At 43.9% G+C, this 72,089-nt stretch overlaps 1 protein-coding gene across 6 annotated transcripts; it reads left to right on the top strand.

Moving 5' to 3' along the window:
- Nucleotides 1–36,250: 36,250 nt before the first annotated feature.
- cdon (cell adhesion associated, oncogene regulated) lies at nucleotides 36,251–69,037 on the top strand. 6 transcript variants are annotated; one of them, XM_075472918.1, is made up of 19 exons: nucleotides 36,251–36,685; nucleotides 48,565–48,703; nucleotides 50,101–50,379; nucleotides 50,879–51,025; nucleotides 51,889–52,032; nucleotides 52,116–52,406; nucleotides 52,490–52,759; nucleotides 56,020–56,294; nucleotides 56,675–56,849; nucleotides 57,935–58,051; nucleotides 58,578–58,781; nucleotides 59,136–59,317; nucleotides 61,024–61,129; nucleotides 62,760–62,882; nucleotides 63,154–63,345; nucleotides 64,769–65,067; nucleotides 65,174–65,253; nucleotides 66,088–66,329; nucleotides 68,379–69,037. In XM_075472918.1, exons 2-19 carry the CDS (start codon nucleotides 48,631–48,633, stop codon nucleotides 68,522–68,524), a joined length of 3,345 nt encoding a protein of 1,114 aa, XP_075329033.1. In that variant the 5' UTR covers nucleotides 36,251–36,685; nucleotides 48,565–48,630; the 3' UTR covers nucleotides 68,525–69,037. The 6 variants fall into 6 exon arrangements, with proteins under 6 accessions (XP_075329033.1, XP_075329034.1, XP_075329030.1 ...); XM_075472919.1 differs by having other exon boundaries at nucleotides 66,085–66,329; nucleotides 68,382–69,037; XM_075472915.1 differs by having other exon boundaries at nucleotides 66,085–66,329.
- Nucleotides 69,038–72,089: the final 3,052 nt, after the last annotated feature.

Genomic DNA, 72,089 nt, shown 5'->3' with positions numbered 1-72,089 from the left:
ATTCGGAGCAATCAGGTCTGAACGCTGTTTTTTTTTGTTTGTGATGGAAGTTTGTTTGAGTTCAAGTCCTCAGCCACCCAGCTGCACCCCTCCACCCAAAACTAAGCCAGTCAGCAACACTTTCCTCATCGTCTGCTGACATTATTATTACCATTAAACGCCCTCCCTCGTTTCCCATGAGGAGTGGATTTATTTAGTGTGTTGAAAGTAAAAACAAAATTAATGTAATATTTTCTCGAACAGCTGCTGGATAAGCCTCCACCAGACAAGTCACACCCCGAGCACACACACAGAAACACAAGCTACAACTTTTTCTTCTTCTTTCTAAGGCTTTAATTGACACTGAACATCTGGAGTAGGAAAGGATGTCGAGAGGAAGGAGAGCAATGAGGAGAACCAACAAGTCATTGTCACTTTGTTTTCAAGGAATGAAATAATCAGTCTGGTTTAGAACCTGAGTGGAGATTTTTTTTGTTTTCTCTCTCATTAATAAAAGTGTTCAGTGTTTTCAGCACAAAACCTTCCCTCGTCTGTAGAGATACAGTTTCTCAGCCAAATGCTGGAGCTCAACACGGAGGCCCAAACATTTCACTGTAACTTTGTGGAGTACTTTTCTTTTTAAAAACACTGATTTACTGTTTCCAAGTCAACTTGGTGTACTGCCATCTACTGACGCCTCATTGAATTACTTGGATTTCAAATGTATTGGGGTTGGGCACTTCCACATCTGGAAGCCACATGGCTTCTAAAGACAAATGTAGGAGGGGTGAGGGGTCATCTTGGCCCTTTAATGCAGATTAAAGAAGAAAAGTGAAGAACAACAGACACGAGCAAACCTCTGGAGTGGCTCCAGGGAGATGGAGACTCAGATCGGCATCACTCAGGTGTTCATGTGACAACGTTGAGGCCGATTGCAGCGAAAGGCTAGAAAATCAGTCATGTTACTCTGCATGTAACATGGAGCGAAATGTAAAGTTTAGAGAGGTTTGTTGCCATTATCATCTGATGATCCCACTTTAACGTACATGGCATGCTGCTTGTGTCGAGGCTTTGTTCCTTTGCTCCTCAGCATCTCGCTCTGCTCAGACATGTTTCTCTCTCCCTCCCCTAAATTCCCTTCTTTCAGGCAGAGGTCAGAGGTCAGGGACTGTGACCTACCCTGGGGGTGGGTGAAGGACTCCCCTCTCCCACACCCCTCCTTGAGAGATGGGTTATGTCTCCCTATTTCTTTATTTTGTACACACCTGAGTCCCTTGTTCTCTCTTGAATCGACTGACAGAGTGCAGAAAGAGCTGCTGTATCCGGTTTCCACCTCTATTTCGGGTTCTTTGGGCAGATCAATAAGCTGTATGGATTCATTGTGAAGGTGGGAAGCAAGGAAAATGAGTGGAAATGTCACCAAAAGTTCTCATCATGGGCTGAAATAAGACCCACACATCTCACGGAGAACCCACTGAACACATTCGAAAAAAAAATTTAATTGATTTTTAAGATTGTTTTTTTTTATATCATGACATCATGGTTTGTTGTCAAACAACTTCACTTTCTTTCCTTGGCACTGGACCTACAGCATTGTGCTTGATATGTTGCCAGGAAAACAGAGATGCAAATACATGCAACTGCAGTAGATGAGGCAAAAACTGAGTTTGTAAAATTCTCACAAGCTTTAAAGTGAATATCTGCTCTGAGCGCCTTTATTCTCCAACACAGCCTGAACCCTCTCAGACGAGCTTTCTGTCCTTTCTTTAAGGAGTCTTCAGGAATAGTTCTCCAGGCTTCTTGAAGGACATCCCAAAGCTCTTCTTTGGATGTGGGCTGCCTTTTGTTCCGTTCTCTGCCAACATGATCCCACACTGCTTCAGTAATGTTGAGCTCCGGGCTCTGGGGAGGATTCATCCCTCCATCAGACCTGCTGCCACTGATTTTCAGCCCACTTCTTGTGTCCTTTGGCACAGCTCAGCCTTTTCTCCCTGTTTCCCTTCCTTAAGAACGGCTTCCTGACAGCCACCCTTCCATGGAGCCCATTTCTGATGAGGCTTGGGCCAACAGCAGATGGATCAGCTGAAGGTCCAGATGCATCTCTCAGCTCCTGTGTCAGGTCTTTGCTGGATGTTTTCCTCTTTCTTAAGGACATCACTTTCAGATCCTGTTCATCTGCTGGAGATAGTTCTTTAGGCCTGACACTTCTTCTTCTGTCCTCCACTTGTCCAGTTTCCTCAAATGTTTTAAGGACACACTGCACACCATGCTGAGATATGCCAAGTTTTCAGCTAACAGCTCTTTGGGAATCACCTTGTTGCTGCAGAAATCCTGTTTTCTGTCTGTCAGACTGTGTTATCTTTGCTGTTTTTCATAGATTAAACCAAAGAAATGGGAACAAATGATGTGTCTCTGTGTCAGGCTGCTGGTAACAAAGCGCCTGAAGTAATTTAGAATGTTTTTTTTGTTATGTGAAGACACAGCACTGATTCATCCGTTCAGTTAGGTGTCTTTTGTGCTTGAATGATTTATAGGTTAGTTTTAAGTGGCTCAACAAACACAAAAATAAATCGCATTCCTTTGAAAATGGTCAGGTACAAGGACTGGCCTAAAAATGAGTGAAAAAGCAGCCAATGTCCCAAGAAAAACTTTAAAATATCTTCAGAAAACCTGAAGAACTATTGCTCAAGACCACTTTAAAATATTAAAAGAAAGTCTGGATACTTGGACACCAAATAAAAAGTATTTTTCTCAAATTGTGTTTTTTCTTGTGCTTCTTAAACAATCCGCCTCATCTGCACTCCTCTGACAAACCAGACAAACAAAGCTTGTGTCTCTTTGTGTTGCCTGCAGCGATCTGGATGATCCTGTGCTCGTCCAAAGGACTGAAGAGTTTCTTGTTCGTCCTTCTTTGCACCAAAATTTCAAACAGTGAATGTTATAAAACTGATTTCAAGCTTTTCAAGCTTCACTTTCCTTTTCTCAAGTTTATTTCTTCCCTTCATATGTGTAGCTGCACCAGTTCATCTCTTTTCTTTTCAAGTCACTTGTGCAAAGTCGCCGTTTTCCCTCAGTTTTCTGTTTTGCAGTTTGTGAACAGATAAAGGTACCTGAGCTAAGACTAATCCAGATATTTCAACAGAAACAGACACTACCACAACAGGCAAAAAGTCCCTGTAAACTGTTGAACTTACTACACTTGGATTTGTGGGGTTTTAGAGCGGGATATGAGCTTTTGCCCCTCAGCTGGTGGCATTCCTTTCCTCTTCAGATGCAATTATCTTTCCCTATTTGTCTGTTTTTGTTTTCCCCTGTCCTTCCCTCGTATACTCATTTCCTGTTTTGAGCCATGCCAGACTTTTAGCCCCCACTGCTTTCCCTGCCATAAGTACGAGAGCGTATCTGTTATTTACATCCCCCGGGGGATACCTGTCATTCTCATTGCTCCATTGTGATTGCCGTGGTGACACCCAAATTCCACAGAGTGCAGGTCCCGACCTCCACCCGCTCCGCCATAAAGCTGTGACCCCTCACCTCCGCACCTGGGGATGCGGGTCACAAAACTTATTGCTGTTGATTAGAGAGCAGAGGAGGAGGTGTGAAGGTAAATTAAAGTATTCCTTCAAAGAAATCAGATAAAAGAAAAAAGCTGCTTGTAGATAATATTTAACACAAGTTTGATGACTATTGAGCGTCCTGCAGGGCTTTCAGTTAGATATGTTTGATTCATGTTTCTGTGGTTGTAACTTCCAGCTCATCAGCCTGAAAATATTTGTTCACGTTTCTTTGCTGTGTCAGCTGAAAGCAACGGTTCACAGTTATAGACATGCTGCCATCGATAGAGGCAACCCGAAGAATATGACCTTGTGCAGGAGGCAGATTTACTGAGTTACAGACTGATGCTGACTCGAAACTTTCAGCATAATCACTACCTGTAAATGATCCGATCCAACTCCTTCCTGTGAACATGGCAGCAGATTCATTTTCAGCTTGTTGTTGGATTCCTGCTGCTTCTTTTATTAAAAATGATCACATGTCTGACTGTCAGTGAAGGAGGAAAGCTGACTGCACTCTGAGGCGCCGTGGAAGTGTGAGCGGAGAAGAGTTGTGTAAATTGACCCTGCAGCCCCTCAGGCTGTATTAGTCCATAATTACACGGTTTTATGTTTTTCCTCACTCATATTTAGCCATGAAATGGTTTACTTCTGGAAATATTTGAGCCCAGCTGGCGCTGCAGTGTAACTGTAGAAGATCAGTTCTGTGTGCGGCGCATGTCGACTCATGAATGAAAGATTAATGATGTAAGACCGAGTGAAAGAAATCTTTATCCTAAATTGAGGTGTTGATTTGTAAAGTATCCGAGGTTGAATAAAATCCATTCACAAATACGTTCATACTGTTTATGCTTTGACAAAATGCAATGGCAATATGTTCTCATGGCATTTCAATAAATAGCACATGGTTTCTGTGCTATTTATACACATTTGGGGTTTCTTGTGAGTGTCTTTTTGTGGTTAAAACAATGCTAAATGGTTAAGGTTAGGGTGAAAGTACAGGGCAGGGTGCCATCTCTGTCAAGTACATGGCATGCAATGTCACAAAAAACACCCCCCCAAAAAATATGTAGTAATGACAAGCAGCGTGACTTGGTGTGTCATTGAAGCTGCAGTCTGCAACTCTTTTTCAAGCATAACGCCTGGAACTGTCCGGGGATTCTGAAAGTAGTACATTAAATACCCCAATACAAAAACAAATGAGTTCTCTAGGTCCCCTATATGTCCCGCTAGGTCCCTCCAAAGCCAGCAGGTTTGTTTACAAAATTGCAGACCGGACCGGTAAAAGGTAACCAATCAGGTCACGAGCTGGGCTCTGCTGCCTGTCAATCACCGATTGTGCACGCGCGATACAAGGTAGGCTCGTCCCCACGCTTATTTATCTAGACTATTGAACTTCATTACGGACTAGTCTACTTACTGTGTCTTCCATGATCGCAAATGACAGGTGAGTTGATGAATGAGGAGTCGTGTACGCGCATCTGGCGTGCAGACGTGCACGAGTTCTCATGTGTTTTGATGGGGCGGGACAGGAAGTTGAATAACTTTTTATTTTTCGGTTAAAAAATAAGCATTTCTTGCATTTTGCGACTACGGAGGTCACCGTTTTCAACTTCAAGCGTTCTGATAGATCATGTAAACTCTTAAAATGTCAAAAATTAGGACTTTACGTATGACAACAACAAATCCTGCAGACTGCAGCTTTAACAGAGTAATTCATTAGACAGAGGCTGAGTACAAGAATTACTCTCTGTTCAAGTGGTTTGTTCCTCTTTTTCTTTTGTGTACCACTTTTCTTGTTCCCTGTCCCCGTTTCTACTTCTCCTTCACTTCTAAAAACAGAATCTGTCGGCACATGAGATGAGTTTGCAAACAGAAGCTTTGAGGATGCAATTAGTAATCCGAGTGGTACTCATCACATTCGAGAGGGCTCTGCTTGCAGGCTTGTGCTCGTGTGGAGAGCAAAAGAGCAGCACTGAAAGTCTTGGCTGTTCCTCCAAGAAGCTCAACCTGATTATATCGTGGTTGCACACGGACGACGGTGGGTACCACAGTGACTTAGACCATAGGGCCTGCACACACCCCGATGATAACGTGCACAAACTTCCCTTCACACTCCCTTCACAACGATTTATCTAACTGCCAGTAGAATGCATTCCTATATGTAGTTATTTCTAAGTACTAATAGAGTAGATTGAAGTTTAAGAACTGCTGTGTGACTGCGCTGACAAACGAGTGTGTCTGTGGACGGGATTCATAGCCAGCTGTCTGGGCCTGGAGATCTATTTTGATCTCAACTTCTGTCTTTTTAACATTTACAGAGCATGATATTGTAAAAAGATTGAGGGAGTCTGGGGAAATCTCTGTGTGTACAGGTCAAGCACAGAAGCCACATTTAAGCCTTCAGACAGTCCTGTCATGCCACCATGATCATTACAGCAACATGAGCTTGGAGAATCACTCTGAACAGTTCGCTGCTACATCCTGAAATGATGTGACTCACATGGAAGCCACTCTTCTATCTTATCATGTTCACTGTTCATGGCATGTTTGACTTCATATGTGTGACGGCACGACTGATGCAGAGGTGTGCAGTGAGTGTTGCTGCCATCACACTTTCTGGAACAGGTGTGTGGTTATTTCAGCAGGACCATGCCACACCTCACTCTGTATGACTTCCAACAACATGGCTTCTTAAATAGAAACACGTTTTCATGGCACTTGGGAACAAAAAGATTGTATCAGTTACACTTTTGAAGTACACGTAAGAAGCTAAGAGCACAGACGTAATAAAATCCAGATATTCAAAGCCAGACAAAGACATTCAGATAACACAGTTGGGGTTTCAGTCACTATTTGTAGATGCTCAGCTCGGCGCACTGTACATGCTTCAAAGATCCATTTGTTTTGCATCTTTTTGTAAGAATAAGTTAAGTATATGTATACAATACAGCCTGATTCCCAATAAAGCTGCTCTCATTCACATATTGTTGTGTTTCTTTTGTCAGGCATCTAAAAAAGCATCAGAAATGGACTGAAACTCAGCGTATCAACTCACAGTCACTTAAAGCACTTCCAGGCTGATTTAACTCCATGGTAAACATCCCTACCACCAAACAGAGGTAATGCATGTTGACAGTTCTTTTTTTTTACAAAAATGAAAGCTCACTAACAGCAGGGACGGAGAAGAAGCCACACTGAAGCTCTTATAACCATAAAGAGTAACCAAAGCGCTTCACCTTGGTATTTAAAGGTGTGTTAACCCACCCGTTGCATTTATAAACTGCACAGCCCTGAACAGGAGCGCTTCACCAGCTCTTCTCCCTCTGGAACAACTGGTCAGTCTCGGGGTTTGCATCTAATGAGGCAGACATTATTGTTGGCCAGGACACTTGTGTGTCAGTCTGACTCTTTGTGCCAAGATGCCAGTTTGAATCCTGTGCTGCTGCTTTCCGTCTGACCGCCTGTGTGGCAGCTGCACACCCGTGTGACGCCCACTTGTCCATCACTGTTTGTTTGCCTGTCTTCTGGGCTGTCTGCTGCTGGGCCAAACCACACAACCATCTGCCTTCTGCCTGGCTCTCGTCCTCTGAGACATGGATCATCAAAATGTTATTCTAGTGTAAATCGCAGCAGAACGTCTGGAACCCCAGCGCTCCAGCACACTCCTGTATTGTCTGTAAAAAAAGTGAGGAGGGAAAGTATGGAAGGAACTGTACGGTTAAAACGATGCCCTCGCTGGGATCTGAAGCAGGACGCCAGAAACACAGATGGGGCAACGCTGATGTTACATGTTTTTTACCTCCTATTGCAGATCTATGTTTATCTCTTTTCTTAATGCAAACATGTGTATGAGAACATAAACCACAAATTTGAGTTAAATTAGACCTTTTTAATCCTTAAAAGTACATAAAAGCAAAGGCCAGTTAGATTCTCTGCACTGTTCGACCCTCGTTGAAGTGTCTAATGTGAACTTTAAGGATGAGCCGATCCTTACATGCAGTACACACGGTATTCAGAATCTGTCTGTGCTCTTCCTGAGGGGGTAATTGCTGAGAGAAAACTGTCTGAGGTTTTCTAACCACTGTGTACACAAGGTTTGTGAGTCTGGCAGAGCACTTCTCTGGTGGTGTGTGACAGAATTTCAACTTGTGATTGCCAAGCAAGGCTTTTCTCGCCGTAACCAGTTGAAGGACTTCTCAGGGCTCAGGTCCCAGTAAGTTGAATTGTGAATGTCTTTTCTTGATTTCTCTGGGCATGTGGCGGTGGCGGTTCAATTCATCGGTCATCCCGATGACCAGATGAGTACTGATCCAAACGGAGGCTGATCTGAGCGACTTCTTCCCTAAGTCGAACAGAGATGGAAATCACAAAAGCTTCACAAGAAACCTTCAGTGAATTTATTTGAATTTCATTTAACTATCTGGTTCTGGTACATGAGATCTAAACACAACCATTTTCCTCAGCTCTTATTGTGTTGAGACCTTGTTTCCTTTTAATGCTTTGAGCTTAGCGGTGGGTTGGAGGAGAGCTCGAGCATGGCGTTGGATGGAGGGTTGAGAAATATTGTTTTCAATGCTGCTTTTTATTGTTTCTACTGTTGCTTTGCTTTGCTACTTAAATAAAAAATGATTGACTGATAAGAAGGAAGTTTCTATATTCAACTCCAATTCCATGGAGTTGTTGTATAAGGTGGCAGGGTTTGAGTGGGTGGTGGCCACACTTTGGCTCCGCCCCCGCCACCACTAGCCAAAATGTCTATCACAGCTGCATGCTGAAACAGCCAATCACAGCAGTGTAAGGGTCCTGTCCTCTCATCCAGCCTGACATCATTGAGAATCCATCGTACCAGCCTTCACTCTGCATTTGGAGCAAAGACACAAAGAGTCAGAGCAGTTTAAACCCTCCACTTCTGGCTTTACATTAAACACAGACAGCTCCTAAAGAGATTAGAAAACATGCCAAGACAACATCAGTTTTATTCAAACTGGAGAGTATGCTGTCATTGAAAGAAGAGGAAAGAACATCACTGAAAGCTTTTCTTGGTGGGAGAGAGTTTTCCCTCTTGACTCTTCTTCTGACTGGCACTGACACGACTTTGCAAACTTATTCCTCTGATAGTGCTTTGTTGATCTTATTGGGTTTTTCTCTGTCATTTAAAGTGATGAACAGCTGTGATGGACCAAATAGACCTAAATAAGGTTTGCAAAAGGGGAGCAGATCTTCACTGATGACATTATCTCATCACATTTCTTGTAATAGCTCCAAAAGCAGAAACTGTTTTGCTTCGCTGAAGAAGTTTGTTAGCCTCGAGCCTCTCCGTCGCCCTCCTTTCACACACCCCTCTTTTTTTTTCGTGCAGTGTCTGTGCTCTTCTCTTCTCTCTTGTCTTTGTTTGAAAACAGCTTTCAATTTCCTGGGCAGCCGCCTTCAAAGGGAGCGGGAGGGGGGCGTGAGGCTGAGTGGGATGCCAGAGGCACAGTGACAGCTGGGATGCAGGAGACTCCGACATGAGATCAGAGGCTTTGGGTTTCTGACCGCCACAGACACGCTGTCATCCTGTGAGCTGCTGCCTCTGCTGCTTCCAAACACACACACAAGGAGAAATACGCTGCTAGCTTCATGCACGAACACTCAGTTCGGCAACTACAGCACAAACTTGCAAGAACTTGCATCCTAAGTTGTGCACACACAGCTGCAGGGAGCATGAACATATGAAATAACTGTTACATACGAAAGCACCATCCAGCTGCTGCTGAGGACAACGTGTAAAAATACAGCAGGTTGCTTGAATGAAGTAGAACTGAAAGCTGACACAACTAACTCTCCCAGGAGCACCTGCCCTGACTCGACGCCCTTCATCCCGGCGCCAGGGGTCTTCTGAGGCTGCGGTGCGGCTTAAAACATCAAGCTTTTATTCCCATGTGATGATGTAAGTGTTGAGGGAAGAGTGAAATTCTTATTCAATTTACATAATGTGTTGACTTTGGAAGTGAAACCATTCTGTTGGAAGGAGTGCAGAACCTCCTCATTGGCAGTTTTCTCGCTCAACACATTTTAGTGATTAATGCACTCAAACAGACTTAAAACATCTGTCCTACTTTCTCATCTAACTGTCTCTTGCTGCTGCATGTGGCTCACTGGCTTCATATGGGTTTCAGCACGTCTGCTGCGTGGTGTCTTGTTTGGTCTTCAAAGCCGGGCCAGGTAATGGTACTTTGGCCTCCAAACTTTAAAGAGCTTTTGAAGCTTCTGGCACCACATTACAAAAGTACATCTCTACTGTTTAATCATGCGTCTCTAATGGCCCGAGGAGATCACGTTAAAGGGAAATTACGTCCTGAGAGCAGTGGGTTAAGTAATGCCAGGCTGTTTTTTTGCTGGCTGACATGTGCCCTGGCAACCCCGTCCAGCCCCTGAAGTAAAGTGACATCAGCGACCGAGCCGCTCCTGTCGGCACACGTGCAGGAAGTCGGGATTACCAGAGGATCTGTTTGGAAAGGCTCGGTGACGCTTTCCTCGTCTCACCTCAAAACCAGAGTGTTGACTGCTCTCGTATTCCCAGTGCATCTCGCACTCTCATGGAAAAATATGCACGAGTGGTGGAGGGAACCCTGTGATTGAGTCAGAAACAGAGAGCGGAGGAAAATGAGACAGTAGGGAGTTGAGCTGAGGGGGGGGGGTGGGGGGGGGGGGGGGGGGGGGGGGGTGGGCGGGGTGGGTTAGGCAGAGGGATGGAGAGGGAGAAGGAGAAAGAGAAGGGGGGAATGGTCTTTGTTAATCCCTCCACATCTGGCTCCTATTAGGATGTGGGGGCCACTAAAATAATGTTTTTCACCCTACAAGCCTTTCTGTGCTATAAATTACCCACCAGCCACTGTGCCTTACTGACTGAAACTCTTTCAGAGGGCCAGTTTTAGTTTCTCAAGCAGTCCACTCAGCTCCACCCCCTCCTCTTATCTGGCTCTTGCCTCTCTGCTTTCTTCATTTCAAAACTCCCTCTCTTAGCTTAAAATCAGCCCTTCCTTCCTGCCACTCTTCTAGTCCCCACTCTAGTGTTTAAAACTTTACTTTGCGTCTGACTATTTCTGTCCATATTGGTCTTTATAACGTAGCAGAGTTGGGCTGATCAGGACCAACAATAATGCAGCTCGGCTTCTGAAATATCTCGATAGACTTTTTTAACAAAAACAATTCCTGCATGATACTGGCACGGATTTGGCCACAGCTTTTTGCAAACAAAACCTTTAATTTTCCCCTTGTTTTCCCTGGCAGTATGGTAAACGTGTCTTTTGGCAGGTTGAAGCAGTGGATGCAGTGTTAATCTGGCAAAGGTCTAAATTCAAAAGCTTTTGTTTCATCCAAGTATTTGTAGCTGCTGAGCCAGAAAAATGATTGCTTCCTGATTCAAATGCACCTCGGTTCTTGCAGCGCAGTCTCACTAAATAATGTTGGTCCACAGCACAAAATGTGGCAGTTTTCAGCCCAATCTCACCAAAAATAATAGGCAGCTTTGTCCATTGTGTCTAAATATCATCGTGTCACAGTTCAGGGTTAAAATCATGAGGTATGTGCAGGCTGTTGATTTGTAAAAACGAGTGTCCAACATTACATTACAGTGACGGTCGTATATAAATATTAAAACATGTGACATTAACCTAAACCTAACCATGTGCTTTTGACTTGTATCCCTAATTTGCAAGTGAGAGCAAAGTGGAAAACTGACGTTTTCTAGCAAGACGTTACGTCATCATGGGTGGAAATGCATGTGGGCAGTGTACCTATACATCATCACATAAGCTGGATCTCCATACAGACGAAGGGAAGTCAGAGTGGAAAACACATTGGTGCAATTTTAGATAGTCAGCATAGATTTTACACATTCTGCTGTTAGATCAGGTTGCAGTTTCACAGTAAAGGATGAAAAATGGTAAAACGTTGGTGCATCAATACTATGTCTGCTTTTAGCATTATATTGAACTATCACACAGGCTCAAAAACTTTACATATAACTGTCACAAATGTAATATTGTTAATAAATGTAACTATTACATGTTAAAAAACTCCTATAAGCAGAGAGAAGACGTTGCACTGTGGGCTGTCACATCAGAGAAAGCAGTTGGAAAACCATTTGAGTCAATATTGAAAACTTTTCACTTTTCAGATCAGTCGCAGTTGGTTGGGGTTGGGCATGAGAAAAATTTCTCCAGGCAAAAAAAGATTGTTACCATTTCACAATTTCTGTGACACAGCTGTGACACAGCTGGGCTGGTGACTGTATACTCAATCATTCAGTGTTTCCGCCTTTGAACCAGAGTTGTCATTTAATGATTCTGCCTGTCGACTTTGCAGTCGTTAAGTAAGTTTGATAAGAGGAATAAAATTCTCTGTTTCTAACAAACTCTAGTCTAACCTGTAGATAGATATCACTGGAAATAACCCCCCCAAACATTTGTCCAACACTGGATATCCACAGTTTTCCAAACTTGACAAACTCAAACCCAAGCCCCGACTGGCAAGTTCCCTCAAGCACTTGTTGCACCTCTCATGTGTACAAAGCAGCGCAGCAAAATGAATGTCTTCCTGGAGAGATTAGATCTAAAAAGGTGTCCTGATCCTTCTTTTTCATCACTAATGCTTAATTTAGATGTTTTATCTCACAGTGTGACGAGTGAAAGAGCAAGAATGGAAGAATGTTTGTTTTTTCTGGAAGAATCTAACACAAAAACGGTGGAAACAGAAACATTGAGGCTGCTGGGTTTGCCCTGGGAAATATTTAGTCACTTAAATGGGCCAGAGGACACATTTGTTAGATCACACAAAGTAATCTGGAGATGTAACCTGTCGCTGGATTATAGTTAAAGATGATGATGTTTACATTTTCCACTGAACTCTGCGCTGTGAACTCAATGCGATCTCAACCATATGAGCAGGCAGCTGACAAATGGAAGGCACATCACATTTCCTTATACATGCTAATATGTACACATGCAAATTTAGTTAATTAGCACATGCTTTTATAAATATAAAATGACTTATAAGTGTATATTTGAATCAGTTCAAATGACAGGTAGAACAGGTACAGAGGTGCAAATCCAAATAATTTAAGTTAATTTATAAAGTACATTTAAAACAAGGAGAGTTGATCAAGGTGCTGAACAGAACATTAACTCACAATAATAAAAAGGAAATAAAATATAAAAAAATGACACAGCAAGCTGTCAAGGTCGATGGTATTTTGTTGTCTCTTTCCCGTGTTTTCCTCCCGCATCTGGTTCCAGCTTCCCGCTTCCCTGTGGGCGTGGCAGATGGTGGTGCCTTGATTGTTCATCATTCTCACTTTCGCCAGTTCGTTTGTTCCCCGAAGTGAAAAGCAGTCATCCGGAGCTACCAATTGAACCGCCAAGCCAGCGCCAGGAAGATTGCCACTTGTGCACCACCACTGCCACAGCTGCAAACATTACAAAAGAGAAGTCATTCCAAAGCTCTGTTGAACAATTTACCGGTCAGGACTCACCTTCTGGAAATAAGATCTCTTTTGGAATTCCTGACTCAATGATAACTGATATCTCCTCTCTCAGAGGCCCAAGCTGCCTTCCAGGAAGAACACCTCCCGTCCACTTCTAGTGTTTTGCCACCTGTTCCTGAATCCAAGTGTTTTAACTTGAGTTTTTAGTACATTAATCACTTTACGTCTTACTTACCTGCCTCTCTCAGCTTTTCTGGGTCCTGCCTGCAACAAATTGTAATATAAGTAGTAAAAATATCCATTAACACGACTTAAGATACATATGCAAAAGAGCAGATTTCTTTTTGCTCAAGGTGTTGAACTCTCTGCAGTCTTTATTTTAAACAGCGCTGCTACTTTAGGACAAACAGTAGATTAAATCATTCAGAAAAAGCACATTCATACACACAGTTTCAATTTATCTGTTTGACTTTAAAGTTGTTTTTTCTTTTTCTTTTTAATACATCTGCAACAACTGTACCTTTATGGGTTTGGTGGGTTGTACAGGTGCCTGTAAAGACAAACCTGCTTACACTCTCCTCCCTCAAACGCTTCCATTTTTCAAATGCACAACTCGTGCAGCGTGCAACAAGTTACAAAAGTATTGATTTGCATGACTGGCCAAAATCATACCAAAGTGCTGTTTGCAAGATCCAGAAACAACCATAAGGTGAACGACATGAGGTGTTAGTAGAGCAGGTCCTCTTGGAAGAGATGAGTCGTCAAAGTCTTAAAGGCAGAGACAAACGTTTCTGCTGTGATAGCATTTGTTAACATGTTCCATCATCGTGGAATCCCAAATAAGAAGAGTTTGGACTGAGACTACTTGGTTTGTAGGGATGCAGGACCAGACATCAGTCCATATGACAAAGTTTAGATCTAACCCCTAACTCCTAACCCTAACCGTTAGAGCTAGTTTGGTGACTGAAGCATTATTCAAGAGTGTCTGAAGGTGACTTCAATAATCTAAAGAAGAAAAAGTTTGAACCAATTCAGCAGCACAAGAGGATTATCTGGAAACCTTTAACATCTACAAATGTTATAACTTGGAAGAAAAACCAAAAAAGATTAAATGACCTTAAACTTGACTCCCTGGTTCATATTGGACCGTCTTGTATTACATGCCTCAGCCTCTCAGATAATAAGACACTCAGCCCGGTCTGATCTATCGCCAGTGAGGCTCGTCACAAACAGGGGTTAACCAGAGTTCAATGTGCAGAAGCGCATAAAATTAGTGGGTATGAAGATGGAAACATGAGGTCTAAAGGCCAGTGAGTGGGCCAGGGCAGAGCCTCGTGGAGGAAGGAGAAAGTCTGGTGCGAGGCCGGCGGGTCAGTGCCTCTTCAACAGTAAAACCAATTAGATAAATAAGAACTGACAGCACTGAGGATGAAAAGAAGAGGACTGACTTATGTGTAAATTCAAGAAGTAACACTGAACCCGACAAACTTGATTTTAAAGCCATTAACCACCTGTTTTATGGAGGCAGCAGGTTCTACAGGGAGACTGGGTGTGAAACCAGAGCCCGTCAGGCTGTGGCCCTCCTGCCGAACACTGGAGAGACGCTTTCAGAGATCAAACTGTAAAACAATTACCCTGCAAGTGATCACAACGTTTTTGTCAAGCAATAATGTTTCTGCTCCTCTTTAATTATCAGAACCATCGCCCCTCCTCTCACGTCTTCTTTTTTAAACTAACAGCAACAGAAAACCTCAGACAGTTAGAAGTCATCCTGAGAAACAGCAGAATAAAACGAGGCTGCACGGACACTTTTCAGCACATTGTAATTCTAGCTGGTCACTGCTTATCATCTCTGTGGAGTAGATGCATCACACACACTCACACACATATGCCCTCTTTTCTTTGTGTCTCCATGTTATCCCATCACATAATTACCTTCTGAACCTCAGCCAGATGTTGAGGGAGAGCCATGTCATCAGCCTGCTTAGAAGGGCCGACTGGGGGGATTGACTGTCTGGACTCTGGATCTCACAGAGACGTCTGCTTTCACAAATAACTTGTAACACTGGCCTCCAAACCAACTCATAACCCTGAAAGCTGTTTTTTTTTTTTTTATCATGCATGAGCAGCATTTCTGCGGTCTTATGATCTCACATTGGAAAACAGTTGTTGCTGTGGCTATTTACTAGCGTGATGCCTGTGTATCCTCAGGCTGTCAGAGTTTATCTCGGCTTAGGGTGAAAATGTCCAGATAAGAGATGAGTAACTATAGACGGTTTCAGATGTCAGCATGAAAATATCCCAGCTTATTCTGTAAAAGAAGAAAAGAAAAGACACAAACAACCTGTCAAGGAGCAACACAGATATATGTCAGCCATGCTGAGGATACCGGAGCCCACGTTATTTTTCTGTCATGATCCATTGGATTATTTGTATGGAGGTGGGGTGTGTGGGTGGGTATGAACAGAAAAGGCTATTCCCCCCTGCAAGGGTCTAAGATATCAAAGCCAGAGGTCTATGGGGAGGATGAAGAGGGTGGGTACAGCAGGAGGGTTTCGAGGTGGCGGGGGTTGGCTTTTGTTCCGAGCCCTCCACCAGGATCCCTTGAAAAGATCACCGAACAGGCCGATTCGTCGCGGCTCCGAGCTCTCCCCTGTGATTGGTTATGGCGGGCAAGCAGATGTTGGAGTTGCAGCAGGGGGTTCGGATGATTCCAGCTCCTCGCTCTCACACCGCGGGACGGTCACACAGCACCAGCAGCTTTCACACATAACCTGCTGAAGCTGGGGCCCACGGCCTCACAACACACACTGCTCGCTTGAGTGACTCTGAAAGACAGACACACACTTAGCCCTTCTTCTTCCTCGCATCAAAGATGCCCCGAACTATGTTTGCTTCTGAAATTTATTATAAGTGTGTACTGACCGTGTATGAATCCACTTCAAGGTGCTATTGACACACTAAACATCTTGTCATGGGGTCGTGGCTTTACACTCTCCTTGAGAACAGATTACAACTGCACATGGAGCTGCTGCCTTTGATATGAACCCAGTTTATGCTCAGATGTCAAAAACATCCAAAATATTTGAAATACATCACAATTTAACGTTATTTTCAACGTGTATGTGATCTAAAATCGGATCAACTTTACTCTTTGGACCAGACTAAATGTAACAAAGCAATTTTTAACCCTATATAATTCTCACCGTATAATGTAAATGAATAAATGTGTTTATTTTTCTATGTGAGAAATGAATGAACAGTTAAAGTTACCATGCAGTTGGACGGCTACCATTCCTACAATCTCTAACAACAACTGCTGAAACAGATAAATCAATTTATAATCTCACCTTTTTAAGATAAAAATCACAACCTGCTTATGTAACAAACTGTATTCCACTGTGTGTTCTGCGACAAAGTGCACGTAAGGACGTGGATTTACAGACTAACATTTAAAAGATTAAAGGGATAGTTCGCCTCTTTTGACATGAAGCTGTGTGACATCCCATACTAGCAACATCATTTATGAACATCTTCTTACCCCCTGCTGCGTCCTGTGAGCAGAGTTCCAGCCTCGTTTTGGTGTTGACGAAGGTAGTCCGGCTAGTTGGCTGGGGTTTAAAAAATAAAGCGTTTTGGTTCTCAAAACAATATGCGTTCAAAAGAGTAATACATTTGCATCACAAAATCGTTATCCAGGAAAAAGTCAGACCTCACAATTGCTTGGCGCTATTTTCTCTCCCTTCGTATCCCTTCATGTCAAAAGAGGCAAATTATCCCTCTAAGAGTTGTTCTCCTGCCTCGCCCAGACTTTTGATTTCAGTCGTGGTTTGCTTTTACGACCTGATTGGTTAGACGATAACATCAATGTGGTTAGGTTTAGAAACATTATGTTGACAGTTCTACAGTCTACATGACTTGTTCCTCCATCTAAAACCGGACTTTTAAAATATGTGTAAACTCGTTGGTCTGAATCAATGTATTACTCTTTTGAACGCATATTGTTTTGAGAAGCAAATCGCTTTATTTTTTAAACCCCAGCCACCTTCGTCAACACCAAAACGAGGCTGAAACTCGGCTCACAGGACGCAGCAGGGGGTAAGAAGATGTTCTTGCACGATATTGCTAATATGGGATGTCATACAGCTTCATGTCAAAAGAGGCGAACTATCCCTTTAAGAGTTGTTCACCTGCCTCGCCCAGACTTTTGATTTCAGTCGTGGTTTGCTTTTACTGCCTGATTGGTTAGGCGATAACATCAATGTGGTTAGGTTTAGAAATATGTTCTGCCAGGTGCAGCTGCAGCTCATTATCCACACTCTCCATAAATACCTGCTACTCGCCAGATCATTGTCCTACGCATACGGCCAGTCAAGCTTCTTCATAGCTTCTTTGCGACCGAGCCTTGTCAAGTTTTTTTTGTTTTTTTAATCCTGTTTTTGTAGTATCAGCAGATGTCCCAGATCCCTGTCTAGTCAGTGTCCTAAGCCACCTTGGAGAACAAGACTAAAGGTCTTTAAACACCTAATTCCTATTTTTTTGGATGTTTTTATTTCTTATCCGTCATCTTGACAAAAATTGGATGTATTCTATTAATCTATCCGTTGACTGTGCTAGGCAAATGGAGTCGTCAAGCTGTGAGAATGACTATGTGGTCATTTAATTTACTCAGGAGTAGAAAAAGAAAATTCTGGGTCTGTCTGATTTTCAAAAAGGCGTCAAGACTGAGGAGTTTCACCAGCTGATAAAAGAGCTGCAGAGTTCTCATTCACACTTAAATAATATCCTCAGACTTTCCATATGTGTTTTTAGGATGCCAGTGGTCCAGGCTGACACCCAGCTAGTAACACTGTAACCACACATTAAGAAGAATGTCACCAATTTCTGCAATCTAGCGTCTGAGGTAGATACGGTTGTGTGTATGGTGGCTCTGAATGGTCAAACATTTCTCAATAAGCATTTGACTGATGGGAAATAAACAAAAACTTCTGGGTCAGTGTGTAAATATGGCTGACGTAATGTGTAAAGGCCTGAACTCGTGGCATGGGAAAGTCAAGCAGAGACCTTCAAGCTAAACCACGCCAAACTTTGGACCTTCACCAACTGTAAATAAATCCACCTTTGGGTCTGCTTTGGGTCCTTGATCAGCTGCACTCCCACACATACAAACATGACAGTATTGTGTTTTGTGTTAGTCCGACTGAATTCACAAAAAAATCCGAGCTCACAGTGCCAGACAAACACGTCTTTATAATGCAGCTGGGCGCTGAATCAGTCCTGCATGCATAGGCTCAGCTAAACTCAAACTGGCATCGGTACTGTTGCACATGCTCTACAGTTCCTGTCCCGGGCTTTGACCCAGAAATGATAGCAGCTGCTGGTACACAAAAGAGCAACAGAGAGCGATTACAAGGGATATGGAGTATCTTTCCGTCGAAACAGTAACTTAGGAAATGTACAGAGTATTAAAGTTGTCGAATTCACTGCTCCATTTAATACCAATTTGCCGTCTGCTAAACCGTTTGTTAGTTATTTAAACAGAGGAAACCCAGTGATAACAAGGTGGAAGCAACAGAAGAAGCCAGTAACAAAAGAGAGAGTGATCACAACAGATAGCGTGCATCTAGTTTTTAAAAAAAACAAGTGAAGCATACAGCACATATCAAATGTAATGGGCTGTAAAACTATCCACTTCACTGCTCAACATGGTAATAATTTGCCACCATCTAAATTGTTTGTTGATTCTTTAAGTTCATGATCTAAAAGGTCAGCTGGAATAAGCCTGAAAGAGGGTGTAACGCCCCCTATTGTAGCGGCGATTCCCCTTCTCTGCAGAGAGGAGGACGAGAGTGCAGCCGTTGTTCAGCTGCACCGTGCATCTAAACAAACACACGTTACAAATCCTTTTTCACCTCCTCTGGGCGCCGATTTTTGAAAATGATTTTTTTTCTTCCTGTTTATGTGCCTGCTTCACATTTTACTGTGAGACTAAGTTGCAACAAAATCCAAAAAAACACTGGTTATATACAAAACATGTGGTTTTAGAGTAGAATAAGCTCTTAAAGCAAACAAACAAATAAAAATGTAATTTTTAAGGAATTACCATCAGACTTTTTCAGCTCAAGTTTTTCCCTAACAGGGCTGACTGCCAAAGATTAAAAGAAAAGGATGTCTCAAGGCTAATACTCTGACCTAACCTCTCTTTGAGTGAACTAATTAGTGTGATTAGTGAAGAGATTACTCGTCTGTGTGACATTTGAGCGATCCTGTTTCCCATCTCAGTGGCTCTTTATCCCCATCTTTAACTTCTCTGCTACAGCAGATAAGAGTACAGCACGTACATAGTGGTCTTGTGATGCAGAGTCGAAGCCACTGAAGCTTGGACAGGCAATATCTTCTGCAATTTGGGCAGGAATTGTAATTGCTCTGCTTTGCATCAACAGACTGATGCTTGCTGAAGGGTCTGGGCCCCTTATAAACTCTTTCTGGAAGAGTTAAAGAGGCAGATATGTTATCTGGAAAAATCTGCAGGCTCCTGGGTTGTAAACTGCTCCCATACTATCCCCCCTCTGCTTGGCTAAAGCCGCGGGATGAAAGCTGTTTTCAGTCCTCTATTTTTCCTTTGCCTGACATATGCTTCTTGACACACAACAACAAACACCCACAAAGACATCAGTACTGACAATCAAACTGGAATTAAGCTGTGAAGAGGGGACAAGTCTGAACAAACTTGAACAAAAATATTTGTCGAATAAATCATCTAATAAATCTCCACAAGCCACCTTTAATTTTTTCCCCTAATTTATGATAATTCAGTTCTGGCTCCGTCTCGATTCGATCTGCAGTCACAGTTTTTGCAGGTGGTCATAAATAAATGTGTGTGCCTAAATGTGCGCCTAGTTAACACACAACACAAATCAGGACATTTGGAAAGCCAACACAAGCTGTTTACAGTAAATTAACATCTCCAGAGAATTACGGGTCGGCACACATAGCTGCATTTTCTTTTGCAGAAACTAAACAGATGTAAGATGATGGCAAAGGTTTTATTGACAGTATGGCCCAGCGAGATGAAAACCTTTCAGCCCCAACCTGGAAAACTGCCACCAAAAATGAAGAGCAGCAGTTTGGCAGAAGGTTTCTCATGGCTGCAGTGGGTGTGCTCATCATATCCACATGCCCTCGGAGCTGGGCCTGAATGGTTTTGGGTTCATTTGAGATTTTTCATTTTGCTTGCTTTGTTACTGCTCTGCATGGCATCTATGCTGCTCCGCTCATTTGGATCAAAATGTCATTATGTTTTCTCCACGTTATGCTGCATGTTTTTGATTTTCCTGCTGGTCCCAATAATGCAGCCGCTGCTGAGCGACTTAAAGTGGGAGGCGCACGGGAAGGAATTTTGGATTGGTAGAAATTATAGTGAGCGCGAACATTACGGGGTCAAAGGGCAGATCTTCTCAAAAAACAGACACGAGTTGTCTTATCCGAAGGAAATCTGCCTGCTGTGGCTCTGATGTGTGTGTAGGAGTCTGCTCTCTTTGAAGCGCAGCGCTCCCGTAGGTGTAGCATGGCGTGACTCGAGCCGAACAGGGTGAGGAGACCTATGAGGGGAGATTTTCTGGTTGTGGTTATCGGTGTGCTGTGCTGTGCAGGCATCCAGGCAGCTCAGCATGTTGAAGAGATAACAACTCTTTAGGAGGCAGGGAGAGTCAGACCATCTACCTTTTAATGACATGTGACCGGGCCTCCACCCAGCTTGAGGACAATTGAAGTCTGAGCCAGTAATGCACATCTGTGCCTTATTTTATTGCTGTTCAATTTTGCAGCGGTATGCGCAGAGGGCAACAAACAAGGCACAGTTCCACCTTGTTCCCATATCCCTGACTGAAATCCCCCCCCCCCCCCCCTCGCTTCCTCTCCCCCTGTGTGCAGACCCATGTGGACACACATCAGCATGCCTTGCAGAGAATGCAAAGGTACAGATCTTAAATTGAAGTAGCATTCCAGTGAAGCCCCCACAGGGTACATGACAGGGTTTTACTTAAAAGCAAAAAGACATGCAGGGGGAGACTTCAGGTCTAAAGAGGATATTAGAAAAATACATTGGAAAAAGTCCCCTCTGGCAATTTTTTTCACTTTCAGGAGCAATTTTGTACCTTGCCTTCAGAGGGAAAAGTGTGTTCACATGAGAGGGGGCAAGAGGAAGGGAGGGATAGCATTCTTTTTTTTCTTTTTGATGTAATGAAAACCAACTGGCAGGCCGTCACTATCTATCTATCCTGGTCGGGGAGTGCATTGACATGAAGAGGAAAAACAGGCCCTCGCCTAATCCGGTCAAGCCTGCAGTTCTCTTTCTTCGTTTTCTCTCCATCTATTTCATTTTCCGCAGAGAAAACATCCCTCAAACTGAGCTATGTTTTCATAAAACAAGATGCAGCTGATGTTCTAGCTCGCTGAGGTTATACATTTCTCTGTCAACCTCCACAATATTTCACTCAAACTCCCCTCAAACATAAAGTTTGAACTCTTTCCTCTTGTATGAGTTTGAACAAAAAGGGATGCAGGTCAAATTCTAAAGCATGAAATACTTTTGAACCTGACTCGAGGTCTTGTTTATTCATGCAGACATTTAAAGGTACATTGTTGGACTCCTCGGGAACGCTGAGTGACCCTGGCTGCTCGCTGAAAGCCGTCTTTGGACTGACGCTGGATGCTGCCCTGCAGTGGGGGGCTCAGTCTGCGCGGCGATAAGGCTCTGAACAGAGCTCTTTCACACTTACGCTGTCCCCTAATCCACACTGCACCACCCAAACCACCAAGCCCAATATTAGCTTTCCTGCTGCAGGTAATGAATATGAGCATGTTTGTTTGATTGCGTGTGTTGTGTGACTGAGCTCTGGAAGTGATGCGGCCATGGACTTGTACACACCACTGCAGATTTGAAATCTGAAAAAGCTACGAACAATAATTTCACATTGTTTGGCAGTTTTACATAATAAAAGAAATAATCACACTGGAAAAAAATGCCCCTCCAAAAATAAGTAAAAAAACAACAAATACAAGACGTTTTTGCTTGAAATAAGCAAAGAATCTGCCAATGGAACTAGTGAAAATCGGCTTATCAAGATTTCTTGAAATAAAATGTGATATTAAGGACTTTTGAGTTTAAAGTGTTCTTGAAATTAGTTTAAAAACCTCTTCAAATGAAAAAAAAAGCTTGTTTCATGTGAAATATGACTCAAAACAAGATGTTTTCAAGACTTTTTCACTTAACAAGATATTCAAGATGTATTGTATTGAAACAAGTCCCTATATCTGGCTGAAATGGTACTTGTTAGGCAATTGTGTCTTATATCAAGTGATATAGAAAAATAAGAAATATATACTTGGTAAGATTTAGATTTTTTCCAGTGCATGGATAAAAAATATATTTTCGTTCACTTGTGAGGATTTCTTTGATCATTGGTTCAGCCCCTAAAAGCCCCTAATTATGTTGAATTAGATTTCATTGAGAACATTAAAGATTGTAACAAACTATCTGATGTCATCCAAGTCCTCCAAGCGCGTCGGAAAAACGAGACCTCCACTTGAGCCAATGTTTGGTTTGTCTCCCCTGAGGCAACCTGCTCTCGTCACATACTGACACTTGGTCAGTCGCTGAGTTGGCTTTGAACACCCAAGGTACTGACCTGGTTACATAACATAACAAACTTGTTGATGTGGCACAACGCTAATAAATGCAATAGGTCATATTTGTCAGACTTATAATGGCAATATACCAGAACATGCTACATGCTACAGCCCCGCAGAGCGGTTGCAGAACCATTTTCAAGCCTTTACTTGTTGGTAAGACAGCAGTATGATAATGTTTTTTATGATCGGAGCAGCCAGTGCATCACTTTCCACAGTAGAAGAATAAATGTCAGTTCAGAGCTGTAGAGCAACTCCCTGTGGGTCAGAAAGTGACGCCTGTGCGCTGAAATAAGGCGAAGCCTCTTTATCAAGCATCAGCGTGTGATGATGAACTCTGTGTTCTCAGCTAATGAAAATATAACACTTCTTATTGCAGAGAAGTTATAAAGTCATGAAAGCATACTTATAATTATCATATTAAATCTGCCAGTAAATCAAACTAAATGATGCACTTTGACACTTAAATAACTTTTTTATTTGTCAGCTTTATGGACAGAGAGACTGTTTTTGTTATGAGTAAATGTTCTCTCAGAGTTTAATGAACAAACCCTGTTGAAATGATAAACTCTGTACAAACTCCAGTGAATAGGACATGTTGTTAAATGTGATGAATAAAGCTTAAAGGAGTGAAACTGCGGTGGTGAACGCATCGAGTCAGATATTTTTCTGCAGCCAGAGGAAACACTCAGGTGCCTATTGTAGCTGTGAAACATTTATGACTGCTGCTCTGTAGTTAAATGTTTGTTAACACTCCATCTACCGTTTTTCTAATCATTAGTCATCACTAAAAGTCCAACAAGCTCCTCTCATTAACCAGCCCAGTTTGACAGGTAGAGAGAGCCTTTCATTCTCACAACATTTATTATTGCCTGCTTTAATGAGCACTTTGGACCATCACCTTCACTCCGTGATTTACAGCTTTTTTAGCGGAGATCAGAGGCCCTGGCCTGTTGTGCATCTGTGCAGCCGGCAGCCTTTCCTGGTACGCTCGGCCGGCCCGGGCGCAGTGGGGACACAGCTGGGCCCAACATGGCTGGAGGTGTGAAGTCCCCGGGCTTAATGAGCTGAACGGAGAGGCGGATTACAGGGAGGGTCAGAGGTGATGGGACTGAGGCCGCCGACACTGCTCCTAATATCCATGAGCCAGATTAAAACAGAAGAGATTAACTCCATCAATATGTAGTCCGGGCGAATTCCACAAAATTGAAACACTTTGTGAAAAGCTGACAAGTAACTTGTGCGTGTCCACCTTCAAAGTGACTAAAAGCCAGAACACTGGAAAAGACTGATGCAAAATTGTTGTTGTTGGCTGTTAATGAATTAGTTAATCTCAACATAAATACTAATATCCACCTCATTGTTTTTATAAACTGTAAATATTTTACATATGGATCATATTTTAAACATTTACGGTTAATATGCTCTGCAGACACATGATTACACTGTGCATTAACAAGTCTAACATCTCGTTATCTTCTAAATGTTTCTGCTCACAGAGAGATCGTTCAGTAACAAGCAAGCCTTTCATTAGAGCAAATATATGAGTGTAACCACAATGCAATCAGTAAGAAGAGTAAATCAAATTGAGAGCCAATTAAATGTTTAATTTTGCTTATTCATTATCATCTTGCATTAGACAAGCAAATCATCCAATTAGATCCAAATCTAAAGAGAGAAGAATAGGATCAACCGAGGATAATTTGGGTTCATTTTCTCTATTTCACCAATCAAGCTCATTTGACCTGCAAAGACTGCACGAGCATACATACAAGCATGAATTCAATGGGAAAGAATCCTAACAGGCAGTGATAAACAAGGCCCAGGCAGATTGTTTGGGAACCAATCACAGAACGGGGGGGGGGACAGCAAGACGATGACGACGTCTATGCGCGACACCGAAGCTTGTAGAGTGTTAATCCAACATGGCAGCGGACACAACGTTACTGTTCGATGCAGCCTTAGAAAGTGTTTTAAGTAGCTTAGAACGCAAGTTTACTTTTAAAAAGAGCAACGTTTGGCGTTGAAAGATTTCATTGCCAAGAAGGATGTATTTCCTCGTCGAATTTCTGTCGCTCTACACACGTCATCTGGTATAAGTGATACAATTGGCTATGAATCGCGCGCAAAGCAGCATGGGAAGATCCAGACGCCATTTGATAGACATTCGTAGCGCCCAATAAACGGCTCTAGGCATTCGTAAACCACGCCTCAAATACGAGAAAATACACACCTAGTTCCCAGACCACCATCTCATCGAGATGTGGACGCGTCAGCCAAGCTAGGTAATACCTGGCTTGTTTACGGTCAAACCCTTGGAACTTTAGGCCCAATCCCAATTTCTCCCCTTGGACCTTGGACCTTGGACCTTTGAAGGAATAAGGTGCCTTTTTTCTTTTGGGGATCAAGAAGTAGTGATCAACTTGCCATCCGATTAGCTCCAAATACTCCAGGTAAAGGGGTAGATGACCACTGCTCCTTGATCACTGAAAGAAAAGGGACACCTCGTCCCTTCAAAACAGAGGTATAGGGCTAAGTGTGAGCCCTGCGCAGTCGTGGTTGTTTCGCACTATGTCAAGAATTTTATTTAAAACATGATTTTACAATTTTATGGATAAAATTATAATAATTAGAAGCATAAAGTTGAGCATTTTATGATGTTGGAACAGAGATGATTTGGGTGCAAACATTGGTTAAACTGATTCTTTGAGAGCTCAGGGTCGTGTTAGCCGCATTTATCAACCCTGCAAGAATATCCACCCTGAGGACCAGATGAGTCATCTGTCATTATCAAACCATTTTAGAAAGGCTGGTATGATACCACACCTGTAGCAGCAGTTGGCGCTCTACTACCCCCCCACCCTGACCCCTAACTGTCCAAAACCAGAGCAGAGAATTTGAGCTGTCTAAGTGTTCCCCGTTGTGCCATCAATCCACCCAGAGAGCTGAGGTTCCACCTGTCCTGTCGCTCTTTCAGACAATTTGTCCCGGCAGCTCAGTTTCCCTTAATTTCTTACTCTCAAAATGAGACATAATGTATAACCGTGTCCTCTTGCTCAGGTCATTTGACCTATTCATAAATCTGCAGACTTTATAGTTTTACAGTTTATACGTTCTTAATATACAGTATGTGCAGTATATTGACACAACAAGATATTCAGGGCAAATATTCAGGACATAGTTCGGGTTATAAACTGTAAATGTTCATGTGGAGATGCACCAATATTGCCCTCCATCTTATTTTAAGTGTACTATTCAGCAGTGACCTGAGTCCGTCGGGACAACAAGACAAAACGAAGGAGGAAGTGCAATGAATTCGTGCTGGTTTTGGACATTAACTGTGGGAGCACACATGTTGTGAAATACATGCCTCTTTAGAGAGAGGCTTTTCTTCACATTTAACAGGGCTGTAAACTGCCTTTCAATGCCCTGATCAGGAGACCACAGGCACAGCGACACCAGCTTGATCAGTCTTAACGCACTAACTCTCACCATCTAGTGTCCGGCAACCCACTTCTGAATGAAACAAGATACAGGAAATATATACGAATTCAGCTTTGAGGTTGAGGGGACTTTTGTCCAGCAAGCTTAATATGAAACAGAGGCATTTACAGACAGCTCTATCTGGCTCCCACTGGTACTGTCTACCCAGTCGTCCCAGGGGAGCTGCGATTTATGGAGCTGAGAAGGAATAGAAGCCTGGATGGAGCAGATTGTTCACGGATCTAACTTGCCTCTCTGGCATGTGGGGGAGAAAAACAAGGAGGTGGGTAGTGCTCTATGAGATAGCATGGGTGAGTGAGAGGAGGAAAAAAAACCCAGAGATCATTATGAAGACATCAGTGTCTCCACTTCACATCTGCCCAAAGATCTCTCTGCAACTCGCCTTCTTCTAGCAAAGAGTCTCTCCTCCGAGGTTAGATATTAAAGAAATATGTGGTGTCCTCAGTTCCTCTTGTTACAGACTAGCTGGGGAGGATCCAAAACACATCCACACGGCCACATGTAAAAACAAACTGACATGTGAGAATACAAATAGACAGCAAAAATGTTCCTGTGGCTCCACAGTGATTATCTGGTGATATTGTGTGGTGATTAAGCGCCTGGCCCCTGCTGAGGGATGAGGCTCCACAGAAGAGTGATACATCTTCTGGGTCGGTGCGTTTGATCAGTGAAAACAAAAGTAATACTTCTCCCCAAGATGAAGATACCCAGAGGAGACGAGCAGAAGTAAAAAATGAAGGCAGCAGACACTCTATCACGCCCTGACATCCTCTCCTCCCCTCTGTTTTTTAAATGCCAGGCGCTTTATCTCTGCACAAATCCCTGAAAACAAACAAACACAATGGCATACCAAAATATGCCCCGGAGAACACCACTCCAGGGTTCCAGCGATGCCAAAGAGCTTTGTTCGTGGATTATTTTAGCACCTGTGGGAATGCCAATAAGTTCCAAAGGCCACAGTGAGATAAGTTTAAACATTCAAACATTTTGGGCATGCGCTCAACTCCAAGCTGACAAATGTGCTCTGCAAAATCTGCTCTGAGGAATGCACGCTGACAGCTTCATGGCCTTGTCTAAAACCGAGCCAGTGTGATGGATGGTGTCCCTTTTGACAATGCCAGCTGGTAGATGTCCATGCATTCCCATATATTGCTCCATACATATATGTATATACATATATAGATGGAGTGGATTACTTAAGATTTCTCTTCTTTGCGCCTTCCTCCCTGGCTTTGACCTCCTCCTTTGAGCAAATTTCTTACGCATTCCCAGGAGCTCCACTCCTCCACAGTATCACAGTGAAATGTTTGTTTTGGATATTACTTTTTATATGGAAAAAAATAACGACTTCTGCTCCATTGTCCATATGGCGACCCAGCCTGCCTTTCCGGAAATTTTCAGTATTTTTTAATCTGTTTTCTCTTTGTCCTGTATTAAGACACATATTAACGAAGAATGTAATGACTGTTGTTTTACGATTAAGACTTTATTGACATGTAGATACACGAAATATACAAAATTACTCCTCCGCATTTAACCCACCCAGGTTGGTACCTGTTGAACACACACACATGCACATGCACATGCACAGTGAGAGTGGGAATCAAACCGCCAACCTTGAGGTTATCGGATGACACACTCTCAACACTGAGCCACGGTCGTCCACGTTGTTTCCCTTCAAGTCACAGTAAATCTAAACAGATCTGATCATTCATTCGTAGCTTAAGATGCTGAGTAACTCTTCGTAATTTATTTCCACAAGCTGGGGCTCCATATTTATCTGTTTTTTTTTTAAATTATTTCTGAAAAGCATAGAGAAGCAGAACTCCTAAAACTTGTATAGGAGATGAGTAGGAAGGGAATGACACTGGTCAAAGAGGGGGAATTTTAGAGAAGGTCTCTCTTTTCTTAAACGGTGTTTTTTGCATTAGGAAAAGGGGCTTTAATGTAGGATTTCCTCCCCTTGTTCACTGGCAGTTATGGTCCTGGTCAAAATGTGCACTACAGACATAATGTTCTACAAGGGGCAGTGTGTCAAAGGGGACATTTACATCCATTTCTAGCACAACTAGCCCCAAATTTGGCATGTCTGTGGACTTTTCGTTGCCACAATTTAGAAAACTACAAATGTACACTGCAATATTAAATGTTTCAGTCTCCTTCCAGCTTTAAACTAAGATGTTAACAATGTCGTCTCATAATGGGTATGTGCCAAGATGCTTCAGCAGCATGAGCATGCCAGCAGGTGCACTGGTGTATTGGTGCATCTGTTAATCTCTGCTGTTTACTCTAAAGGTTTGTAAAACTACCATGTGAAAAATGGGGCAGGTGTTGGTGGTGATTTTCAACCTAAATATGATTCTCTGTGCTACTTTTACCCCCACCAACATCTGCAGTGCTGAATTTTTACTTTACTTTCTACTAAATTCATTTGTTTTTCCCTTTATCATTAGTTAAAATAAGCAGCTCAAATTCTACAAATTCAGATTTTTGTGGAAAATACATTTCCCAGATAAAAGCACAACAGTTTGCCAGCTAGTTGTCGGATACACAGATGACACGTTTGGCTGATCAGAGGCTAATGCATCATGATTGGCCAGATAGATTTATAACATGACAGTTTTGGGGGAAGGGTCAGCTTTTGCTTACCTTAGAAGAAGGCTGCTTCACGGAGCTGTGATTTTAGACCCCTCCTAAAATTCCTGAATAGGAAATCAATAAAAACCTGTTTTTTGCTTCAGTTTTTAAACATTTTATAAGCAACTTGTCTAACACATTTGACATGACATCTGAATATGCTTAACTTGGATTTTAAGGGATGTGGCTTTGTCCAAGTTTGGCATTTTGTATTTATTTCAACAGATTTCATGCAGTATTATATCTGAAATCCATCCATTTTCTACACTTGATTAAGCCGATTCAGGGTCATAGGAGGCTGGAGTCTATCCCAACTGCCATAGATTATTGTCAAAATCCAAATAATTGAAGCGTCAGCTTCAGATTTAATTGTCAGCACTACTATCTGAAACTCTTATAAAATTATTCATATAAATAGGTGCATAAATGAAGCCGTTAGCATGAACAAAGCTAAGAATATTTTTTGAATAATGATTTTTTGGGGAGTTCAAAGTAATGACATTCAGTCTGGGCTAACATTTTTCAAAATCCTTCTTCTTGTAATCTGATCCCCTTCTGGAAACTTTCATGTTTTTGGCTGGAGAAGAAAACAGGAAATATTTGCGTCTCATTTCTGGGAGCACACAGCAGCTTTGTGTCTTGTGGTCTAAGACTTTTGAGTGTTTGGTGAACTCCATCAAAAATTTTTGCAAAGATACAAAGAAAGTTTGTTTAAGTAGATAAATATGCTGGGAGTTTGTAGTTTAACCAAACAGTCCCGGTTATGTGTCAGCTTAAGTGTTGGAGTACAAAGCCGAACAACTGAAAATGTGTCATTTATTACCTGCTTATTTGTCTTGCTCTGACACACCGAGTGATCATGAGCATGCTGCGAATCCTTGTGCTGTGAGAGCACCACATGCACAGCTCTCATAACAAAACAACGAGTAAGTTGGCAGAGAAAAAACACGCTGAATGTGGAATTCAGACTGAGTTTGAGTGTGTAAAGGTTATATGACCAGACGGGGTGCGAGTGAAAGAGAGTGTGGTGACCTGTAACAGCTCCATGACTCCAGTCTGGGGCTTTAAAATCCACACGCCGGGGTCCTGGATTGAACCCGCTGCAAACCCCACTTCACTACAGACAAGGCAGCCCCAATGGGAAAGTGATTGTTTATCTAACAACTGTTATAAGGAATACCTAGTGACAGGAAGTCCTTAAAACAGCAGCAGTTACTATTTATATAGTCCCTTTTGGAAGTAAACACACTTGCTGCCCCTCCTCCTCGCAGCAGACACCCTGCCGTTGAGGAATGCATCCATTCACAAGCTGGTGGCCATCTTGGAAGCTTTGCTCTCACTTCCTGTTTCCATGGCTACACTCCAGTGCTACTGGAGATGATAAGCACTTGCGAGCTCAAGTCCTAATCCCTTTCATCTAGCTCATTTTCTACATCACTTCATGCCATTTGGAATGAGCTGGAAAAGCCAGTTAGCTGCAACAAGCATCACATTTTTACGCCAGATTCACAGACCGACGCGAGCACACACAAAAGAGAAGAAATGTGGTAACAGTCCCAAAACATCCAGTCCAATGATGAACTTATCTGACCATGACTTCCAGTGACTACATATGATTGAGGTTATGCATGAGTCTGGTGAAGCGATGCTGCAGAGGTGCTCATAAATCATAAAGTCTCCTGGAGCCTGTGAGACCACAGGAATCATGTTTTCAGCCTCTTCCTGCTCCACAAATCCCTAAATACCCACTGCCAAGTCATGAATGCTTTATCATGACGACTACATGTCAGAGGTGATTTGGATGTTGGGAATGAGAGCTGAGCAGCGTTGTAGTGGAGGGAACCACTCAGGGTAAAACGTTAAATATGCACTCATAGAAAATCATTGGGTCCCTGCAGCTGGATTTGATTGTTTTTGTTGTTGTTTCTTGACATCCAGCACGGCTTTCTAAGAAATTAATTTCAGTGGGCAGTTTGTATCGTGCCTGCAACCCATTTGTGTTGTTGGAAGAGAGGCCAGGACTCGTCACCTGGTAAGCCCAGAAAAAGGAGATTTGTAACTTAAGGCCGATGTTTGTAGAAGTCTCTTTTCAGCATCCAAACATGGAAACTAAGATTAGACATTAATTCATTAAGTCAGATCTCCTTTGGACCTTTTTCCCATTAAAAATGATGATCACACCTTTTGTGACAGCCTCATGAAACACCATGAGAATATGTCCTACATGTAGTTATTTTTACATCTACAGGACATAAATCAGTCGTCGATGTCTAAGAGACTGTGTTGGAAAAGACATCAGTTGTTTTGATCATGACTTCTCTTGAGAGAATGAACGTTAAATAGTCACTGGTACTTTTGTTCTTGTGCAAATACCTTCTTTCTTCTAATCTTTGATTAAAAAAGGGTTTTTAACTGGTTAGGCACACTTAAATCCTATCACGATGAGCTACAGACACACAAGTAAACTATGCTTTGAAAATGCCAACGTTTGAAAACCTAAATGAAAACTGTGGTTCATTCTGTACAGCAATCATCAATAGTCTTTATTATAGTCATTTGGTGGCTTTAAATGACATGGCATGAGAAGTTTAAAGGTAAAATGACACAAAAAACTGTAGAAATACCACTCAACATGAATTGGTATGTTGTTCATATGTTTCTTTAGTTTGAGCTTAAAAAACAAAATAATTTGAAGGTATAAAGAACACATTATTGAGTTCCTTTTGTGAGTCTTAAGCACCATCTACATTTATGTGAATAAGCATATTTTTCGGAGCCGTGGACAACTGAGGCAACACAGTGACAATGTGTGAACTGTAGTTTATCTCCCGTGCAGTTCTCACAGACGCACTACATCACATGGGAGAAAGATTTAAAGATGGTGAGACGATGTGCCGGGTCAGTGCAGCGTCAGGAGGGACTCTCTGGGATGTTCTACACGGTAAAGCGCTAGGAGGTGTGTGAATAAGTGAGATGTTACAGACTGATGAAATTCCCAGAGAGCCTACAACGGATAATGTGATCCCACCACAGTGATGTAGAAAACAGATGGAGAGGGGTGCCTTCAAATTTCTCCTTCACCCTTGTCTGTTACACATCCATGAGCACACACAACTGTGGCCACAAACCCAAGAAGCAACCTACACACACACACACACACACACACACACACCTGTCTATGAGATATATGGCCCTCTGAGGGGCAATTAGTTTAGCCTATCCTGTAAAATAATGTGACTTTTCTCACTCTTGTATACATTTCTTCACCTGAACACAGTGCCACTTGTCTTATGAAAACATATAAAAGTTGCAAATAAATGTCTTTATCCCAGCTACTTAGGAAAAAAAAACAATACAATGTTCCACTTCAGGTCTAAGTACCCTATAAAAATACAGCAACAAGTGCCTTTTCATTGCATTTTCCCCACTTACTAAATGTGTCTCATGTTATTCACACACATTTGGACATCAGCTGTGAGGCCCAACAACTCAGAGAAACAACTTTAGTATTTTGTCCCTGTTACCAATCAATAAAGCCTGACTGGCCCAAACGGAGTGATGGTACTGTGTTATCTGAAAGTGCCTTTTAATAGCACTGGCAGTCAAGTGTCGCTCGGGCCCCTGCTGACAGAGTCAACACAACGGAGCGCTGCTTCGCAGGTCATAAACACTCTGCTGACAGTGGTCAGAGGCTTATTATCCTCACACCAAAGGACAACAAGCTCAGTGTCCCAACTTCAAACAATCCCAGCCTGCAGACTCTCAGCACAAATCCCTTGTTAGCAGGACTCTGATTTGACCTCTATCAGGACGACATGTGAGAAAAGTCAGTATTTTAGTGTATGAAGTGTAAACTGCTCGTGTTTTGCAGCCAGCTCCTGCATACTCAACATCAAAAAGTAATCTCGGATTGGCTAAATGTGTTGTAATCTATTTGATCAGGACTGTTATGACTCAGGAAACAAGGTACACATCAGTAAAATGTAGGCCAGGGGTCACTGCTGCTTTTGTGTGCTTAATGTTTCTGCTGCTTCTGCTCTCGTGAGCGCCTATCTCAGCAGCGTGGAGCTGGCAGCTCCGCACAGATAAGTGAGCACGTACCCCAGGGGGCCAGAGACAGCCGAGCCCTCTGTGGATGAGAAGTGTCTGCGCTGTCAGCTCTGGTTCCCAGCGTGGCCTCTCGGCTTCGTTTGCCCCTCCCACCCCCACCGAGCCCCTCCGAGGCCCTTTGTGTGTGGACTGTGCTCCCTGTGGACTCGCCGCTCTCTGGCCTTTCACATGCGACTGTGTCCAATCACCCTGCGCTCCCCCTCCTCCTAACCCAGAGCCACTGTCTCCATCTCCAACCAGCTCCGGACCCTCAGGGGGGAGAAAAGTTGTTGCTGGTGAGTTGAATACCTGCCTGACAGAAAACGAATCACTTGTATTGAAGACGATGAGGGGGGAAAAAAATGAGTGGAACTCTCCAGAAGCACATACCTCAGAGAAGGGTATGAGTTGCAACAGATTATGGTAATTAATGGTTAATAGGTTATGTATTAGTGTTTTATGAAGCAGCAGTAAATCCTGATACTTCTGCATTACCAGACCTGTAGCTGCACATGTCAGAAAGTTTCCCTTTAATGTTAATGTCAAAATACTGATGTCCTGTGAGGTAAGGATTCATTTAAAAATGGGGATTCAGTATCCTTTGGAATGAATAAAGAGATGATGACTGACTCCAGTACATGAAACCGAGCTGAGGCGTTGGTCCTTCATCAGTTCCACATCCCCTCCATGTTGTTTTTCCTCTCCTGCTGGGTCAGAAATGTGCTAGTTTGCTGCTTTTGGCCCTGACCCCCTGAAGGCCTTGACTGGGTCAATGCGGCCTCAGGAGGATTGGATCGCACCTTTGGTCGCAGTCAGCTGTCAGATGTTGAGCTACACCTGCTGTCTGATGCAGGGTGGGCCCGTCCGCGCCGCCGCCGCTGGAACACGTAATTACCGCCTTAAAGATGATCATGCTGTTTACTCATGCCCATACGCACAACAGATGACTGTTTCACTCTCACAGCTCCCTCTCCCCTGCGTTTCTGAGCAAGCGTCTCTCCTCCCGATGAGGAACTTGTTGCAGCCATCCAACATTCCGACTGTATAAGCAACCTGTCTGATGCCAGAAATGAGCCATACCTATTAGCTCTTAAAACATCCCCCTCCCTCATCACTTTGATTCTATTCAAAGACTCCAGTGAGAAAAGAAGTTGGGCTGCTGTGTAAATGTAAATAAAAACTTAATTCAATGATTTGCAAATCCCTTAAACCAATATTCTGTTCACCATAAATCATAGAAACGTTATAATAACACAAATAAAGGTTGAAAGTGAGACATTTTTCTATTTCATGGAAAACATCAGCTCATCTTGAACCGGATAGCAGCAACACATCTCAAAAGGCTGGGACAGGGGAGACAAAGGGCTGGAAAAGTAAATATTAATTCAAAGAAACAGCTGGAGGAACATCTTGCAACTAATCAGCTTAATCTCCAACAGGTCATTAATCCTCTCACAGTTCCTTTATATGCTTCTACAATGTGTCTACTTGAGACTAACTGAATTCACTGGGCATAAATAAAAGAAACGGCTAAAACAACCACCAACAAACTTCCTACATCTGACCGTTCAGCCAAAGTAACCAGAGCCTCAAGGCAATAATTCCCATGAATGTTTGAAAAACACCAAACACTGAGCACTCCATTAACACTGTGACATCCCTGCAGCCAAACATGGCGATGGCAGCATCATTCTGTGGGACTGTTTCTCAGAAAGGTGAATGTGCCGGGGTGAAAAGCTTTTCCACTGTGCCCCGCGTCTCATGCTGAGGTGCAGCTTTACATTTCAACAATACATCTTGAAGAAAACAAAGGCGTGGTTTCAGAAATAAAAGGTCTGGACATGTCTGGAGAGATCTGCAAATGATTATGTAGGGACACTCCCCATCAGACCTGGTGGATTTCCAGTATCAGAATCCGTCTAAAATGAGTCTGAAGTATAACAAACTTTCTGAAAACTTTCCCTTGGCTTTCTGTCACCAGGCCTGTTGGTTTCATGGTGTGAATATTCACATGTGAAAACTTACAAGGCTTTCTTCAAAGGTTTGTTGCATCAGGACATAAAGAAAATAATATTATCCTCATCAGGTCTTGAAATGTGGTCATTTCCACCTCAGATGAACAACACACTACACTGTGCCGTTATTTATTTAACAGAAATGCAGTGTGTGAAAAAACAAGTGTATTCCATGATTCAATAACTTGTAGAAGCACTTTTAGCAGCAACAACTTGAACCAATTGTTTTTATATGATGTTATCAGTCTCTCTCATGGCTGTGGAGGACCCTTTAGAGAGAAGAGGCTTTCTCCTGCAGCCCTCCCAAAAAAGCCGTACTTGTTCAGGCTTTTTCTAATTGTGCCGTCATGAACTTTAATATTTAACATGCTAACTGAGGCCTGTGGAGTCTGAGATGTATCCCCCGGGAAGACTGACAGCTGTCCTGAATGTTTTCCCCTCTTAATAATCTTTCTCTCTGTAGAATGATGGACTCCAAATAGTTCGTAAATGGCCTTCTAACGCTTCCCAGATTGATGGGAACCAACAGTTGTTTCTCCAAGATCATTGCTGATGTCTTTCCTCCTTGGCATCGTGTTAACACACACCTGAATGCTGCAGACCAGCAAACTGACAAAACTTCTGCTTTTATAGAGCTGCTCACACTGACTGGTGATCAGTTAATAAAATGCATTTGATTAGCAGTACCTGGCTGCTACTTACCCTCTTAATTCTTATGGAACTAAAAAGAATGAAATTAGGATTTTACACTCTGCTTCTGTATTTTGGCTTCATTTTTGTTTCATAATATTGACACAGTCCAATATTTTGACTTTATACTTTAAGTACCTGGTGAGGACCAGATGTGTATTCTTTATTTTCCATCATGTGTTGGACACATTGAACTTCAGAATTGAAAGAGGGCATGTTTTCTTTTTGACATGGTTGTGTTTTGGGTGTCAGAGATGGAATTTGGGTGATATGTTGGCTTATCTGTTTGAATCATGAACAAAATCGTGTCCACTCCAACATCCTTCCATGAAACATATTTCCAACTGATTTTGACTTTAAGGATGCGTTATCTCTCATTAAAGCGCTCCGCTTTATGAGGTTTCTGTTACCCAAAGAGAAGAACGCGTTCAGGTGCGTTTTTACGTCCTGGTAACAACGTCCACACGTGCAGAGGGGAAGAAGGAAGTTACTTTCCCGTTAGATTGTAAAAGTTGTTAATACACAGTCTATACGGGTAACACCCCCTGCTCCCACCCGCCCTTCCTCCGTCCTCCAGGAGCCTTACGGAGCTGTGGGGCTGGGACATTCCTGGTTTGACGATCATCCTCGCCGCCGCCGTGATTTGCTGAGCAATTCGACACTGGCTTCAAAGATGCGTGTGTGGAAGCGGCAGTGGTAGAGACGGAGACCCAGAGCTGGGAAAGTTACAGTAACGGGTCAGACGCGCGACAGGAGAGTGTGCAGAAAGCTGGGACGTAGCGCTTTTACTCAAACAAACTTCCTCAGAGAAAACTCCACCACAGCTCGAGTGCAGACCAGGGGAAGTTGGCGCACCTTGGCCCCCGGAGCTGGCGCTGCTTTTCGTGTCTAAAAACTCTCTTAGCCTCTCCACCTCCGGCTGTTTTCATGTTCCTCCGGTCACTTTGCACTTTGAGCCCGTTTCTAATGGAGGGCCCCGTGCGGATTTGCCACCAGAATAATGCGTTTTGCTGCTAATTCACCAGACGTCTCGAAGCTTTTACGCTCCTGTAAGAGAGGTAAGCACGGAGGCAAGGGGGACGTACGGAGAGGGGAGTCCCGGGGTGGCTGGCGAGTTGGCCGGGAGGGGGATCCGGGGAGGCTTCGGTGTGCGCACCGAGCCAGCTGGGCTTGTCTGGGAATGAGAAAAGAAAGGTGAAGCTCAAAGAGCCAGAGCTCCGGGTTGATCTGTTCCTCAAACACTGCAGTGTTTGTTTAACTTTGTGCAGCGGTGGAAACCAGCAGCACGGAGTGGCACTGCGAGCCAGGCTGGTGAACGTGGGCGCCCCTGTACGGATACTATACTGCGCGCGCGCGTGTGTGAATCCATGATGCATGTGTCACACTCAGATTTGAAACAATTAGGCCACAATCTCTGCTTTCCATTTGTTTTATACGCCTCATTACAGTGACATCAGTGATTACTGAACACTTTCTAAACTAGTTTAAGACTGTTTGTCTACTTCAAATTAAACTTTGTTAAATCAGAATCCATGGATTTATGAGGGAAGTATGAGTTGGCTCTTTGAAGCACCAATTTTCTATATAATCCCACCCAAGGCTCTGAGATCAGCATTATTATTGTGCAGCTGGCTCTATGCATGCTGCCACAGCTCGGCTCTTTTATCTCTGTGATGAGCCAAACTCAAAAGACTAAATATTTGTTTGGTAAACAACTCTGGAGGGAGGCTACACTTCACTTAACATCCCAGTTAGGAACACATGGCCCGCGGGCAGCTTTTCTTCTTAGAAAGATGAAAGAACCTTTTTTTTTTTTTATGAAATGGCAGATATGGCCCTCCCTAAACACGCTGGCATCACCTTTATAAAAGCTGGAAATGATCGGGGAACTTATGAATCATTTCTTTTAAAGTTCTACGTATATTTTAGACTAGATCAACTTGAGGAGCCGACATTCAGCCACATTTACCACCCCGTAGAAACATGGTGGCTTAGACTAATATTTGACGTCTTTTTTTCCCTTCCTCCTCAGACAGAAAGCCTTTATTGTTTCTGTTAAATCCCCAGAGGGTGTCATAAATGTTGGTGAATCAATGTGAGTGTTGCTCTGAAATTTGTCAAGTGCACAAATGGCTGCACAAAGCAGGCATTAAAAAAAACCCTGCCGAAGTGAAGGTGTCATTGTTTGCTGATCGGGGAACTTTTCCATGACAGGATAAAAACAGTAGAGGCGAAGAGGAATCTCTGAGAACGCCGGAGACAAAGAAAGATGCCGAAATGTGAAAGTAACTGTGCTGACAGCTCAGGGCTGGCTGTATGGCAAAGTTTGGCACTTCAGGAGCTGAAAACTTTGTTTTCTTTCAGCCATGAGGCACTGATTTGTGTTTGAGGTTTGAATACAGTTAAAGGAAGCCTTCCTTCTGTCAGTTTGTTTAGTAAAATCTGCAGATTTAACTGTTACTTAGTCAATGATAAACCAGGATTTTCTGCTGAGCAGAAGTGATTGTAATATTGTAGCTGCTGAGACCAGTTCCAAAGTTTTTTTTTTTCTCTCTGTCATATAATTTCCTCAGTGTTCTGCTCACCCTTATCACCAGAGCTTCACAACGTCTTCTGTTACATACGGGCGACCCTCAGAAAACCCAACGCTCAGAAGTTACCCAGAGCAAAGTCTTGAGTCCCTCTCGAATGCGTGACACGCAGTCAGTGGGACACACTCGGCTGCTCTCAGATAAAACACTTTCAAGTTCAAACGGGTGCTCACGCATTGTTGCATCGGTTGGGGGACAAGAGGACACTTCCGATGGCTTTTGGATCCTTTCAGGGCCTCCCGGTATTGGGTGAGCTTTAGACGGGGACAGAGAGATTTTGCTCATTGTGTTCAGGCTCACGTTTTGACACTGAGTCTTTCGGGAATTATTATTTCTTTCTATGCACGTAAGGTGTTTATTGTTTTAAATCATCCTGTGTCCACTTCTGTCCACCAGCCCGCCTCATTTAAACATAATTATCTTGATGATTTCTGACATTTACTTTTGAACTTTCCTCTTTTGTTTTAGCCATCGATCTGGCTGCACGGCAGTGTGGTCAGGCGCTCTGCTTTTCTCTCTGTGTTTTCATAGAAAGCAGCTCTTACCCTTTTATTTAGAAAGCCTGACAGCCAAGCATGATGTTTATACATCTAAGTGGCAGATATATGCTTCTTGAAGGCAGTTCTTGTCTGCTCCACAAGATGGAAATATTTTGAAATGGATTAATGCTTCATAGAACTGACATTTACTTTTTTAGCAGACAGAAAAGACTCTTTTACAGAACAAAACAAACACAGAAATTCAAGTTTTATTACTGATAACGGCTTATTTCAAGCCTAATTCAATGACTTGTTAATTATGTAAAGTCTAGGTGACCATGTTTCCAGCACAGTGCTTCTAAGTATTGGGAATGTGACTGAATGAAACGACAGAGCCTCGGCTATTTTTTTAAAAGTGTTTTCACAGCGTGTTTTTAGGGGAAATTAATAAACCATTAGTGTCCCGGCTCTTATCAGACAGACCCGAACAAAGTACAGCCGTGCTATTAAGAGAGTTTGAATAATGTTTGAGCCATTAGGGTGTTCGTTAATGATAAACACATGTTGCTGGAGGAAAACTATGTTAAGTGGGCAATTTGAATGTAAGCATGTGTAATGATACCAGCCCCTGCGCTCATAATGGCCGTCTTGATTTTTCTGATGCAGTATTATATTCGCAGAGCCACATGCTCACCAGCAGTGACAAATGATTGTTGAATACTAACAGCTGAGGTAAGGTTTTATTCAAGGTAAAAGCAGGAATATTAGAGTTCAAATATTGTGGTTTTGGCGTGAAATCAAAGTTACTTTTTGCAGCACTCGTGATTCTTTGATGGACAAATTGTCTATAATAAAAAGTAAAACTGGCAAACAATATCTTGTTTTTTGGCCTCTAAGTTGTTTATTTTCTGCTCTGGGAGGCCGTAGTTGGTATCTTAAACTGTAATCTCACAGATTCTAAAAACTGCTGTCAGTTACAGCTCTAACTCCATCTGTTGAGGCGCTTTAGTAAAGAACATAAAGGTTTTCCTGAGGTGAGCGTGGTGGGAGAGGGTGTGTCTGAGTGGGTGACTAAAGCATATTTTGGGCACCTCCCACATTCTCCCTTTTTCTCCAGCAGTCCTCAGCTCTGACCTTCAGCTGAATGGAAATGAAGTTAAAGCCTAAATCGCAGTGAGGTTTGCTTGTTTATTGGGATTTGCACTTCGATCTCTCACATTATCACACCACAGGCAAAATAAAAAGGAATCATAAAAGATGAGAAAGATCTCTGTTTGGAGCATCGTATTAAATCATCTTTACAGTATTTAGTCTGCTGGAATTAAGCCGTTCATTTTCTAATCCAGGGCTGTTTTATTGTGACCCATCAAGAAACTATTCCCAAACTAAAACCTGGCTTGCTTCGATCCCAGGACACTCTTCATTACTCTGGGATTAAGTCATTCTGCAGCACGTTTACGATTTTCTAATACTGGCCTTTCACTCTGCGAGCTTCAGCTCCAATTTGTTAAGGATAAATGTGGACTTCGGGCCCCTTTAGATGGACAGAGGAGAGTTTTAGGCAGCATGCCAGAGAGCCCCCCGTGTTCAAGGAGCCAGGAGGTGCTGATTGACAACACCCAGCAGCCATGGGCAGAGGGTCGCTGGGAAAGATGGGCAGGTTGGTGTTCTTGGGACTGCTGGGTTTGTGAGTGCAGCTGCGGTGCCAACAAAAAAAAAAAAGGTTACTTTCCACCTTAAGTTTCTCCCTCTGTAAACTGTGAGTGTGTAAAGTGAGGCCGTGATGAAGCAGCCAGGACTGTGAAAGCAGTAGCTGAAAGTGTCGCTTGTGTTTATGTGAATATATTATTAGTAGCACTTCTTATCTGCTCCGAGTTCACACCATCATTATTTTAAGAACGCGACGCATATTTCTCACAGTGGGACCCCCTCCTAATTTCTTCCACTCCCCACCCCGCTGTGACAGATGATCCAAACAGCTTGGCGCTGACTCGCTGTGCTAAGCAAGCATGTTACCCGGCGAGGTTTCAGATAAGCCGCGTGCTTCCTCTGGTACGACTCCTCTGAAATGTCAGAGGTGAGCAGAGCGCAGCTCAGTGTATACACCGGCTTTCAACAGATGGTCGGATTGAGTTTCTAAAAATTCAGAACCTTGAAGGACTTGAAACTAGATAATGACTTTCGAGAGATTTGAGAAATGAAATGAGAAACATCGGGGCGTAATTGTTAAGACAAACAAACAGTTTTTGGAGTAGCAGAAACAGATGTTCCAGGCAGCCACTGAAACGCAGCGCAGGCTGGAGATAGGCGGGGCCACGAGGTCTGCTTCTTCTCTGAAGATGGTTTGCTTTCTGTTTAATGTAGTGGAAACACTGGCCTCAGCTAAATATATATGTCTATGTCCTCGATATGATAAGGGAATGTAAACCAATACCACACACATGGTTGCTTTGAGGAAGAACACTCTGTGGCTCCAGATAATGAAAATGCCTCGACAACAGATGTGCGACTCAGTGGGAGACAGAGTTTGAATATAGGAAAATATTCTATAGGTCAGGTCTTCTCCCAGAGCTAAAAGACTACAACAGACACTGGTCCAGACGCAGTTTTGAAGCTCACTCACAACCCCACAAACCTAAATCCATAAGATTAGGTTTTGTCCTTTATTTATAGGGCTCATTATTATCTGAGGGAGTGACTCTTGGCTCGTGCAGTCTCCCAACGTGGCATTCTGGATTATATTCAACTTCTGCATGAAAAACGTCTGTTTCTGTTGGGATTGTCAAGCGAAAGCCTGATGGGACTGATTGCTCTGCAGCCTTGTCTCACGTAGTTTTCCAAATGATTCCTCAACCCCATGGAGGAGAACCTCAGGCAGTGAACTTGTGAACCGAACCCATGCTGACAACCCTCACAGCAGAGAACATGTGAGGGGGAGATTATTATTTTTTTTTGCATCCTCAGCCTCTTCCTTTTTGCAAGATTAATTTCTTTTCCTTTTCCTGTAAGTGACCCGACTAGCTATGCCCGCTTCAGTCCGTCACCTCAGCGCGGGCCCCAGGAATCGGCCTCCCCTTCAAACTGCTTGCGACCGCAGCTTTCTATTTCAAATGTTGAACCAATAAGTCACATCTGACGTGGGTTTTCTGTGAACCAGAATGTGTGTGCTGTTTAAAAGCCAGCGCAAGGATCAGCGAGACTATATTAAGGCAAAACTAGTGGCTGGCACTCCCCTTCAGCTGACAAACAGGCTTCTTGTTTGAAGGGCTGTTTTTCTCCCAGATCAGAGTGTGAGGCAGTGTGGGTATTGCTGCTGCCACTTGCCTCTGGGCCTGCGGTTGTGGGTGCCATTTTGGGCCTTCCCTTCTCCAAGATGTGGGCCTTTAGGGAGGATTTGAACCCCTTATTTACACAAGATATTCAAAGTGAGCAGAAGAATGTAAGTCAGAGGGATAAAACCACGATGGTTCTGCTTGTTCTGAGAATGTTTTAAGATTGGAGCAGATACTCTGTGTTTCTGCCTCGTGCCAAATGAAAACATCTCCGGTTTGACTGACTTCAATCAGCAAAATAAATCGTCTTCCCTTTGTGGTGCTCTCACGCAGTAGCAAACAAACACAAACCCAGATTACTCGCTCTTCATTAGCATACGCCGTGCTTTCCTGGTTTGTATTCTGTGTTTGTGTCACGGGGTTGCGTCAGAGCGCTGTGGCATCGTTCATAAAGCCCTCTCACCTCCGCTGCGTCCTGCAACTCAAACCGTTTTGCTTCATTCGAAGAGCCAGAAGCCAGAAGCCTCCGATGACACGTGTGTTTATGTTTCATCAGTTTGTTTTGTGTTCATTCAAGTGCCGCACAACAAGAGAGGAGTGCTACAAGGAGAGACGGATAAACATTTGGACAAACCAAATAAAGCCTTTTCACACTCCGTTTGGGAATGCATATTTATCTTGAGGTCCTCAGACTTTTGAGGCAGCTAACTTGTTTGCAGAGATTTGTGGAATTGGTGAAGAAGACTGATTGTGTTTGAACCTTTTTACATGTGTTTGTTTTGGTTGTGGGGTTCAGGTTGTCACAGGCGAGGCGCTCTGTCACATAAATCCTCCCGCCGTGGATCTACAGGCGTCGCTTCATCATCCTCGCAGAGTCGCTTCATCACCCCGAAGAATGAAACCCGCGTGCGTATTTTCTTTCTCACGCCTCCGTGGCAACAAACAATAAGGCAAACACCCTGAAAGCAACACGCTGGGGTTTATTTCTGTCGGTCTTACATACTGACTTGTTAGTATCTGTTTGGACACCGTGTCATTTTGTTTCTGTTGCACATGTTTGAAACGACTTTATTAAATGTATGTTTTAGTTTGAGAGCGCTTTTGGTTGGCAGCCAGGGAGCGATCAGGAGGAGACTGAGCAGAAACTGTTGTCTGCGTCTTTGCCGCTTGTTGCCGTAGAGACGTAAGCAGTGATGGAATCCAGAAGAGCGAGGGAGGGACGAAAGACTCAGCTGAGGGGGCAGCTGGATCGGATCACTGTATGCCCACACAACAGCGTTTAAAAACACATACTGTCGTGACTCCCCCAGAGAAGATGGACGTCTTTAAGACTTCAGGCAGTCATGAACATTTCACCCTCCCCTGCATCAGATTAGCCTGTTTTCCCATCATCTCTCTAATCAAGACTGATATTGAGGAATGTGAATCTGTGGCCTCCTGCTCTGGTGCCATGGCTGCACAATCCCAGCTCTCTTCCCACTTGCCGGGATGAATCACTCTTGGCACATGTTGGAGATCAGTGTTAAAACACACCCTACAGGCAAGAAGGCCGTCTTGTGCATTCCTCCTTTCAATCAGAATTACCTTTCCGTCTGAGTTAATGTTCCCCCGTGGGCTGAAAGGCCTGTGAAATCAGCTGGAAGGGCCCAGAGAGCTCAGACAATGGGGACGGGTTGTTAGTTACATGCTCTTTGCAAAAGGTCTTGAGGTGGTCTTGTGTGGCGGTGATACCCGGGGATCTGTTTCCAGTGTCCAACGCTGCTATTGAGTTTCGTCCCTGTGGTTAATCCCACTGTTCAGGACCTTGGGAAACAACCGTACCTCCCCTGCCCTCCTGTACCTCCCCCTCATAGATTCCCAGGAAAAACAAGACATTTCAGAACAATCGCCAATTAAGATGGGTCTTACATACTGTACCATTCAGTCCCCACTCTCTTCTCCCTCTGTCTGAATCTTTCTACCCCCTCTCAGCTCTCTGTTTGTGTCCTCGGCCAACAAGCCTCAGGGTAGAATTAGCGCTGTCTCCCAGGTCCCGGCCCTGGCACTTTGGGAGGATCGGGCTTTGGTGAACGGAGGCGTTGTTGGGAGGAGGTGGGGGTGTGTGTCCTTGGTAAACAGGGCTTTGTGGGATGTGACTGTCTGATCCCTGAGGGCCTCTCCTTTCATTCCTCTGCCGGTCTGATCCCACACCACGGCAGTGCAGTCAGGACTGTGGCGTCAGCGGGCTCTGGGACCATCTTGGCCTCTTCATCACCCCGCACCTCTTGGACTGCTGACTCTGTGGACAGATGTGCAGACAGAGCAGACTGTCCCTGAAGATGAGCCTCGTTTGTCTTCCGCAGTTACACTCACTTTAAATGAATTATCGGGGAGACTTGTGTTAACTTTCTGCAGAAAAGGTTCAGACAAAGGCAGTCATTCACTGTATGGATCAACTACACCCCCTGAATGTGATTTTTCTTCGTACTTCTCATTGTAAAACAAAAAGAACCCCTCTTTCTCCTCTTAATCCCTGCAGCTCATTACAAATCGCGCTCTTTTTCTTTCCTCGCTTTAGCTCATTCCCCTTCTGTCTAAGTCTGTTCCACTTTTAATAACATCTCAGTCTTTAATCGGAAAGAGTTGGGCCGTACCAAAAGCCCAGTGTTTCCACTCATCAGTTTTCTCTGTGGCCCCGGGCTGCTTCTGTGGACTCACCCAGACCAATACAAGAAGCCCATAATGTTCCCTTAGAGTCTCTTCTATCGGGAGGCCCTTCCCAAGTTTCTGGGCTGAGCCGAGTGTTGGCAGACGTGGATGCCATTATCTCTACGCCTCTATCTTTGAGCCAAATAAGAAGGGAGGAGAAAGGAACCGGGGCTTGGCAGTGTTTCGGCTCCCAATGAATGTTTCACCTCTTTATACCCCCATCTCCCTCGGCCTTTCCCCCCATTGCCTCCCATCACTCAGTTTTGAATTATCTCCCATCTCTTTCTTGTGTGTGTGTTTCTCTTGTGTCTGTTTTTTTTTCCCCCCCGTGTGTCCGTTGTTCGCACTCTCTGTGGAGCTGAGGAATGTGTGTGCTACAGATCCTCTGTCAGTGAGATGTGGGGCGAGTGCAGACAGGTTTGGGGTATAGCATGTGAATCTGCTTCAGCGCACAGGTCAGATTAGACCATCATACCAGAAAAGACTTACACCCCACTGATCTCCTTTCCCTTGACTCTCTCCTTAAGCTGCATTCAGTTCAGGGCATTTGTTGCAGTTCACTTTCCTTGTTGACGGTAAACCTTTCATTGTATCGGTGCCACTCTGGCACAGATTGCCAGCACAGTCGGGATCAGCTTCTGTTATCAAATTTGAGAGCTGCCTCACGATGTTTGCTTTCATTCAGCTGTGCAGTCTTGTGAAGCAGAGAGGCCTCAGTCAGCAGCACCAGTTGTGACCTGTTCTTCTTCTGCCCTCCAGGCCTTTGATGCCTCGCCGCATTGCCTTTGTCCCTGTTTACCCAATATGACAGGGATATGGGCCTTCCCCACATGGGGGCAGATGGGGCTTTAAGTAGTTCCTGCCGAGAGAAGGCCAAAAAAGAAATGCAGGTGCTAATGGCCTCAGAACTCGGATCCCTTTCCCTTCCCTTAGGGCAGCCTGTCAGTGTGTTTATTTTCTCCCGTGTCATCACCAGGGATCCCTCTTGTCCTGCAGGTGGATTGATTGTTCTATTCCTGTGTTTGGGTTTTGAATTACTCCATAGATACATTGATAAAGCGGTTGTTCCTCAATGCTATTTCTCTATTATGGAGTTGTGTGCAAGAAGCATGACGGATAAAGTCGAATTGCAGAGTAACTTTTTTTTTTTTTTTTTTTTAATGCAAGCTCTCTCCAATTTATAGTTTGTCGATCCCACCTTGAGAACGGCCATGCATTTACAACTTAACTGCAAAAACAGAGTAACACATGATCAGATTTAGCATGAGGGGAAGACATTTGGAGCACTGGATTTTTTTCCTTTTAAGAAGTCCAGTCTGGGGTTTTGCGAAGGAGAGCCGAACGGAAAAGAAAAGGAGAAGGCTCCCAGGCCCATCAGAGCTCACTTGACAGGGACTTTTCCTTTGTCAGAGAGCCACTCTGGCTTTTGTCCGCTCCCGAGGAAACACGACTTGCCTTTCCACGCAGCCGGTGTTGCCAGCGTCAGGATGAGTCTCTGTGATGAAGGATACAAGATATCCTCACGGTGTCTGTCTCCACTGAGGAGGAGGAGGCTTCATGGTGGCGGATGTCACAGGAAAGCCAAACAGATAAGAAGCAGGAATGATGCCCTTGTGTTTCCTCGTTGTGCCAGATTGATGGACCAGATAGGCAGCTGTGTGTGTTTATACAAGGGCATCCAGTCGGAACTTTAGTGCCCAACTGATATGTGAGCAGGGATGACTAAACTTGTTAAAAAGATGAGAGACTAAAAGTTGGATACAGAAACACCTCCGGTTTCTCATCATACCGTGTGCCAGCGCACCTATGCTTGGTCGTGCATTGTTATAGCACTTGTTATTATTGCAATTATATATCATTATTCTGGTAGAGAGGGAACGATAGTTTCCACTGATGACATGGGGCAGTGTGCAGGGCCTGTTGCAACTTGTGGGATGGAGAAATGCCAGCCTGCGAGATGTGGGTTTGATCTGCCTGAATGAGCATGCACACATTTAAAGCTGAGCCTGGAAAGCAAGCTGTACGTACAAAATGTGATGTGCTCCTAATCCTAAAGACAAACAACAGATTGTTGCTTAGTGATCAGAATGTTCAGTCATAATCAGTGGTTGGGAAGGCATCATAAGGAGCTTTTAATGCGTCTTTTCAGCACATTTCTGCTTCTTTAGTGTGAAGGTTTGACACTATGTGTACAAGCAGTAAAAATGTGTGTGATTGGAAGAGAGAGAGCTGGGGGTGACCTCAGGGGGCTGGTCCAGGGCCACTAGACACCCGCTGGTTCATCCTCTCCCTCTGCTCCTCCCCGACCTTCGACCTTGGGGTGAGAAGGGGGCGTGAGCCAGAAGCTGGAAGAGTTTATTATTTCCTGCTTCTTGTCTCCGCCTCCTCTCAGGACGCACGATGAAGAGGGCGAGTAGCGGAGGGGGTGTATACCCCCAACACATGTGGAATGACCTCAAGAAGTTTAGAGTTTTGACATCTCAAGCACTTAGCATTATAGTTAAACTGGACTGACTAAATATATACTTACATGTTGCTTCTATAAAAGTATTAGAACTTCCTCTCTGAAATGTGGGCACAGTTTAGGGCTTAAATAAATGCTCTTAAATAAAAACACAACATAAAGAAAATAAATTCAAATTAAACTTCCTTGCAGTTTTTTAGAATGATTCCCAATTGGTTTAAAATTCAGTGAAGCAGCTTTAGTTCACGGAAAATAGCTGGGTATGTTTGCCTCTTTCAAAGGAGACTCGACGCACATTGGGGGGTAGAGAAAAAATTGTAATATCTCAGATATTCCCAGAGGTGAAAGTAGTTCCTGATGAAGAGCTCTCTTTATTTTCCTTCTGTGGATGTCCACCGCAGTTTTTTTTCAAAAGATGGCTTCAGATTTGTTTAGTGTTTGAATGGAAACTGAGCTCCTGTCGGGGCTGGAGAACAATTAATTTTCATCTTTGTGAATTTTTTCTGTTGTGCTATTAAACCTTATGGTAAATGACAGATTTCTTAAAGATTGATGCTAAACGATTAACAATGTTTATTAGCCATGCTGCAGCCATGAGAGTAGGATAATCATACTGATTTGGTTTATTGTCAAATATAAGAAACATGTTTTTAAGTTGGAGAATGAGGGTTGGAAACCTGTTCACCTTTTGTGATCCCACCCAAACATCATGTTTTTAATTTGACCCACCCTTCAGCCTCGGTTGGCCCTTCTGTTAATGTCTGCAAGCCACCGAAGCGCCAGTGTGAATATCACAGCTGGACGGCCATTGTCCCCGCAGCCTTAGGCTCCAACCCTGGTTACCAACCAGGAACCTGGGATCAAAGCTTGCCTGGATTACTCTGAGAAAAAGAAGGAGGAGGTGCTGCGTTCGGAGGGGGGTCGGGTTGAAAAGGATAGAGGAATGCTCCTAATTACGTGCCCTCCACTCCTTTTCTGTCTCTCCTTTTGGCTTTTCTCTTGTCTCCCCGTGTGTGTCTGGTCTGAACTTCAGGCTACAGTGAACCTATGAGGAGGCAACACAGTGTGACAAGAGAGCGATATTAGGAGTGAGGCGACAGTCTCTCTGCTGCTTCTCCATTAGCGGGAGATCTGAGTGGCCCAGTGGGAGAGATGGAGGCATAGAAGCTGGACATTCCAGCCTCTGCAGAGACACTGAAGTGGGTAAGGGTGGGAGGTGGAGATCAAGGAGCGTGTAAAGAGGATGTGTCGTGAAGATTTGAAGGATTGTCGTACAGGATTCATTTGTAAATTAATGGATTTTTTCCCCGCTGAGATCCACATCTAAAATCCTCCTCCAGCTTGTTTAGCTGTTCATTAGCATCTTCTCTGCTCATGCGGGTGCTGTCATGTTTCCATGCTGATCTTTGCCTTGATGAGGTTCTCCTCTTGTCTGTGTTTCAGGTTTTCTGAACAGACGAGGGCGTACACACCGTGCAGTACGGCCACTGGCAGGTGTTGAAGTGCACCATGGACAGTGGCCTCAGGGTCCTCCTGTCCACAGTACTGTGTCTCAGCCAGTCCCTGCTCATCAGCTGCTCGTGTAAGTCCTTACAGCTCAGCTCAACATGGTTTTAGGGATGCAAATTTCTTAAACCAGTAGCCGACAGCATTAACTGTAAATGACTTGAGAATGTTTTCCCGTAGTGTAACAATACATTCAATTTTCACTGCAAAACACCTCATTTAAGTTTGAAAGTACCGATAAAGTATACTCCAGGTTATTTGAATTGGATATTAAATATCCAGAAATAACTTTATTTGAAATAGCTTTAGCGATTAAATCACAAGACTCAGCAAACAACTGCAGTCCTCCATGATAAATAACCTGTTATGTTAGTTTGCTGAAATCTCTCAACACTGGAGCTGAATGTGCATATCAATGAAAATCAGATATGTTGCAAGATGGAGTGAATTGTTCTTAATGTCAAAGCTCTTACTGTAGCATTGGCTTTAGCATAATATTGTTCAGTTAAACTGCACATCCATAACTCTCCGAGCTTTTTGCTGTAGTTGTGCCTCATCAACACGCCAGACGGGTGACCGTTTTCTTACGTAAATGAGGGAAAGTTGACAGATTTAAAGAAATTTTGTTGGAAAATGAGCAAAGTTTTGGTGATCTGTTTTCAGAAAGGGAACCAAATATTTAAAACTATGTTTTCATTCGAGTAGAAAAGTGTGACAGTGATGATTAGAATTGTTGTGTTTTCAAGACCGTAAAACAACCAATTTCTGTGGCCGTTAATGTTTGAGTTTAGATATTAAGTTGGTTGCAATTAATACCACTAAATGTCTCTACATTGTAAAACTATTAGTGAGCTTATAGCAGCATGAAAGGAAAGAGAGATAAACCTTTCCTTTCATTTTAATTGACAATAGTCGTCTTGTAAAATTTCACAATGGTAAGAGTCACGGCCGTGAGTGTGATGAGTAATGCTGCTGACGGTGCAAAGATGGTCAGCATATGCAGCTCGATGCAGCATTCATGCAGTCTTTCTTCACTTTCTAGCAGCAGTACTGGCAAACTATGAGGATGATACTAAATCAGAGATCAGCTGACAATGACAGTAAGCTGTTGGTGACGACCAAAACAGGTCAGAAAAAAGGGAAATGTTCTACGTACGTTCATTATATGGGCATAAACTGTGACAGGGCTGGGTTTTTCAGCATGTTTCCAGCTAAGAAAGGAAACTATTATGATGTTGAAATACTACTAATACTTTTCTGTTTAAAAAAAAATCTAATGTTTTGGTAGGTTTATCAACACAAGGTTTGGTGCCTCCTGAAATCTGGACGATAACCACATGTTTTCACTCATAATATACTTTTTGAATTTGTTTGCCAAACACAATACAGCAAAAATCACTGAGATCCTGCGACGTTTCATTCCATATCTGAATGAGAATATGTTCTGAATTTGTTCTCTTGTTTTCTCTCCAGCTCAGTATCCCTCTTTCCGCTCTGAGCCAGCCTCCTTGGTCAAGAGTCGAGGCTCTGTGGCTCGTCTGCAATGCTTGGTGAGTCCTCCGTCGGCGACGGTGTCCTGGCGCTTCCGAGGCCTTCCGCTGGACCGGGACACGCTGCCCGGTGTGCAGCTCAGCAAGGGCTCCCTCACCATATCCACCCTGACGCCCAGCCATGCCGGCGCCTATCAGTGCGTGGCACGCTTAGACCACGGGCCGGCCATCGCCAGCCGCCTCGCTCGTGTGGTTTTAGCAGGTACGGATACGGAGAATTACCCCTCTGTGCACATTTCTGCTCACTTCAAAGAGTGTTGAAGAAAGGCAGGAAGTGGCCTTGAGAAACGGAAGGCCATTTTGCGAGTGTTGAACACTTTGAAAGAATGCCTGTCCTCGGCTGCCTGCTGCTGAGTGGTGGAGGGGGAAGGAAGCAGTAGGAGCTTTTACTCGGGCAACTTTCCAGATGCCTCTTGACCGGTATCCTTAATGAGCCTTGGGCTTTCCTGTGTGTGAGCGTGTTATGTTCCTGCTGGGATGCTGCTTGCTCTTGGGCGCTACGTTAAGAGGTTGACCCTGATCTGGAGCTGTATCAAGCATGACTAGAATCACTCTCTGCAACAATAAACAAATCCAGGGATCCAACACAAACAGCTCAGCTCAAGTAGCTTCACTGCGAGCACATTAAAGGCCTGATGTTCCACAGACAACGAGGCTAATCAAGGGAATCTTTTTTTTTTCTTCTTTCTCCATTCACGCAGAAATATCAGAATATGAAGATGGCCGACGGCGGTCGTTATCGGTGCAGGAGGGCAGCACGGTTCTTTTAGAGTGTCCCCTACCGCACAGTGTCCCTCCAGCTCGTCCGAGACTGAAAGTACGAGGGGACTGGATGGAAGTTTCAACAGGTGCGTTTGAAACAAGTGGACAAATGTGCAGTTTTTTACATTCTAATTGTACGCTACACTTCTCTCCTCTTCAAATCTGGGCTAAAAACCTACTTATTTAGAATTGCTTTTAATACCCAGTAGTATGATGACACTTTTATCTTTTTTGATTTTGTTGTATTTTATTGCTTTCACTGTTCTTTTATTGTTTTTATTAGTTTTTTTTACTTATTCTTCTTTTTATTTATTACCTGCTGTAAAGCACTTTGGTACATCATAAGGATAATATATGTGTTCAAATTGAGTTACTTTACTATCATTGTACAATAAGATTCCAACTGTATCATCTCCATCAGTATCACATAATGTGTAAATAGGCTGAAAAAGATGAAAACAGTATAAAAACAATCTCGACTTTAAAAGAGGAGATATATATATATATATATATATATATATACACATTGTACTAATAGTAATATTAGATTAGTTAGTTTATAGTGAACAGAAATCATTTCTAAGCCATGTAAAAATATTCCACTTTATGACATATTTGCACCCAGAAAAAGGCTAAACGGTGTATGTGCCTGATGGGAAACGTGTTTAAGAGGAGCAACACATCAGTCATAAAAGAGTATTTCAGTGCATACATTTGATGTTGCAGAGGAAAAATTCACTCGCTGCAGAGTGTGAGTAGCTGTTTACAAATTCAAATGTTCTGTTTTTCATGTTTACATCTCTTGTTAGTATTACTGCAACTCTGACAAAGTAAGAAAAAAAAAAAAGAAAGAAAACGGGAGATTATTCAATATTTTCCAGAAACGTACTTGTTGGGTTATTTTTTTCTCTCTGTGCTGTTCGCTGATATCGTTGCCTTCTCTTTCCAGGTAACTATTTAGTCCTTCCATCTGGAAACCTGCAGATTATCTCTGCTGCAGCCCAGCACCAGGGCATGTATAAATGTGGGGCAATCAATCCTGTTACCGGGGAAACCATCGTACAGTCTCATGGAACAAAGCTGTCAGTCAAATGTAAGTCGGGTGACTTTTCATCTAAGGTGCAGAAGTTTGGCCTCTCAGCTGGAGTTTGCTTACACGTTTCTTTACTTGTTCAGACTCGGACCCCTCCTCCTCGGTGCGGATAATTTATCCCACCGCCCCGGCGACCGTTTCCATGCAGCAGTCGCAGCCGCTGACGTTGGAGTGCGTCGTGTCTGGAGGTCTCGTATCTGCAGCCAAGTGGTTTAAGGATGGTGAGGAGGTCACACTGGGGGCTTCCCACCAACGACAGCTCAACAACTTGGTCTTTGTTAGTCTGGCGAGGAGTGATGAAGGGCGGTACGCCTGCACTGTGGACACCGAGCAGGGGACCGCGGTCAGCGCCAACTATACTCTGAACGTCCTCGGTAAGGAAAACCCGACAGAAGAGCGCCCGCGGGGCCTGCTGGCAGCCCGCTGTGAGACTAATGTTGCGCCCTCTCCTCCACAGAGCCCGTCTCCATCGTGGAGGGCCTGGACGACCAGCTCGTCTTTCCTGGCTCGTCTGCTCGTCTAAGCTGCGTTACCCGAGGAAACCCCTCCCCGAACATCACCTGGCTGTTCAATGCCAACCCTGCCGCCCCGTCGCACCGCTTGGAAATCTCTGGATCCTCGCTTGTTATTACAGCGGTGACGCCCCAGGACGAGGGAGTTTATCAGTGTGTAGTGGACAACGGGATTGGCTCAGCGCAGTCACATGGGATGCTCACAGTACACTCAGGTATGTGTTCATCAAACTCGCGCTCATGTGGAGCTTCTGATTATCTGAAAATGGGGATGAAATGCTGAAAAGCAAAGACACTTTGAAGTGAGAAAGGCCGAGACGACTTCATCTTTTATGTTTGACAAGTTCAGTTATTTTCACGTGATAAAAGAGTCATTATCAAAACATTATAAAATGTTGGAAACGGTTCAAAAAGGCAGAATCCTCAAAATAAATCCTTAAATAGAGAAAATGAAAGAAGTTTTTTTTGGTTTTGTATCACTGAAGGACTGAAGACGATACCGTAGTAACGGGGGAACATCATTGTAAACTCTGGGATGGCTGGAGGGAGCGGGGCCTGTGCTGTGCGTGCAGTATCTGCAGGGCGTCCTTGCTTTGTGAGTGTGAATGTGTGCCTTTCTCTGAGTGCTGCTATGGGAGGCTGGGCCAAGGCCGCCCTCCTCCTGAGCCTTGAACTGAGCTCGAGCGTGAGAGTGAGCTTTGTGCGCACCGTCGGGGATAAGCCCCCGGACGCTGGAATGTAAGGAGTAGTCGTGCAGGGTTATGACGAGGACCAGACCACCCAGCTGTCAACATCGTACACAACTGCCTTTTATTTATTAACACATTACAGCTCTCCTCCTCCTCCACCGGCCGGCCCCAAGACTCCCCTCCTCTCCTTTCCCTGGCTGCTCTCCGCCAAGGCCCCATTCCTCAGCTCACCCTTCTATCTGCGGCGTGATTAATGCTGATGCGTGCGGGACACAGGGAGTGCAAATCAGTCTGGACCAGGCGGGTTCACGGCTAAACATTGGCTTCCCCTCCACAAACCACAGGAGGAGGAGGTAGGATCTGTTGCTGCAGAGCACCTTTATACGCAGAGGCAGATAATCGGGACGTGCCCGGCAGAGGTAAACACTCTGTGGTCAGTTTGTGTTCAGTTCTCTTTCGGGTACCAGGCACAGGAGCTTATCCACTGCCCTTTGCATTCAGAGTAAACAGCATCAGGGATCTGTCAAGTCTGTTATTGTGATTAATCTCAAGAACTTATCTGAAATATTTTGTTTTCCGTTTGGTATCGTTGTTTCCATCACCATGACAACACCCTGCTTTTATCTGTCTGGTGAGATGTCATGCTGCGGTGGTGTGTTTCGTTGTTGATCTTCTCGTTAACACGGTTATTTTTTCCTTTGTCTAAAGACTGATCAAACAGCTGAAGTCCTAATCAGTTGATCATCAGATGAAGACTTTGCCTTGTATTCCACTTTATGCTTTTTGAACCAAACAATAAATCAGATAATTGAAACAACAAGAGACTAATCTTTAGCTGCATTCCTCTTAGCAGGAGGGAACTATTTTTCTGTTCCGGCAGTCAGTCAGGAAAATTAAAAAATACTCCCACAAGTCTTCCAATAAGCTGATCTGTCCAAACTGAGGCTCCCTGTCTCTGCTTGTAATCCTCTGTGATTTACCATCACATTTACTCCCACCTTTTTCTGGGAAGAACCTGGCAGTCCATCTCTGTCCAGGTGTAGTAGCACTTACTTGAGATGTATCGCTCCCCACCATCGGGATGCTGAGGCTGCCGTGGCCTGACCCGCCGGCTCCTGCAGGAGTGTGGCGGAGCAGCAGCCTGGCTGTGGTCGGGCTGTGAGTCAGGGCTATGGAGAGGCCAGAGTGTTGCATGGCAGAGGGAGGGTGCGGAGGACTGGATGTAGTGCTGAGGTCTGATTCTCTTCGGTATTTTAATGGTCGGTGTGTGGAATGTGTGGCAGCTGGCCTCAGTCCCAGGATCAGTTCTAGTGTTACCAGCTTCAGGACTGTTTGTTTTACAAAGTGAACCGATGCAGCGCACACCAACAACAGCCTGTCACTGGAGCCCAGACTCGGTGCAGTGTGGCAAACCTCGCTGCATTACCTCCTTATTCACTTGTTTAGGCTTTAATATTCAGTTATGATGGTGCAGCTCAAAGTCGACTGTTTGCAGCTCTGCCAAACCAGTGTCGGCTGTAATAAGTCTTCCAGCCCGCTCGGTTTGCCCAGGTGGACCTGGCTCTGGCTCTGGTAAAGATTTCATGAGGGGAAAAAAAAAAGAAAAGACAAAGTGGGATTTGATGTAGTACTGCAGAGATCATGGTTTTTCTTGTTGTTTTATGTAGATTAAAGGTCCGGTTCCAAGTGTAAAACTTTCCAGCGCTGCTTGTCCTCTGTGCAAATGTAAGGCCGCTCTGTTCGTCACTCACTGAGTCACTTTTATTACACCATGGTCCATCATTGGTGCATGTTTTTAATTAAGAAATTAAATAACCAAAATAAATGTTTTTCATATCAAGTCCACACTGTTTATCCTATGCAATGTGCATAGTATGTTAAATGGGTTCTCTTTGTTTTTCTCACCAAATAACTGAAAACCAGAAAACATTGAGGTATGAAACTCAAATACTCCAAAAGCCAGAGTATTAAACTTGGTTGTTTAAGTTAAGTTTATGTTTTACAGTTACTGATTCAGGATTCCTCTCGAGATTTAGCTGATCTGAAGTTGTCTGAAATATGTATATCCCATAATTGGCTGCAGGAATGTTGATGAAACTGGTTTGTTTCATCAACAGAGGGTCAATATGATTCAGTTAAACCCTAAGATTTAGCCAGGATTGATTGAATTTGATGTGGTGTTTCACGACAAATGTAAATTTTCTGCTGTTTTGCCATTCATACTTAAGAACCAAGCACTCAGTGGCAAAGGCAATGCTTTATTTCTCCATTTTTACTCAAAACAATTGTAATTTGAACCAAAATTGGACGAGTTCTTCTTTTTAGCATGTTTTTATGAAATTTTTTGTCTATGTATTTTTCACATGCTCTTCTGATTGTTACCATGTTTGCTTCACCCTTGCATTGTTTGAGCATACGTCATTGATTACATTGTAGAAAAAAACAGCCTTTTGTTGTGATACAAAAATGCGACAACATTAATTTTTCATCTCCGAAAGAGGTAATGTTTTCAATCAACTTTTTTTATCCAATTTTTTTCTTGGCGCCTGCTGTATAAAACATCTGAGCATCTTTAAACATGCATTTGACCTGACTAGACTATCTAGAAATCAGTCTTTGCAGGTGTTTACAATTTGACTATAATAGACCAGGTTTTGGACTTCTTCTGTAAATGCATCGTAAAAAGAAGAACCACTGTTAACTACCTCTACGAGCGGGATGACGCCGTCAGTGCTGTGATTAAACCTGATGAATGACGAAGGGTTTTTCACGTTTCTCGCTGACAGCTCCACTGCTCCGCACCACTGCCGGTGCGCAGCTGGAGGCTTCTCCATCGCTCCACCCGATACAGAGCGACGAGGGCCACGAGCGTTTCCTGACCGACGAAGAAGGCGACGGGAATAACGCCCCGGCCGGCAGGAGCAGCGAGCGCCCCGCCCCAGAGGCGCCGATCATCATCAGCCCGCCGCAGACTCACAAGCCTGACATGTACTACCTGGAGTGGAGGTCGGGGCGCGATGGAGGCAGCCCCATCAACGCCTATTTTGTCAAATATCGCAAGGTGAGGAGAAAATTCAGCCTTTTGTTTTCGTTTGAATTCTTTTGCCAGAACCAACTCGGTGAATAAAGTAAGAAAGGGCCAAGAGGTGCACCGACTGAGAGGTTGGTCATTTCCCCTTTAAAACCCTGTGTTTGCTTCAGTAATCATTTCACTCTGACTATAAAACTCCAGCAAGGCCAGTAAAGACTGCGTTGGCAGCGGGACTCCGTTTTTGTTGGGAGTTGGAAATTGTGACAGAAAATCTCACAGGCATCGTTTCTTAGCTCGGAAAAACTCAGAACTGTGCAGGATTGTTGACCAGAAGAGGATAAATTTGTGTTCTCTTTGTCAAATTTAGTCATGTATTTGTATCCGTGTGTGTGTGTGTGTGTGTGTGTCAGGTTGATGAAATGGGAACAGTGGTGGGAAGCTGGCAGACGGTCCGTGTCCCTGGCAGTGAGAAAAGCCTGCGGCTGTCAGAGCTGGAGTCCTCCAGTCTTTACGAGGTGCTGATGGTGGCTCGAAGTTCAGCAGGCGAGGGTCAACCAGCCATGCTCACGTTCCGCACCGGAAAGGGTCAGTTCCAATAACCGGTGCACAAAACAAGAAACCCCCAAACAACCCGCTTACCTTTGACTTCCTGCGTGTATCACAAGTGTTTCTCGACTTTGTCGTGGGAATCAGTGAGCACTTCAAGGCGCCGCTTTCACCGAGATGACAACAGAAAGAGGAAAATTCTCAGCTGCCTAAAACATCAACAGTGAATGTCAGCTTTTGGTGGCAGTTCCTCTGAGTTAAAGAGCGTCTGGTTGTTTTTGGACTCCACATTCAGCAGTCATTGTGAAGGAAATTGATTAGTGAGATTAACACAGGCGGCCTCGTGAGAGCAGAAAAGTATCCAAAGCACATTACATTTTACAGTCGTGGGTGTAAAGAAAACGGACTGTAGTTGTTTTCTGTGGGTTTTTCTACCCCAGAGGAGGAGGAAGAAGTATTTTTATCCAAGTTTTGTCTCAAAACAACTTTCTATGTTGTGTATCGGATGATCGTTCTTTCCAATTACAATCCTAAACCCAAATATAATGATCAGAATCAGACATCCGAAAGGATTTTGAGCAAATATTTGTGGTTTTTCTTTAGACATAAAAATAAGAACAACTGCACATGTTGAAAGAAACTAACAATAGAACTGTGGCATAAGGGCTGACAACGTGTTCTCTGGTCAGAAATATAGAAAATACTGCCAAAACCACTCGTTTGTATCCCAAGGATAGTTCTTTTACCAAAGAAAGATCCTCCAAAGTCAGACTCTTAGTGTGTGTCCACCAGAACATCACCTAAAAACAAGGTCAAACGTAGATCCATGCATGATACTGGCTTCAAACTGCTGAATTTCTATAATGTGAAGGAAGGAGCACGTGATGTTGGTGTCTGCAGCCCTGATCCAAAGAGTTGGAGCATTTTTTTGGTAGACTCAACATACCAAATAGCTGAGTTGTGGCTGCAAAAGTTGAAACCTGAAACTCGGATGAAACCAGAAGGAAATTTCACAAAACAACATTTAAAGCTGATCTGTGTGGTTGTAATGGAACTGATGGCAGCGAGGTCTGCTGGTTACTGACGTCCAATTCCCAAGCTTTCCTTTGTTTTTCCCACCTTAGAGAAGAGCGCCTCCTCCAACAAGAACCCTTCCAAGCCTCCGGTCATCTCGATGCCACCCAAAGCTCCAGAGGACCGACCCACCAACACCCACTTTGGAGTCGTCATACACGACAGAGGTACATGTCGACACAACCACCGAATCCATGCAGGAGCCTTTATTGTTGCTGCTTCAGAGGCAGTTTTGGAGATTTCTGGCATGCTGATAGTCATTGTGAGTTGATGGCACAGCTCTCTGAGCTGTCTGCTTTGTTTCTGTGAGCCTGGGAGTACAAACTCGTTGACACCCTGTAATGACTCTTTGGATGTTGCTGTGACAGAAAACTGTAAGGGCCAGATATGAGTTGGTGTGAGTCTTTGTCTGTGCTTGCATGTTTTACAAGCCAGCTTTCTATGCTGAGACTCACATTAATCTCTTCACTAACCCCCCTTTGTCTCTGTCTCTCCTGCTTTTCTCTAACTCTGAGACTAAGAGAGCCGCGGTCGTAAGTATACATCCTCCATGGCTTCAGTCTGATCTTTTCTTTTTTCTTTCCCCCTTGAACATGTTTTCGTCTTTGCAGATCAGATGGTTGACGATTTGTGTTTTTTATGCATTTAGTTGTTTAAATGTTTAAATGTATCCTTTATCTGTCGCTGTCCCAGTCCCCGAAGCTCCCGACCGCCCCACCATCTCCATGGCCACTGAGAGTTCGGCATACGTCGCCTGGATCCCGCGAGCCAATGGTGGATCTCCGATCACAGCTTTCCGAGTGGAGTACAGACGTGGCCGCAGTGCAGAGTGGCTTGTGGCGGCGGATAATATCTCACCTCTTAAGCTGTCTGTGGAAATTAGGAATCTGGAGCCTGGTGAGTTCTCACATCGTCCATAACTCGAATCCGCTGCTCATATGAGTGTCCTAATGCCAATTTTAGTTCAGATATTGAGGGAAAAAGCAGGACTGAAAACATTCCTTGATGTCAGAATTACACCAGACAAATATTTTACGGTTATTTGGTGTAAAAGTAAATGTAGTATAGTGGAGTTCTGGATGAAATAGAATGCATGGACATGTTTATTCTAAATTCCAGGTGAGAAAGCAGCAGGTATTTCTGTTCAAACTGAAACCGTTTGAACTGAATAACAGAACAGGAGTACACCACAGGACATTGTTCATCTGCTGCCCAGCACCACTGCTCTCTAACATTACTTCATTCATTCAGGGTCCAACTACAAGTTTCGAGTGGCAGCCATGAACATGTACGGCGAGAGTCCCCTCAGCATTCCCTCCAAGCCGTACCAGGTGCCGCAGGCCAGTTCTCGTATGGCCGACCGGCCGGTGGTCGGACCTCACATTTCCTCCACGGATGCCATCAGCGACACGCAGATCATGCTGCGGTGGACTGTGAGTCCTAGTTTGTTTAGCAGTTCAGTTTGTTTAGCAGTTCAGTTCTAACTGCAATCTGTCTGCTTGTGCTTTTTGGCCTTGTTGATGTGCGTAAACCCTCTGATTGTGTTCACTACTCTGTGTTTCTCTACGATACATTACGGTCATTTTGCAGACGCTTTTAACCAAAGCGACTTACAATGAGTGCGTTCCACATCGGTAGGCAAAAGAACTTCAGGTCACAAGAAATCATAAGTGCATTTCCTTCCAAAACCAAACAGCTAAGAGCAAAACTAGTGCTAGAGTAAGTGCGATAAGTTAGGTACCTAGACAGATGGGAAGACAATTTAGAAAACAAAGACAATTTAGGAAACAGATAAGTGCGTAAGGAACTAGGACGGAGCAGGTGATGTCCTAAGAGGGCGGATCAGGATAGTGTTTCCTGAAAAGGTGGGTTTTCAGCCTGCGGCCAAAGATGGGCAGCGACTCAGCTGCAACAGAGAAAAGCCGTGACCGTGTCGATCGTGCGCAGGGACCCCTGAGTGGCGGGGCAGCCAGGCGCCTGGTGGCCGCAGAGCGAAGTGGTCGGGCGGGGGTGTAGGGCTTGACCATAGCCTGGAGGTATGAAGGAGCTGCTCCTTCCACTGCCCTGTAGGCCAGCACCAGAGTCTTAAACTGGATGCGAGCAGCTACAGGGAGCCAGTGTAGAGAGCGGAGAAGGGGAGTGGTGTGGTGTGGGAGAACTTGGGGAGGTTGAACACCAGACGAGCAGCAGCTTTCTGAACCAGAAAAGGTCTGATGGCAGAAGCCGGGGCGCCAGCAAGGAGGGAGTTGCAGTAGTCCAGGCGGAAGATGACAAGAGCCTGGATGAGCACCTGTGCTGCCTTGTCGGTGAGGAAGGGGCGAATCCTCTGGATGTTGTAGAGGAGGAATCGGCAGGAACAGGTCACTGATGCAATGTTTGGTGAGAACGACAGTTGGTCGTCCAGGGTCTATACAATGAGAATGAGAGTTTAAAAGGGAAGGATGCTGCCATCATGATCTCGAACCTGAAGCAAATGTTGATGTGCTGGCCTTCCAATCAAAAAGCATTGATAAAACTGTATTCCCACTGCTCATTGTGACGTCATTAGCTAGATTCTTTCCATCTGATCACTGTGCTGGTAATCCTGAACAGAATTGCATGATTAAGTACATATTAAACCACTAAGAGACATATTTTTATCCAATCGGGTTTTGAGTTGGTGTTGGCTCCAAAAACACCACCATAAACCAAATGGTAGCTATGTTCCATTCTTATATGTAAGAAGTAAACTTGAATGTTTCTGAGGAATTTTGGGTGATGCATTATCTTTTCCATCTGGCTCACCTGTGCTCAAGCTGGAGGTCACCAGCAGCCAAGACTCAATCAGATCTTTAAATCAGCGGTTGTGCTGATTAGAGCTCTGGTTCCTCTACTTTTTGATTCTTCTGTCTTTAAAGTCTTTTCTCATCCCCACACCAGATGAATGCAGATAGTTCCCCACATTTGCTGCACTTAACCTCAGACGGTCTCATTATTTCCTAAGCTTCAGACAGACGCTGCAATCACGGCCCAGCCTGCAGTCTTGTACATCTGCTGATAACAAATCCCCCCATTAGTTTCTGGAAAAATGTTCCTCTCTTTGTAAAGTAATTGCCCAGGATTGCAGCAGTCTAACAAACATTTTTCCCTCCCCATCCAGTATAGCCCCTCGAGTAACAACAACACTCCGATCCAGGGCTTCTACATTTACTACCGGCCCACGGACAGCGACAATGACAGTGACTACAAAAGAGATGTGGTGGACGGTAAGGGAAATATGTTCTTAAGGTGTGACCGTGTTTCCACCGCAGATTGAGTTTGCAAAGTGTTTGTCGACAGCCGCATCCTGTCGTGGACGTAAGCTCATGCTGTGCAGATAAACTGGAAGCTGGGATTGTAATGGATACTCAGTCAAGAGTGGGGAGCAGTGGAGAGAGGGCATTTTTGCCCTTTGATTCATAGAGAGTGCTCTCCCTGGGCAGCAGGGTTTCTTGAAATCTGTTTTTAATAAATGGTTGCCAGCTAATGGTCCAGAGCTGTAACAGGACCCCGACCAGAGGAGAGGGGCTCGGGTTGCCGCGAGGAATGCTAACAGTTGAGCCTGGTACAGGGAGGGAAGGAGCGGCGTCCGTTCACTCAACACAACTCTTCAACATCTGAGCATTTGGCTTTCCGCAGGCACCTAACTGTCAGGGTCAAACGTGGGGTCAGGCCGGGGATCCAGCGAGCTTCAAAAATATCAATATACAAACAAATTGGAGCCACATAAAAGTGAAGGATATGAAACATTGTCTGATGACAAAACAATAATATGTAAAGCGTTACAGCTACTTGTAAAAATGACCAGAAATGGACTTCACCAATATCACTGTTTGGTATTACCCCCACTCTTACTCATCTTCAGGGAGATGGCCCTTTTGTTTTTTCCTAACCAGTCATCAGAGCCCAAAATTTCTGTCTTAATTCAACATAATTTTTTTATCGACGCAGATGTGTAGCCATGCCAACGTACCAATTTCCCCAGGAGCAGTGGAGTGGGTCACAGCATAAACAGCTGGGCATGTTCCTCCTCTTAAACATGCCATTTCCCCACCTCTGGATAAACAAGAGACATAGGATAAAAATCATTTGAGGCGTTAAACCCTTAAATACTAAATACTAATCTAAAACATTGAGTTTTCCCTCATGTTTATCAAAATTTATAAGTTACAGTTGGGACCAAAGTCTTAATATATTGTGAGGAGAACAGGAGACAAATGCAGTGATTCAGAGCAAATATCAATACAAATACAGTTTGTGCAAGTCTAACGAGCTTGAAAGTCAATATTTGTTCTGAGCAGCTTTATTCTTCAGTACAGTCTGAACCCTCTGAGAAAGGCTTTCTTGTCATCTATGATGAAGACACTTGAGGCAGTACTTAGTCCGTACTGAGACTATATATATATATATATACTCCCTGCTGTTTTTTTTCCTTTGTCTTCATTAAATCTATGATTGAGCACAAACTATTGTCACCAAAACCACTTTAAGCCCCACTTGTTGGAAATGTAGCATTTCCACGTTGGACGTTTCCACAGCATGTTGTGGTGCGACAGTGCGAGGCGGTGCAGCAGTGGTGTGTGTACGGAGCGGGACTGCTGGAGGCGAGCCAGAGCAAACGTGAAGCTGCCATATATGGAGCTCGATTAGAGTAAAGCAGCAGTCTGCGTCCTCGTGGGCCTGACAGAGAAATGCATGAGGGTGGGATGACAGAAGCAAAGAGAGAAGGGGGTGAACGAGAGAAGGAGCATGGAAGAACACAAGCTCCAGAGAAGTGTGAGACAGGAGGACAAAGCATAAATAATGGTTGTGAGTTTACACAAGTCGGCACTGACTTCCATCTCCTCTTTTTTTCAGGTGTAAAAAACTGGCACTTGATTGCACATCTGCAGCCTGAGACCTCCTATGATATCAAAATGCAGTGCTTTAATGATGGCGGGCAGAGTGAATACAGCAACGTTATGATCTGTGAGACCAGAGGTATTCAAATGCAAAACTCTATCACCATCAGACATGAGTCATGCTTCTACCAAACCTCTTTACCTGAAGTCCAGGCGTGTTTCTGCAAAGCCTGTGGCGTTAGGAATCACACAGCTTGCTGTAAATTTACACTAAATGAATTTCATGAGGCCGATTCATTTCACCTTTTATTTATATTTACGACCAAAAATCGTCTCAAACCAGTTTAAACATTAAACATTTTACAGGTTGGTACTGTGTTGTTTACCTCTGAAGCTGTTCCCTCCTGCAGCACGTCAGTCACCAGGGTCACCTAGCCAGCACCCCATCACCCCACCCGACATCAACCCCCCGGAGCCCCCCAGCCCCCCGGGAGGACTACTGTACCTGATTGTGGGCTGTGTTTTAGCGGTGATGGTGCTCATCCTGCTGGCTTTTATCGCCATGTGTTTGTGGAGGAATCGTCAGCAGAACAACATGCACAGTGAGTTTCCAGATGAGCAGAACTTTGCACTCCAGTAGCTGCTTGTCCTGTCAGATTTTACATAATGATTCTAAAAGAGATTCATTATAAAGTTGTGTGCACTCCCAAGTTGCACTGCAGTTTGCTCCAAAATGAACCACAAACACAAATGTTGCCCCATTTGTAAGGATAGTTGGCCCCAAGGTGGCTTGTGAAGCATATTCCAAGTGTTCGCTCCAAGTGCGCATGCAGATCCCACCAGACTTGCAAAAGTGTTGGCCGTTGTTTGATGAACTCTTTACTTGACCATTTGGATCTGGAAATAATTGGCATTTTATACCTTTACCACTTTGGAGAAAACCTGAAAATGAGTCACTTTCTGTTGTTCTCTTCACACCATTTGTGCTGTTTGCTAACATTAGTCTTCTTTGTGAGGCACAGCTGTTTGAAAGCAGAAGTCCTAAGCTGCCTCTGTTTGGTCTGTAAGAGCTAACAGAAGTCAAACAATGGCGACATGATAAGAACTGTTGGTGTGAATCCTATAACTTCATGTTAAACTGTAAGAGGCTCCGAGTGGGGCAACTACAGGGGATCTAGGGGGGGTTTACCCACATATAGTGCACGTCTTCTTCTGCCTTCTGTAATAATGTGTTTTTGATTGATTCAATTATTAACTGTAATAATTGTCACACCCAGGGAATGGAGTACGCAGGAGCAGGAGATGTATATCCAAAGGTTTTATTATAGGAGCAGATGTTCACAAGTCTCTCCAGAGAGAGAAACAAAACAGGCTATAGAAATATTATTTTTTTATATACATATATATATATATATATATAAATACACTTCTCCCAAAATGAGAGAAGTATATCTATGAAAATTTATCAGGGAAATCAAAATCACTCAACTATACGGAGGAACAAACAAAAATGCTATAAAAAATAAACTTACACTGTTACTTTAACAGGACTAATTTGTAAAACTTTATCAATAACAAAAAATACCAAAAGACAATACTTGAAACTTGGCTGTGGTCAGGCTTGGAAAAAGGCGAGAGTGATGCACATGAAACGGACAGATACGACACACTGGCACAAGACGGGGGGAGACGCAGACTCTTATGCACACAGGGATAATAGGGAACTGGTGGAATCATTCATACCACAATCAGACTGGAGCACGAAAGGAAGGGCAAGTGACCTGAAACGAGAGGAGAGTTGATCTTTCAAAATAAAACAGGAAATGACGAAACATGACATAAGACGAGACAAAAAACCTGCTTGACCTCACCGCGGTGTGACAATAATTCAATGTAACGATAAATCTGAAGAATGAAGCTGCAGATTCATCGCAGTTCTTCAACACCAGGGTTGAACAATAAAGTATTTATAATTTTAAGCTTTAGATAAGACTCTCAACCATTTTTCTACCCCCTGCGCTGCAGAGTATGACCCCCCCCGCTACCTGTGCCAGCCAGCAGAGATGAACGGCCATGTTCTGGAATACACCACGCTGGCGCCTGGCACCAGCCACATCAACGGAGGCATCCATGGGGGCTACGGGCACAATGGCCAGATGTTACCCCAGGGGTGCCATCACCTCCACCACAAACTCCCCAATGGCTTGCCGCTGCTCAACGGCTCTGGAGGACTATTCTCACCCGGCCACCCACATGGTCATGAAGGCACGCTGCCCCGCAGCACACATGACTGCGATCACTCACACCCTCACCACCACCTCAACGTGAGTGCCACAGCCCAGAAAGTTCTGCAAACCAGGAGAGACGGCTTCATTAACACTGTGCTGTTGGCAGGCTTTGTTTAATCTGCTGTTTGTGTTGCTTTGTCAGGGGGGAAGCATGTACACAGCTCTTCCTCAAACAGAGTCTTCGGATTGTATGAGCTGTCAGAACCTCTGCAACAACAACAGGTTAGAGAATTTATTAGTTGTTAATTGTATCCAGTTACACCCAGTAAATCGCTATGTTCCTGCAGAAAAAGCACAATGAGCTTTTAGGTGTGTGGGAACATGAAATCCCATTAAAAACCAGCCTGCTACTTTTTGAAAAAATATGTATATTTTTGGTGGAAATTGAAATAAAAAAGGATGAGTCTCATGGTTATTGCAGAGTAAAGCTGTGCTGAGAATGGTAAACATTGCTTGTATTTCATAAGATGCAGCTGACAAGAAGTGTTTGGGAGGGAGTTTGTGAGGGCCAAGCACGCACACACACACACACCTCCTGCTTGTCTTGTTTATGTACTTAAGCGTCCCCAGCATCACAGTTTACTCTTTGTGCACCCAGCCAGCGGACCTAATGAGCCCTATGTTTATTTACCTCCGGCTGCTGGAAAAAGAGGAGGTGCGGTCTCAGTCCAATCGTGCACCGATAGAGGGAAGCTTGCTGCAACGTTCGGCTTTTTGGTGACTTCGGCTTTCAGAAAAGCAAAACCACAACTTGTCACAGTTGTTTTAAAGGTTGTACGCCTGAAGCTTTAATACATGGTCCGATTGCTGAATACAGTTCTTGCAACTGTGTAAGTGTGTGTCGGTTGTTGCACCCTCCATAGTTCTGCATACTGTTAGTGGTAACATGTGGGCTTTCCTGTGTCTTGTGGGAAACGGTTATCTGCAGGAAGGAAAAATCAGCAGTACGTGGAGCACTGCTTGGAGGTGTCAGTGGGTCTGTACACATCACCAAACGGGCATCTTATTATTGAGCATCCTCCACTTTACTTTCCTTCTCACTCTGTCTCCAAGCAGGTGTTACAACAAGACCAACGGCACGTTCTCCAGTGGCACTCTGCCTCTAATGCATCGCGTGGCTCCCTGCCAGCAAGATGGGCTGGAAATGGTGCCTCTGGGCCAGGTTCCGTCACAGTGCCGCAGCTCCGACCTGGAGGCAGACGTTGGGTACGAGGCGGATGAGCACAAGGAGTCCTCACCCTCACAGCACTCATGCTGTCTAATCAGAAACAATGAAAACTCCTCAGCAGATAGCACTGGTGAGACGCATCTTCTCTCAGCAGCTGTTGAATGTCATTTCATACAACCTCTCTGGCTTTGGGTATTTCAGATAATCTCACATAATTGTAGGTATTTTTTTGTCAAAACACCTGTTTGTCGAATTATGAGGTTATAGAAGAAGATGTACAGCTTGAGGAAAACCTGAAAACTTAATCGCTGAGACCTGACAGGAATACAAATGATAATCCTTGAAAAAATTCAGTTTATTCCTGTTTTTTTTTTCCCACCAAAATGGTTCCAGGGCTGGTTTAGAGGCAAAACTGAACTTAGAACCAGTTCTTTCTGTTTTTTCTTTGCTGGGCCACAGAAAGAACCGCTGATATCGGAGGCTGTGGAGCAGGATTATGAAGACCAACCAGTCCAAATAAAATGTTGTGACCACCAGGTTTAAAATCCAGGGCCGTTGTAGCTTTTAGTCTGTTTAATTCAAGAGCGAGCGTGTTGCAGAGAAGTTCAGTGTTGCAAGAGGTTCACAAACAACAACTGTGGCCTCAAACAGCAGTAACAAATTAGATTTTGTTCGGAAAATAAGACGAACACTGTAATCTGTTTTTGTGAAGATAAACTTCCTCCCTGCACTATTGTTCCCAACAGAAATTAGGAGGTTGAAACATTAGACATTTAAAATTTGACATGGCTCTCTGGCTGGTGGAAAACCAATCCAGTTTCTTTGCTAGAGCCAACTTAGAAATGGCTTTTACACCAGCACTGGAACCCCTTTTGTCATAAAGGGGTTCCAGTGTATAATGCAATCTTAAAGAGCAGCTGATTGAAAACAGTGAGTTTAGTCTGTGCATGCTCTCATCTCCTCTGATGAGAAAGGCTGGGGAGGCAGAGCTGAAGCACAGCAGAGAGGGATGGACCTGCAGCTTGTATTTCTTTCAATTTAAAGTTGCCCAGTTCTGCTTTTAAAGTATATTTTAATAGATCTGCTTATTTGCTTTCTCACTGAGAGTTGGATCAAATTATTTGTTCCACTGTCATGCTTTGCTTTGCATTAAGACTGGCAGCTGCATTTCAGTTATTGGAACTTTTTACCAGAAACTAGGATCTTTTGGGGATTAAAGGGGGGCTAAAAGAGGTTCATGGGGAGATATTTTATCCCTGATAACAGCCATGATAAGAAAGTAGTTTCAAGGTGGGGATTGCAGCACTGACCATTTCTGATTAGCCAAATATTCCCAGCTGTTCATTCCAGCTTTTCTGTCTCAGTCATCTGAGATTTGATATCCACTCGTTAAATCTGTTTAAGTTGCACTGAAGGAATAGTTACTAAATCTGTAAACACAATATTCAAAGTCGTGTGTCGAGTGAGAACCAGAATGAATGAGAAGGAATTACTACAATTGTGAGTTTAAAGCAGTGAGTCAGAGCAATGAAATGGTGATATCTGTTTCACAGCCGATCATTTCGGAGGCACAGCCCCATAGAAATGTGTGGCATTGAGTTAAGCACTTCCTGGTTTGTCTGCTCTCTGAGCTGCCGAGTGACCAGCACTGTCGCCTGACTTTAAGCAGAGAGATTTTTCTCTTTTTTTTAAAAACTTAAATTGATTTGATTGATGCCTAAACTGCGCTGTACCTAAGACTTAAGTGGAGAATGCAGAAGCCCCGCGGCTGAAAAAAAGATTTCAGATCCTTGAAACCTTGAAAAAAGTCCCAGGTTGTTTACGGTCTGGGTGCTTTTGGTCATCCAGTGCCTGAGGCAGAGGCATCTTTTTGCTAGAAAATTTAGAAGTTGAGTATAATATTCCCCCAAAATGTCAACTTTGTCCTCACAAATTGGGAAATTAGATTATATAACACTCACTTCAAGACCCTCATGGTTCAGCAATGAAATTGAAGTGTTGCTGTTCTGTTCATGCCATACCAGTGAGGTTTTATATCATCAGCATTTCTCGTGTTGTCTGCAGACAAACTATGCAGCGACACCGCAAATTACACTGAGGCCCTCTCCAGAATCTGTGCATGCCTTTTTTGATATGAAGTACAAACCAAAGACTCTCGTCTCCCTGTATCTGTGTGCAGCAGAGGAGGAGCCAGAGTGCGTGGACACGGTGGTTTGCTGGGAGAGTCTCGGCCTGCCAGACTTGGACTGTGACGAGAAGCCTGGTTGGATCTGCAGCGGCAGCCTGGCAGGAGAGCTGATCCAGCCCGGCCCACAGGAGGCCTGACTGCAGCCCACACGCAAGCACACTCCCCCACATGTGGAGAGTTCTGAGAAACTGGGCAGAGAGAGAGGTGGATGTGTCACAGTGAAAGAAGGAAGACGGGTGATGGGATAGTCAGAGACACTGCACATTACGGTGACAAGGACGCAGAACCGAAGGGAGACGAGTGACGCGAGGGAATAAAAAAACGACTCCAAAAGACTGAGAGCAAAGCCAGATGGAGAGAAACAAAAAGACAGAAACTGTATCCCACTGGAGGGAAGACTCGTAAAAGATCAAGAACTCTTTAGATGACTTATTTATTTTTTTGTAGTAGTAAAATATTATTTCATATGAATGTATCTGTTTAAAAGAAAAAAGTTTGTCTTTTATATTATTTATGCCCTTGGATGAGAAATACTTTTTATTTTTTGCTGTTTTGTCCTTCTGTGTTCCACTAAAGTGTGGAGATTAGCAATTGTCTGTGTAAAGTTTTTTTAATAATATAAAGAGAAGATATGGGAGAGCCAACAAGAACCCACTTTGAATGTCTTTCTTCCCCTCCTTCATGTGCAGCGCCGGATGAATGATCGCTGTAGTGAATTTCCCATCCTCGGTCCAAACCCATCGATATTTCTGGCAGGCCTTTGATGTGGCTCTGCGATGGGCTGTTCCACTGCAGTGACCCCTGAATGGGGTGAACACTCCCTTCACTGTTCAGTTTGAGGCTGCTGCTCTTTGCTTCACTGAATACATGATGGCTCATCACTTTACACGAAATGCACTGTTGCTTTGAGAGCGCTGTTGACCTACTGGCCCCAATCTGTTGGGACAAGTGGAGCAGTTACATTAAAATAGAATTTCTGTTTGCGCAGCCCTCTAATGCAAGTTGCAGGTTTTCAGCCACATGAAATGGGAAAAAAATCTAAAGTTAAGCACAAATGTCATGAGCAACTGAAAAATGTTTCACGTGGTTTAAAAAAAAAATGCAAGTTCACTTCTTTTAATCCACATTATTGAGGCTGTGGGCAGAATCTTCAGTAATTTATGCAGCAAAAATGTATTCTGCATTTGCACTTGGAGGGAAAGATCTCATGAAATATAGATAGCACTTTGGCCTACATTGGATTTGAGTAAACAGACCCTTTAAGTGCGTGCAAAAAGAAGTTGTTGGCAACATATAAAGTTGTGGGTGTAGCTTTAATATCTCTGCAAAGCATGCTGTGGTATGTCTCATACAGCAGGAAGACGAGTTACTCATTCATAAAACACTTGCAGCAGACTCTTCTCAGATGTCAGCTTGTGTTGGCCAAACCCCTTTTCTAAAAGTTCACACCCTCTGTTGGCTTTAGAATAATCTCCCTGGTGCGCTGGCGGATTGGATTTGATAGGCTTGCAGCAGGCGGATGACAGGCCTGGCTGTGCAACACTGAGGATGACTGTGGTGCAGGCTTTCCACGCTTGGTGCCTGTCTGCCTGTGTTTTTTGCCAGAGTTGGCTGCCAGTCCTCAGGCCCCGGCTCGCCTGGCATCTCTCTTCCCCGTGATGGTATAGTAGATATTCCTGGCACCCAGATTTACTCGCTTTGCTGCTGAGGCGTGGCACAGCCCCTTCCTGCAGTTATTTTTAGTGCTGAAGGCGGCTGTAGCGCGATTATGTCTGGCTACGTTCATCAGATTCGCTTGACTTGAACTCAGCTCTTTCCCAGGAATAGGCTGCCTCGGTTTCTCAGCCCTGAAACCCTAAAATGTATTTGATATATCCTGATTTGATTTTTTTTCAGTCAGCAACCAAAACAGAAAGTAACTAATGGTCCAGAATAATGACATGAACTGGCCATTCTCTGCACAGTCACGTTAAGTTTCCTTTCAGCTTTAACTTTATTTCCATGCTGTGGCTCATTCAAGTGTCCATTTCAGCTATTTGGAAGCAAAAGGAACAAAACAATGGGTCGGAAATGAAGCTGGAAATGGTCTGGGGAGGGAAAGGGCATGCTGACAGATGCAGCCTGGGCTGATGAGGAGAAGATAAGGGCAAGGTTGTCTCTAAATGAGCTTCTTCTCCATCTCCCACGTCTGTCAGTCGGCACTCTCCCTCAGTCCTGCTCTGCTCCCTCTACCCACGCAGCTACACCCCTTCATTAAGGAGCCCATGGGAACAAGAAAGCTCATTGTCCACCCTGGAATTTTTGCCCCTTGCTGCAGAGCCGACCTGTTAACGCCAGTCCCTCTTCCCTCCGCCCACTATTCTTCCTCTCACTCCCCTCTCCAGCACACCCTGAATGAATGCGATTCTTAAGAATCGGGCAGTGTGTTGTTAACTTGCTTGATTCAGCCTCGGGGCGGTTTTATCCTTGAGATGTCACAAACCACAAGTGAAGCATGTTGTAGTTGGTTGAAGTCCAACAGCATTCCAGCGGGTCCCTGCAGATGATGTGCTCACATTCTATAAGACTAATAATCCAATTTCCCCTTCAAGGATATCTGCTCTGTATTTGTGATCAGACTCGGGTCCTGGTCCAAGAAGGGCCACGTAGCTGCTATTTCATCCTGTTAGAACAGCTGCATTTGTTAACTGCACCTGTTGGGTACCATCAGGTGGAAAAAGCTCATTTAACTCCCCCCACTTCCTGTAAATTCAGTGTGATCACACAGTTGTGAATTGATGAGCCTGATCATACAAGCAAAGCTTAAGCTTTAACACAGCTCACTATGCAGTTTCAGTCAGGTTCACTTGTTTTGGTATCCGTCAGTACATACAGGCTGAAAGTTTCCCGGAAATTATTCAAAGAGTTTTCAACTTCGAGTATTGTTCTCTAAAACTGTGAGATGGGTTGCTTAGCCCTGAGCCTGCCACAGGTGATCATTTTACTGAAAGTCACAGCACACAGTAGTTGAATAATAAGCACAGTCTGATGCCCTCAAAGAAAGAAAAACAACTCAGCGGCGTACTTATTAGAATGAAACAGGAACTGTAATTAACGATATATTTAAATGGAAAACAAAGCACAAAAAATTGGTCTTGTCTAATGAACCCAGAGCCCAGATGGTTCTAATAATCAGGGAAAAACTCGACTGGGAAAGTGTTTGAAATGGTTACCACAACCCGCAGGTCTACATGTCTGCAGGAGACAATGGTGCAGTCTTCCACTGATCAAAGTGTTTCAGTATGTGTTACACATCAGGCTGGTGTTCTCACTTTGTTACAAAGTGCAGGTTTTCTCCAGCTTGACAAAACTCCGGGTTCATGTTTGACATTACGAAACTGATTTTTACAGGTTGTGTCGGCTTCCTACAATGACTAAAAAGATTTGAAATGAAATCACTTGAAATGAACTTTTTTTGGGTGAAATTTTCTTCCCCTATCATTGTGCCTGATGTGAGGCACACATGCACAAACATAGATGCCGTTTATATATTGGTATTAAGATCAGTTACTAACGGTAGTTCTAATCACCTCTATGTCAAAACTTTATACTTTAATAGCAACTATTTCAGATGAAAACAGAGACCAATAGTGTTTGTGGTCATGTTTGTGTAAAGGCATCTGTGTAGCCTGGAGGAATGGGTTTATTTTTCATGTCTCAGGG

This window comes from Odontesthes bonariensis, chromosome 9, assembly GCF_027942865.1.
Source record: "Odontesthes bonariensis isolate fOdoBon6 chromosome 9, fOdoBon6.hap1, whole genome shotgun sequence".
Classification (NCBI taxonomy): Eukaryota; Metazoa; Chordata; class Actinopteri; order Atheriniformes; family Atherinopsidae; genus Odontesthes; species Odontesthes bonariensis.
Note: the sequence above shows the minus strand (reverse complement) of the source record. Positions and strands in the feature narration are given on the sequence as shown.

Bases quoted from the DNA above. Each gene is read 5' to 3' on its own strand.
- cdon (XM_075472915.1), top strand. From the start codon at position 48,631: ATGGACAGTGGCCTCAGGGTCCTCCTGTCCACAGTACTGTGTCTCAGC. The intron at 48,704-50,100 runs GTAAGTCCTTAC...TTTTCTCTCCAG, and splicing joins CCTGCTCATCAGCTGCTCGT to CTCAGTATCCCTCTTTCCGC. The intron at 52,407-52,489 runs GTAAGGAAAACC...TCTCCTCCACAG, and splicing joins CTATACTCTGAACGTCCTCG to AGCCCGTCTCCATCGTGGAG.